At 38.2% G+C, this 72,089-nt stretch overlaps 1 protein-coding gene and 1 pseudogene across 1 annotated transcript; one reads left to right on the forward strand and one right to left on the reverse strand.

The window, feature by feature from the left end:
* Positions 1 to 7,757: 7,757 nt before the first annotated feature.
* On the reverse strand, positions 7,758 to 45,386 carry LOC104222342 (polyubiquitin-like; annotated as a pseudogene).
* On the forward strand, positions 10,046 to 11,208 carry LOC104222325 (uncharacterized). Its single transcript, XM_009773563.2, has 2 exons — positions 10,046 to 11,016; positions 11,104 to 11,208. The coding sequence occupies exons 1-2, from the start codon at positions 10,282 to 10,284 to the stop codon at positions 11,206 to 11,208; spliced, it is 840 nt and encodes a 279-aa protein (XP_009771865.1). The 5' UTR covers positions 10,046 to 10,281.
* Positions 45,387 to 72,089: the final 26,703 nt, after the last annotated feature.

Here is a 72,089-nt window from a genome sequence, read left to right on the forward strand (position 1 = left end):
AAATCTTGTAATCCATTTTTTTTAGTCTTTGGCCAAATTCCCTAGCCAATAATTCCTAGGCCCATACCCCTAACCTAATCCCTACCCCTATATATAGTATCTAACACCTAAAATAAACGGACACACATAAACGGACCCAAAAACCTTTCTTCTTCCTCTTGAAGGAAAACAACAGATCTTCATCATGAGAGCAGCTCCAAATAACAACCAAAAGTCCTCTTTTTTTCTCCATGAATAAGCCTTGAAAACTCCATAAAAACCAGCAAAAAGAGCTCCATTTTTTCCACTAAAAACAGCCGCTCAAACAGCTATGAGAATCCCTCTATCTCCATCAAAATCGCAGCAGCCATCCTCCTTAGTAAAGGGCTGCACAAACCTGCTGCAATCGGCATAAAAACAGCCTTGAAACTAGCTTCTTTCGAGCTAAAATCAACTCCAAAACGTAGCTGAATTCTCTGTCCGAAACAGCTCCAAAACTGAGTCGTGAGGCCATTCCGAAACCACCAAAAATCTGTTGTGAATCTGCTGAAAAATCAGTCCAAAAACCCCCAGTAAATCACTTCATTTTCAGCTCCAAATCGCTGCAAAAAACGTAGCAGTTCACCTCCAAAAATCAGCCCCAAAACCCATGAGAGTTAGCCCCAAAATTCAGCTAGAACCTGATGCAAAAAGCAGCCAAAATCAGCGCACAAACATAGTAGCTCCAAGGTTGAGCTCGAGTCCGCCGGTGAATTTAGGTTCGAGCGAGCTTCGGTCTTGGTTCGTGAGTCCCGAACAAGTTTTATTGATATGATTACTGTAGAGACTTTATATTGATTTTAACATTGGAAAATAGATTGGGTGAAGTTCTCTTAAAAAGGTTAGTTTATTTGTCTATTGTTTCCATATTACCTTTTGCTTAGTCATTTTCTCTTCTCAAGTAAATGTTATGTTGCTCCTGATGTGCTTGGTCTTTTGGTTGCGTAAGTTTGATTTAATTAAGCTTTCTATCTCTCTTTAATTAATTATGGAGATCTAATGATTGGTATTGTTTAATTAAAATTCCAATTAGTCATGCTTTGCAAGAATAATGGTTAGTTGGGCAGTATGCGAAAGCCAATTAAGAACAACAAATTTGGGCTTTAACATTTATTTACGCAATGGTTATAACTGATAGTTTTAGCAAAAGGATTTAAGCCAAAATCTTGTACAAATGGATTTCAAGGTAGTAGACCTTCCAAGTTTGAGTGGGCCGCTTGTTAGGAACAAAATGGGCTGCCAATTGACCTTCGGATATAACAATTAATTGGGCTCATTAATTAGTTGAGGTGTGCCATATTAGCCAAACGTATATTTATGGCCCTCAAAAGAGTAATTCGATTACCTATTGAGATTAGAATTCGAGGTGCGCCATTAGCGAATTTTCCATGCCCCTCGCAAACTTGAAAGCGCGTAGTTGCTTTAGGCGCACAATTTAAAGTTACCTTCTTAAACTCGGGTGTGCATTTATGTGACCCAAATCCAAATCTCAACAATGTTAGATAAAATATGTCGGGGACCGCAGGTGCATTTATGTGACGTGGTTCAAGACGTGTTTTAAATAACGTTGAAATCTTCCTAAAAAATTAAATAAAAGCGGTTATAAAGATAAAATGCACACAGGTTTAAAAGTGTACTAAAATTAGATAATCAGGCCAATTATAACAGTTGAGCGACCGTGCTAGAACCACGGAACTCGGAAATGCCTAACACCTTCTCCCGGGTTAACAGAATTCCTTACCCGGATTTTTGTATTCGCGGACTATAAAACAGAGTCAATCTTTTCCTTGATTCGGGATTTGAACCGGTGACTTGGGACACCATAAATTATCCCAAGTGGCGACTCTGAATCTTTAAATAAAATAATCTCGTTTCGATTGTCCTTTAATTGGAAAAACTCTCTTTACACCCCTTTCTCGGGGTATAGATAAAAAAAAGGAGGTGTGACAGCACGTAAAATGCATCATGATGATCTTTTGATTTTTGGGGTACACCTGTCCTAGATGGACCCAACCCCTGTGTGAGTCCCCAAAGTCAAATGCACGTGATGCAAACAAACGTTCCTACTAAGGATCCAGTATGAGGCTATTTTATTCTAGGGATACAACCTGGGTGTATTGTTCTAGGCATGGCTTACCCGAGCGCACAACTCGAGCCGAGGGGAAAACGTACCCGTAACCAAAAGGCCATCCGGCTTTGTAACTGATCCGATCCTCGTTCTAAATTAGGGTGTGACTCTAACAGAAAAGAAGTCACGCCAACGTGCACTTCCCAGAAGATTTAGAAGACTCATAGAGAAGAAGGGTTTCGTAACAGTTTATATACAGTTCAAACAACATCAAAGCGGTAAAAAGCAGCATTTAGCACATTAGGCTCAGACATGTAATAAAAATCAGATAATAAATAAAAGCCAAGTATAACAGTTATTCTAAGCTCGAATTTTTGAACCCTGAACCAAACGTTCTGGGTTCTTTATCCCCAGCAGAGTCGCTAGAGCTGTCACACCTCCTTTTTACACCCGAGGGGGCATATAAGGGAGTTTTTCCAATTAAAATGACATTAATTGAAATGGAATTATTTATTTATTTATTTAGAGTCGCCACTTGGAATAATTTATTATGGTGTCCCAAGTCACCAGTTTATTTTTAAAATTCCAAATCGAGGAAAATCAACTTTATTTAAAAGTCTGCGAAACCAAAAAATCTAGATAAGGAATTCTGTTAACCCGGGAGTAGGTGTTAGGCATTCCCGGGTTCCGTGGTTCTAGCATGGTCGCTTAACTATCAATAATTGGTCTAATTATCTGATTAACTACAAGTTTTAAACCTACTGTGCATTTTTAGCTTTTTAACTGCTTTTAATTATTTTAAACCCTTTTAGGTTTTATGGAATTATTTCTTGAACAAATTACGATTTTCTTACACTTGCCGTTTTGGAACACACTGCAAACCACGCAATATGAAATGCACTCGCGATTCGCGACATGTTTATTTTATTATTATTTGAAGTTGTTATGATCCGGTCACATGAAATGTGCACCCAAATTTGGGAATTAGCTATCACGACTATGTCACGGGAATCGTACCTATAGTCACGATGGTTTATTAATCGCGCCTAAAGCAAACTACGAATGTTCATATTTAAAACTAATTCGAAGTTTAATATAAGACTACTAATTGTATACATGTTTGGGGTAGATGTGTTACACCTTTAATCATTTTGGATAAAGGAGTTGGGCTAGCAGTAGCTCAGTGGGTTATTCGATCAAAGAAATAAAGGTGATGAGGTCGTTTGGGCTCGAAATTAAGCCCAGAAGTAAACGAACCTCAAAGGATTTTGCCAAGTCCTAAATTGACCATGGTTGTCTCAACTTGGGGTAACATCATGCTGGCTCAGTCACGATTATTTACTAGCTGGGCATGTCCTACCTTTGCATTTTAAGCTAATAAGACTTACACAACATACACTTTTTTCCAAAATTATAAATCAAGCCACTTTTATGTAGAAAAATCAGAAAAACTGAGTTTTTAACATTTATTACACTACATGTGATTTGTAAGACATAAAAAGAAATGAGTTTATACTATAGTTCACAAGGTAAGCTTATAACTAGGTCAAACTATTGGGTTTAACGCCCAGGCCCAATGGCCTAGGCCCAGACTCGTTTGAGATTGTTTTTCCCCATTGGGCTCATTTACGAGTCTGGCCCAACTTGAATCGCAGAAACAAGCCTTCAACTTTAAAGATCTGGCTCATAGCCTTGGCTATTGCACCATTGTGCTTACATTACAAAAATATAATAGCAAAATAATTACTTAATACATTCCTGACAGTATTAGCTTTAATCGCAATACATGAAATCAGAACCTAATTAACTACAGTGCATCAGGTAAGGACAAAGCTTTCCAAAAATCAGAACATTATATTATGGCCTATTAAGACATAAACTACTGCATTAATAACTAATCTATTACATTAGAATTCTATGAGAAAAATACAACAGCTAATCCTATCCCAATTTGTGGGAAAAACCGACAGTCCAATGAACATTCACTCCCTTTGGATATAGTTGATCCATCAAGCTTCGTTCACAGATATGAGGCTCTCAACTTCAATAGCAAAAAACAAATCCAGTTTTTGGGCTTTAACACATGCTGATTTGGCCAATTAGTGGCCAAATCCACAAGTTATAGCCTATAGGCACATGACCTCAAACAAAACATTACGCTAGTATCATTTGTGAGCAGAAGAAGAATGATAAAACAACTTCAGTAATCAAAGTTCAGAATCAGTATAAGGTTTTGACTAAAAAAAATTTCAGACTTAGCCATTTTTTCAAAGAGGGAGTTACAAGCATCAGTAAACCAAACAAAAGGGCTCATGCTAGTTCATTTCCATATTTAAGCTCACACAGTAAAATTTACTATATCTATAACGAATTAATCAACTATTATATGAAATAATCTCATTCATTACACATAATTTGCAACTTGACAATATTATATCATTCCAAATAGGCAGTACATCAAGAGAGGTGAAATCAGTACCTTAACAACAACAAAAACTAGCAGTAAACAGATGAAATGTTGACTGAAACTTTAAAGAAGGAGAAGCAAACAAAACCCAAACAGCAGCAATAAGGAATCAACCCAGAAAACCAAGAACCATCACTCAAACTTCTCAGAAATCAAAGTATTTGAGAAATCAGCCTAAAAACTAACTAGGAAAACTGATGCTTTTTCCAAAAAAATTTAAGGATTTTTCTTTGTATTCTGAAAAACTTTAGGTGCAGTTATGCTAATGAATCTCTGTGCAGAATGAAGGAATAGCTTTCCTTTTATAGGGTATGTCCAAAAAAGCATCAAAATGGCATATTCTACCCTAAATTCCACAAAAGTCAGATAGTACAACATATTTGGACAATTGTCTGTCCTTTTTCAGCGCAATTCTAGCATTTTTATGCTGGAAATGGGGACAACTGTACAGATGCTAGAACCTTCTGATATTTACCTTATGTAAAACTAGCTTTACCCTTTCATTTACTGATTATTTCAATTCTAACCAGTATTCTGATCCTATTTTGATTCCGGAAATCCATTTAGGACCTTCTAGAACCAGCTAAGTGATTTGTTTCAATTGTATCAACTTATAGCCTTGGGGTATTACCCTTTACTTCTGAAATTAACCTAAAGTCTAAGGTATCTAGATTTCAATTCTAACCATTTAAACCTAATTGACGAGTTTTACCTAACTATCCCTGCACAAATACTGAATTAAAAACTTATAGCTAAACAGTAACTAAACAAAAGCAGAATGCTCATGTAAAGAAACCTAGAAATCAACTTAATTATTTTTCCATTAAACAGATTAATCAACTAAAGCTAACGTTAACTAATCAGAGACCGTCCAAGTAGGTTGTTTAATTAAACTCCTAAAACTATTCTAATCAACTTCAAACCAAACATTGAATATCAAACAAACAACTATAAGAGAGAAACAAACTCAACAGAATAGTCAATTTTATCAAAACCCTAAAATGATTAGACCTAAGTAACCTAAACTTACGCAAATTGAAATTAAACTTCAAATGATGAAATTTTAGCATGCTTTAATTAACCTAATAAACATATGCAAACAAACAAGCTAAACAGTCATGAAAAAAAAGAAGAAGAGAAAACCTAAAGTTGCAACATGTGGCTAAAAAGAAGAAAGAACATGAAAGAGATAAACAAAAGAAGAAAGAAAAAAGAACGAAAAAGGAATTACCAAAACTCGCTTCGAATTTGAACCGATCATGAACTCGGACAAGCTTCAGTGGGGTAAAATGAACTTGGACGACCATTAATCGACTGTTCTCCACAAGAACAATCGACTAATGGAAGTCTTGGGTTCAAACGACCCAGAAATTGAATGGAAATTAAAAGGAAAAAAACTAGGGTTTGACTTTTAGATCCAAGATCCGAGAATTTCCAGACTTGTTTGAAAGAAATAGTTGGGACATATGGGAAGAGGAGGGTGAAGTGATTCTATGGTGTTAATTTGAGGCGGTTTGGAGGTACTCCGCTGCCGTAATACGATTTCCGAGTGGCAGAGCCGTCGAGGAATTTTAGGGCAGCTAGGGTTAGTCTCTGAGAGAGAGAAAAGAGAATGGGGGGGGGGGTGTTTTGGGGGTTAGGGGGTCCTATTCAGACAGTTATAAGGGAATTAAGTGACCAGTTCTGAGCCGTTGGATCAAAAGAATCCAACGGCTGTGATTGAAAGACAGGTAAACGGCATCGTTTTTGGGTAGTGGGGATTGGACCGGGTGGACTGGTCTTTGGGCTTGGGTTTGAATGGGATTTTAAAATTAATTGGGCCAATTTTAAAGACAAAATACATTCTTCCTATTTTTCTTTTCTTTGTTTTTCCTTTTTCTTTTCTCTAATTTGTAAAATTAAACTAATTATCTATTTATAATATCTACAAAAATTAGTTAATCCTAAATTAATGAAGAGGAAAATACTAATCTAATATTATAAGCTAAAATGTAAACCTGAACAGTACTATTTTTTTGTGATTTTTATTTTAATAAAGCAATTAATTAACAAATTATTCCTAAAACATGAACACAAAATCTAATATGCAATGTATGATATTTTTGGGAGATTTTTCATGATTTTAACAAAAATTAAACGTGCACACAAAAAATACAAACAATTAATAAAAATACTACAAAAATCCTAAAAATTGAAAAACAAGTTGAAAAAAATTTATTTCTTCAATTTTGTAGGAGTAATTTAGTAGGCAAAAATCACATGCTCACACTAATTCCATGTCTCCACCCGTTAAGGCATAAGCACAATATGAACCTGAAATCTCATGGTTTTCTCTTACATCATTAACCATTCGGCCGTAACCTTTTGTGTATTTTGATATCTGGTTTTATCTTCCTCAACTTGTTTACCTCTACGTTCAATATAATCTAGTGTGCGGATCAAATAAGGATACATTATTATTCTCTGGATCATGCTCATTCTTGTTGGGATGAACAGTCTTCCAAGAATTGAATTAAACCGATTTTCTTGAAAAAGGCATTGGATTCAGTTACTAGGAATATAATCTATATGTTTTGTTATTTTCAGTATCTCTCGAGAAGATGCATGTATACATTCAATCTCCTCTACCCCAATTTTTCCCCTTTGATTCAATAACCTTTACTATTGCTTTACAACCCCCAAACATTCTTTTCTAAAAAAAAAAAAAAAAAAAATCCATCAATTTTTTCTTCCAATGATGCAACATTATCAAAGACAATAACATCAACACAATCGTTCAAACTAAATCACAATAATTGCACAAGAAAGCTATTATAAAATCCTGCCACATCGAACCAAGAAATGCACCTAAACTATAAAGCTTTATTTTTTCCATTGAAACCAAGAACCAGCAAAAATCGTTCAATCACCAGAAACTTAAGCATGACACCAAAGCACTTAAGCCTTTTGAATATTTGCTTCTTAATATAGTAACAACAACTCAATAAAATCCCACAAGTGTGGTATGGGGAGAGGGTAGTGTGTACGTAGACCTTACCCCTATTCTGAGGTAGAGAGGCTGATTCCAAAAGATCCTCGACTCAAAAAGACGAAAAGAGACAATAGATTAGTAACAATAACAAGAGAAGCCAAAAAAAATAATATCATCGTCCTAAGAGCTAGAAATTAGAGGGATTTCTTGATATAAAGATAATATGATTAGACTCAAATGATAAAGAGCGTACACAACACTATATTCTCAATCTTTGCTTTATACATCATCAATATCTTTGAGAATTCTCTATCACCAAAACAAATAGTACTCTTACCAGTCAAATTCTTGACAAGGATATCAATCAGTAGTTTCATCTTTCTATCGTCGTATAAGATGAAGTACCCAATTTTTTCTAATGTTATAATCAGAAAGATGTTTATCATTTTCAAGATGGCGACCATCTAACAACAAATGTAACCTATCCCTATAATCTCCTTTTTCTTGGACCGTTTTTATAATATTTCCAATTTCAAACGAAGTTCTGACTTCTAGGGTTATTATTTCTGCCTTATATGTCCTAATAATGATCGGATAAACTTCATCTTCTCTATAATCTCCGCGAAGACGCAACACAAGATGGAGTGTGGATTCCTTCTGAATGTTATAATCAGCAAGTGTTCGACCATCTTCGAGTTGTTTTCCAGCATAAATTAACCTTTGTTGGTCTGGAGGAATTCCTTCCTTGTCTTGAATCTTTGTTTTAACATTGTCAATGGTGTCTGAGCTCTCAACTTCGAGTGTTATGGTCTTTCCAGTAAGGGTCTTGACGAAGATTAATTTGCATATCTGTAATTGCATGCAAAGAAAAAATATTCAGCATTGTGGAAAATGATTAATAGAAAAAATGTATTTCATTCGCTCGTGTTCATGCAGGGTTGGGGAAGGGTCACACCCCAGAGGCGTATCCAAGTTGAGGGATATGGGTTCACGTGAACCCATACTGTTATCCCTAAACTATGTATAGCAATGTTATATTTCTTCAAAATTATCTAAATATATGTGTGTGAGCCCATGGTCAAAGACTGTTATGGTGCAATTATTATTGGGTGCACATCTACAAGTTAAATTGGCTGTTCAAATCCCACTCTGAACAGTCTTGTTTTTTGGCATACATACATACATACATACATACATACATACATATACATACATACATACATACATACATACATACATACGTACATATACATATATATACATACATACATATACATACATACACATACATATATATATATATATATATATACATACATACATATACATACATATAATATATGTGTGTGTATGTATGTATTCATATATTAAAGACTAATGACGATATATTAAAAATTATTGATAGATGTGCACCCGAGAGCTTCACTTCTAGTTTTTTTTGTCTATATCTTCTCAATTGGGATTCTTGGGGTCCTCGTCATTTGCACCAAATCGAAGCAAATTTATTCAAACACTTTCATTTGAAGATTTCCAGTGTCTTGCTAGCCTAACATGGCATTTTACTATAAGGTGAAGTGTAATACATTCATCCAAAATAATACTTGGGTTTCCTTGCTTGAATTTTTAGTTTTATTTTGAGGTCATTCCTAAAATTCATGTAAATAGAGAAAATCATATATCAAAGTTCAAGAAAAGATAGTCACCTTAAATAATTTTTTTTTTTTTTTTTGAGATTCTTCTGACTATTAGATGAAAAAACTGTTGTTATGTAAAATTTTATTTTATTTATGTGCATTCTTTGTATATTAAAATTATTATGAGAGTTCAATTATTCAAACTTTACTTATCCTACAGAAATCGTGGTGGACAAGGTAACATTGGAAATTCATTATGGAGGATTTTTTGGATCGCATCCTGTCTTAAACTATGAAGGAGGAAGGGGAAAGGTACACTCCGTACATAATATAGATCCTGATTGTTTGTCATATATAGAACTTTTGGCTATAATGAAAGAACTTGGTTATTCTGAAAATTGTCTTATATATTATAATACACCTAACCAAGATATTGCTGATGGATTGGTGTTGTTAACTTCCGATAAAATGGTATTAGAGATGGTGAAAAACCATAAAAATATTGATATTTTTGAGTTGTATGTTGAGGAGAACTTGATGGATTTTGGAGGAAATGTTGAAGCTGCGGGTGAAATTGGCTCTTATGATGCAGGGGGGTATGGAAAAGCTTTGGCGGATAATACACAAGGAGAGGGAGGTGTATTTGGCTGAAAATAACATTGAAGAGGATAAATCAGTTGAGGATAGTGACTCAGATAGAACATATTCACCCGAGAGCGATGAAGAAAATAATTCTGAAGATGACTTCGAATACTTCGCGGACGGTGATACTCTTAGAGACTCATTTAAAGTTATGACTTCGACTCATATAAATAAACTTTTACAGAATAATCTCAACCCAGGAATTACAAGAGATATTGATGTGCCATATATTGACCACACGATAATTAAAAATATCCATAATGACTCATATTATGGAAGATCTGATGGTCTATCTGAAGAAGGTGTTCCAAGTGATTCAGAGGACTTAAGTGGTGATGATGAGACAAAGTGTGATGCTCCTAATAAAGATATTGAATGGTTTAATGAAGAGACTGATATGGAAAATCCAATATTGTTCACAGGTTGGGTTTTTCTTCAGTTCAACAATTTAGGAAGGCTCTTAGACAACATGCAATAAAGAATGGGTTTGAAGTTGGATTCGAAAAAAATGAAAGTGATAAGAGTCACTGCACATTGCAAAAGATTGTGTGGATGGAGAATTCATGCTAGCCATTGGAAAAAGACCACTGCGTTTCAGATTAAAACTCTTTATGGAATTCCCCATAGGTGCCCTAGGACATTCAAGAATAAAATTGCCAATTCTGCTTGGGTTGCCAAAAGGTTCATGAAGGATCTTCTTGATGCACCAAACTGGAGCATACAAGGTTTTAGAAGAACTGTAAAGAGAAAATGTGGTGTAATAATCTCTAAAAAGCAAGGGTATAGAGCGAGAAAAACGGCAACTGAGTGGATTAAGGGCAATTTTTATAAGCAATTTCATAGAGTCAGGGATTATTGTGAAATGGTTTTGAAGCAAAATCCAGGTTCTGCAGCATTCTTATGCCTTGACAGATATTCATTGCAACAACTGCCTTCTTTCAAGAGAGTGTTCATCATGTTTTCTGCTTTGAAAGAAGGGTTTATGTCAGGCTGTAGACCTATGATTGGCTTAGATGCATGTTTCTTAAAAGGCCCTTTAGGAGGGCAACTTATGGCAGCTATTGCAAGAGATGGGAACAACCAAATGTTTCCATTAGCTATTGCAGTTGTGGAGTCCGAGTGTAAAGAGAGCTGGACATGGTTCCTAGAATCCTTAATAGATCAAATTGGAGTGCCTGAAGAAAAAGGATGGGCTTTTATGTCTGACAGACAAAAGGTACGCATCTATCGTTTTATACATAAACTTATCTTCTTTTTTTTCTTCCTTTTTTCCATAGCTAATATTGTATAATTTACTTTGTAGGGTCTCCTTGAATCCTTTAAGAAAGTTATGCCAAATGTTGATCACAGGTTCTGTGTTAGGCATATGTATGCCAATTTCAAACTTAGGTTCAAAGATAAAAACTGAAAGACTTGATGTGGGCAGCAGCTAGATCATATACTATTGTAGATTTTGAAAAGTATATGGAATTGATCAAGAAAGAAAATACAGAAGCTCATCGATGGTTATCAAAAATTGGAGCCAACCAGTGGAGTAAGTCAGCTTTTTCAACATTGCCAAAATGTGATATGTTGAGCAATAATATCTGTGAAATCTTTAACCACTGGATTCAAGAAGCTAGAGACCAACCAATACTAACCATGTTGGAGATCATTCGAAGAAAGATGATGTGTAGGTTGCAAGAAAGATGTGAATGGATTAAAGATTACGATGGACTAGTTTGTCCAAGGATCATGGACAAGATTGAAGAGACCAAAGAACAAACTTTAGATTGTGAACAGATAGAAGCTGGAAATGGAATTTGGGAGGTTCATGAAGGGTTGGAAATATACGTGACTAAACTCAAGGAAAAGGTATGTACTTGTAGAAAATGGGATGTAACAGGTATACCATGTAGACACGGAGTTAGCGCCATAATGACTGCTCGTCGTGAACCAGAAGACTTTGTACATCCATTTTACCATGTTTCGACATTCAAGAAAGCTTATTCTGGGACAATTATTCCAATACCAGATCAATCACAATGGGAAATTGCACCGGGTGATCCTATTCTACCACCTGAAGCTTCAGATAATAAACCCGGAAGACCAAGAAAGAGCAGGAAAAAAGGTATAGATGAACCAATAAATCCCAACAAGGTGAGGAAGTTTGACTATCCTCATGAATGCAGCAACTGTCATGAGATCGGACACAATAAAAAGACATGCAAAAATCCCAGCAAGCCAAGGCAAAAAAGAATTGTTCAGGTATTTTTCTTGATTAGCTTAAGCTTTTTATTTTTCTTCTTTTTTCTTTTTATACTTGATTTGGCTTCTTTTTTTTTTGTGTGTTCAATAGAACAATGGAAGAGGTGCTAATGGTGTGAGTGAGCTTAATAAGTTGCCCACTAATCCTAGAGGTTGGGAAAGAGGAATAGAAATAGAGATAAATAATAATAGCTATGGTAGAGCAATAACTAGAGGCAGGGGAGCAACTAATTTGCAGTCCATGAATGGTAGAGGCAGGGGCAGAGGAAGAGCGAGAGGAATGGGAAAGCAAAATAAACATGGTCCATGTTGTGGAATAGGGAACTGGAATGGTATCGGAATGTCAAACATGAACCAATTTGTACTGGCCTCACAGGTAATAATAGGGTATTTTTCATACCATATGTTAATAATAGATGTTTTATCAATAATTTTCTACCCTAATTGTAACTTTTGGTTTTTAAGGTTCAACCACCTAGACCAAGTCAAATTGCTTCTTCAGCTACACAACTTGGAACATCTCAACTGCACACCTTTTGGAGATGCTATTTTCTCAACTCAAGCGTCAGCAACTGGACGAGTTGTCCAAAATAGTGTAGGAAACTCATCTAGTGAGTGGGATAGCCTCCTTGACTTTGCATCAAGGATGTTCCTTGATTAATAGTCCAAATTGTGATGATCATCTAATTTTCTCAATTTCGATTACAATTGAAGTTCTTTGGATCACCCAATCAAGGCATATATGCGTTGGAACAATTGAATTTGCATGGTCATGATATTTTTGTAATATATTCAATGAGTGATTGGGTTTATTCCAACATGTTCATTGTTGTCCTTTAACAATTGCAGTTCTTTGGTACTTATATTTATTTAATGGTAGGGAATGAAAAATATTCCAATATGTTCGTTTTTTTAAGTTACTGGGAATGTACTAGCGCCAAAACTATTCCCTCCAAAAAGAGGGTTTATTCTGAATTTTTATTTTTAGTGATAATAGTTTTTCTTTTCCAACTGATTTTTGATTATAAGGGGGTTGCCGTTCTCATTCAAAATGTGAAGAGGGTATAGTTTCCCGAGCCTTAAAGGTTAAGGGGGTAAACTGGATTTTACTCTAAAAGTATAGTAAAAGTGTTTCGGTGGAAGATGACTTAGTTGAGGTGTTCAAGTAAACTTTCTTTGATGGTTTAAGTATTTGTCTATGTATTCTGCCAAATTTAAAATATATTATTAATCCTATTAGTCCCGTAAATTCCTTAATTTACATGTTGTTGGTAATGCTATTATTTTGTGTGAATGATTAAACGCATTAGCGCTATTTCAACTGCAGTGCGACAAATTTATCGGATGAGCCAAGCTTTGCATGTTGTGGCTACTTTCGAAAACAGCTTATTTAATTTATTCTTTTACATTTAGGGTGCGTTTGGTATGAAAGAAATGTTTTCCTAGAAAATAAAAATGATTAGTTTTATCACTTATTTTCTCTTGTTTGGTTTAGGGGTGTGCATTCGAATCGATTTATCGATAAATCGAATCGATTATTTGTTATCTGTTTATCGATTTATCGATTTTGATTTCGAAATTTTCCTTATCGATTAATCGATTTCGATTTTGTCCTCTTCGATAATCTGTTTATCGATAAACTGATAAAATATACTAAAAAGACAAATATACCCTTATTCTATCATACCCTTTCCTTTACTCTAAGTCCCTAACCCTATTATTTCCTCTACCCATTCTTTAGGAATCAAGGAGAGAACACAATTTCTTAGGGGATCAAAATGATGAAAGTGTTGAGGCTGTTGACTAGATCAATTGCAATTAAGGTTGTTTTATTGTTGTTGCTCGGCACTGTCATTGCCTCGACCCTAGTTTGGTTGGTGAGTGAAATTTTTTTTACGGAAACTATTTTTTATTGTTTCGTTAGAGAGTAAAAAATATTTTTTTATGCTTCTCTCCTCGACCCTTCACCCAATTCCCAGGTTTCCTTGCTCCCCCCCCCCCCCCACACACACACACAAATACCTAATATTTTCAGGACTTCATTTTTTTCGATAATTTAATTATTCTTCTAAAAAATTCACACAAATCCAAAGAAACTAATGTGTTGCTTTATTTTTTTACGCAAAAAAATGTTGAAATTTATGCTCATTAACTATAAAGAAAATATTCTTTTTTTGGTTGAAAAAGAAAGTATTCTTTCTATAACATGAAAATAAAGTAATCATTTTATTGAAATAAAAAAAATACTTTCTCCACATCATGAAAAAAATACTCATTATGTTGAAATGAAAGAAAATATTCATTTGTTGAAATGAAAAAAAATCTATCTATAACATGAAAAGAAAGTACTATTAATGATATTTTTATTTAGGGTGGGGTGGGACGAGGGTTGGGGTGGGTAGATTGGTGGGGATGGGAAATAGAATGGAGAAGGTTGAAAATGAGTTTTGGAAAATATTTTCCCTTCTCTTGATAAGAAAAATATTTTCCTCCAATTGGAGGAAAATAAGTTGATGAGGAAAATGTCTTCCAAAACATTTAAGCTAATCAAATATGAAAAAATTAGAAAATACTTTCCGTCGTAACAAACACACCCTTAATGTTTGTTTTGACGTGTATTCAGTTCTTTTTTAATTTGTGTTTTTAATAGCAAGCAACTCTGTAAAAGAACAGCTTCTTTCTAGGGACAATAAAGACAATTTCACAACCCGGATGCTTCTTAATTTCCAACTAGTAGCCGAATTTGAGTTGTCACATTAACACAAGAATACTTAATTAGAAATTGCTTCTACAGAAATTTCTCAATGCTAGAACAAGAATAGCAGAAAATAATCACGTAATTTGAAATGAAAGTTTAAGATCAAGTGATCCAGAAGCTCCAGGGTATGTCAAAATTCAATACTGCCTCCGGTCTACTTTAATTAATTTTTTAGCCTTCCTTTATGGTCCATAGTATTTAATTTTTTCAGATATCAAGAAAAAATTAACTTCTTTTTTCCAAAGTTCCCCTTTGAGTAAAGAGTCTGAGAGATTTGTTATATTCCTAATGAACAAATTAAGGTTCATATGGTCAATTTCATTGTTAATTAATGCTAAAAGGTAGATTTCTTAATATGTGTGTAAACAACTAAAAATCAATTAAAATGGATGGAGATTAAAAGTGTGCCAAAGTCAACCAAGTTCAGCTAGGGTTTGCTAATGGTCTAATTCTTTTCAGTAGAGGAGATATGCAATCAGGAAAGATACTCCATCAATATTTTCAAGTGTTTTCTGCAGCATCAGGTCTAATTGCAAATCCAAAAAATGTTGTCTTTACTTTGGTGGAATGAGCATCATGACTCAGCAACAAATTATGGACATGTTAGGTTACACTAAAGGTGAACTACCCTTTAGATACCCGGGTGTTCCCAATAAGCACTAAGAGGTTATCTGCTATTCAATGTGAACCTCTAATTGAGAGAATGTTAAGTAGGATTCAAAGACGAACAACAAAATTTTATCATATGTTGGAAGAACAATGTTAGTTGAGAGTATTCTATTTGCTTAATATTCTGGGCTCAGATATTCATTTTGCTAAGAAAAATCATCCAGTTCATAGAAACAATTTGTAGGAGATTCTTGTGGACATGAACTGCTGAACCTACCGGAAAGACTTTGATTGCCTGGGACAAACTGTGTGCCCCAAAAGTAGTATGGGGCCTTAATTTCACCAATGTGGAGATGTGGAACAAAGCAGTCATTTGCAAGCCCTTATGGAACAGTTGCACAAAGAAGGAGAAATTGTGGGTACAATAGATACATTCATACTACATAAAAGGAAACACAGCTTGAAATACAGATCCCAATAGTGCATGTGAGCACGTGATTTTTGCTTCACACGACAATCGCTCCAAAAAGAAATAAAAAATATATAATTGGCCCCGCTGTACAATTTCGGATTTCTGTGCGGCACCTTGTGGATTTATTTGTGATTTTGGCCCATTCTTATTTATTTACTTTATTAAAATAAAATTCAAAAAATATATATGTGTCCTGCGTAATTCAAACCGTAATTCGGTCATTAAATAGAAAATCGTGAATAGGCATTTTTCGTCCATGATTTTGTTTGGTTTGACTTTACCGGTTTTGAAATACTTTAGTATGTGCGCAAATAATTATATTTGAGTGTGTATTTAATTTTAATTTGATTTTTTTTAGTTTTGTTTTAAAATAAATAAGAAAAGAAATAAAAATAAAAAATAAAAAAAAAGAGAGAAAGAAAAGGCCCTTCCGGACTTGGGCCAATTTGTTAAAATTGGCCCAACGAACTCAGCCCAAGCGGACAGCCCAAGCCACCAGTCCAAACAGCCCACCCCCAGGCCATGAAACGACGTAGTTTAACACCAAAGCTACGTCGTTTCGATGCCAACCCATCACAACCGTTTAAACCAAGCCGATCCAACGGTCCAAGATCAATCCCCATAACCCACCAATAAACCCGACCCGTCTCACCCGGACCGACCCTAACCCTTCACCCTTGGAACGACGTCGTTCCCTGTTAGCCGAAGGATCCTGGCCCTTCATCTCGTCTCATCCAACGGCCAGGATCCATTTGCCCACTAACTATATAAGTACATAACACTACCCTACCCCCCCTATCCAATACCCCGGCTGCTTCGTCTCCCCAAACGAACAGCCCTAAAACCCTAGCCGCCTCTGCATACTTCCGCCATGAAAGCCGGCGGCATGGATGCCGGTGACCTTCCCTTGAACACCATAGGACCCCCAGGCCATCCTGAACCCAAATCTACCAACCCCATGTTTCGAATCACCCCCCAGGTCCTCGAATCTTCATTCGAAGATTCGAGTCAAAACTCGATCTGACCCAACCAACCCCAGTTTTGTACCAGATACTCCCCAGACCCCCCTCGTGACCGAACCATACTTGGTTTGGTCCGAATCTAACCAGGGAAACATGAATCCCGGATCTGAGTTTTGGAACTTTGTAGTTCCTCGTCACTAGTTCATACCCGTTCGAGCCAAAGAAATTAAGGTCCAAGGGACCTTAATCGAAGTGTTTCTCATCTGAGAAACACTTCGATTAAAGTCCGTTCAGCCTTAAGAAAGTCTGTCCAAGTCCGGTTCAAGGTTTCCGATTTTTCAAGATTTGAGGTGAGTCTGCCTTCTTCCCTTATTTGTTTGGTCCATGTGAGGGATTAGATGTCTGTTCATGTTTTGTGTCAATTTGTGTTTTGAATTTTTATCAACTTTTGTTCGTCCACTCTGTTTGAACATCTGTGTTTGTCTGAATCCTTCTCCTCCTATTCTGATACGGCATGCGTATTGGTTGTATTCCAATTTGTACTAACTAACTGATTCCTCGGATGCACCATTCTATTTTAATCAGTATAAGTCGAGTCATGTGTCCCATACTTCTGAATGTTTGATTTTCGGCTACGATTGTGTACGATAATGCTAATATAGTCGAGTCGACATGAGTCGTCAATTAGTTTCAACTATCTGAGCATAGCAAAGCGATTTGTTTCTGTCGAACATTTTTTTTTTTGAATCAATTGAGAAACAATTTTGTTTACTTATAGCTGTTGATTTAGATCAGTAATGTAAAAGGGATGTTTGGTTAAAATGCTGAATTGGATGGCATGTGCACTCCTGCACAACATTTGCATTGGTGCACCTCATGTGCATTGGTGCTCCTCATGTGCTTTGTGCACAACCTGTGGCCTGCATAAAGGTCCTTGTTTGATTTTAAAATGTTTTGACAGCATATGCTATCCTACTGCCCATACTTGGCTTTAGTTTAAAGAAGTGTTTAAACCTTTTAAAAGTAAAATCTGCCAGGGAATGTTGATGGGGTTTAATATTTAATTAGCTAAAGTTTGGAATTGAAAATAGAAGGCACATGGGAAGGGTACTGGATTTCTGAAAACAGGCTGTTTAAAAAAGAGTAGGATAGGGACTTATAAAAGGGGAGATAAAAACATTGGGAAAGGAGGATCTGAGATTAGGACACAGGGATTAGAGAAGAAACACACACACACTGTGAAGATAGAAAGAAAAGAGAGAGTTGACAGAAATAGAAAGGGAGCAAGAAAGAGGAAAAACAGATTAGGAAATCAGAAATTTGGTCTTGTTTGTCTGAACTTCATCTATTGTCAATACATTAAGCAGTGTTGCTTCTTCTAAAATCCCATCGAGATTATTGTTAGTGTTTTGTGGCATTTGGTATATTCCGGAATTGGATTGTCTGAAGCATTGTTGCTATCACACTGTGTGCTATTTCGTTTGGCTGTCATTTTCCTTCAACTCTAGTTCCACCTCGCATCAGAATCCTTTTCTTTTATGCTGTTCTGTTTGTTGTTGCTATTCTGCTCACTGTTGTTGCTGCCCTGTCCTGCTGCTACTACTAGTCCTGCTTCTTTCTGCTGCTGATTTCCACATCTTCTTCTTCTTCTCCTTTGCATTTTCAGCATTTCCAGGTACACATTTCAAGTCCCATATTGATGTAATTAAAATAGTTGGAAAGCATGAAATGAAAAGAGGTTGAAGAAGTTCAAGTATTTGTCGTAGTATTCATAATACATTAACAGGCCTGTGAAAGTTGATTTAGCTTATGATTCAACAGTTCGAAAGTATGTATTGATATTTGACTGAGTTTACCCTGTTGTATTTTAATTCTGTAGTTGTTTGTCAGTAGGGGCATGTATATTTCGACTCTGTACAATACTGTTCTTGTTTCATTTAGTTTTTGTTTAGTTAAGACTAGTCCACATAAGTTTAGTTAAGTTAAACTCGAGAAGTGCTCGGATTAAGTGTTGTATTTCGTTTAGCTCGTACATGATTCCTTGCCAAACTAAAGTACTTTACTTTGCTAGTTATCCTTTAATCTAGTCCAAATAAGTTCAGTTTAGTTCAACTCAAGAAATGTTCGGATTAGGTATTGCATTTCATCAATCTCGTATGTAGTCTTTTGTTCGACTGAAACGTCCTCGCAAGGCATGGCGTTTTTACTTTATAAGTAGTTAATCAGAAACTGACAAAATCCGGATTAGGCAAAAGCCTATAATTGAATTAGCATGTACTTTTTCTTCTAGTTTTAAAGACAAATGCATTAGAAATGTAGCCATTTTAGGATATCCTTTTCTAAAATAGAGATGAGCCTCGCCAAATAAAGATGCAAAATTGCGGGGCCCTCAATAAATAACCATGATAATTATTCAGAATTCAAGATAGGCCATTTAATAAATTTCGTGGCCTTATACAAAGATAATAACGCGTTAGACTCTGTTGGCGCGGTTTAATTAAATCGCATTCTTAAATTCGGGTGCACATTGATGTGACCCAAATCCGAATCTCAACAAAGTCAAAATGTGTTAACAACTACGGGCGCATTGATTGTGACGTGGTTCGAGACGCATTTTCACGATGTTGCAATTCTATAAAATAAATGATAATAATAAAAGCGGTTTAAACTTAATAAAAGCACGTAAGTCATAACATGTATTTAAATCAGATATTTAGCCATTATAACAATTTAAGCGACCGTGCTAGAACCACGGGATTCGAGGGTGCCTAACACCTTCCCTCGGGTCAACAGAATTCCTTACTTAGAATTTCTGGTTCGCAGACTTCACTTGGAAAAGTCGAAAATTTCCTCGATTTGGGATTCAAGATAAACCGGTGACTTGGGACACCAAAAACCAAACCTTTCCCAAGTGGCGACTCTGAATTAAATAAATAATCCCATTTCGAATATTGTCACTTAAATTGGAAAAACTCCACCCGCGCATCTAACCCTTCGGGGCAGGGCGCGCAAAAAGGAGGTGTGACAGCTCTGGCGACTCTGCTGGGGAAGACGGACCCAGAACCACTGGTTCAGGGTTCAAGAATTCGAGCTTAGAATAATTGTTATATTTGGCTTTATTATCTGATCTTTATTACATGTTTTTGCATAATGTGCTAAATGCTGTCTTTTACCGCTTTGATATTATCTGAACTGTATATAAACTGTGCCGAAACCCTTCTCTTCTTACCTCCGGGGAGAAGCTCGCTGGTCGAGACTCCCTATTCTGTTAATGTCAATACCTAAAATAAGAAAGAGGACGGACAAGTTACAAAGCCGGACGATCTCGCGGGTCCCCGGTACGTAGCCCCCTCCTCGACTCGAGTTGTCCGCTCGGGTACACAGTCTAGAACAAATACCAAGGTTTAAACCTAGTATAACGAAACTTCATGCCGGATCCCTAATAGGAACGCTTATTTGCATCACATTGCATTTGACTTAGGGGACTCAACACAGGGGTTGGGTCCGTCTAGGACAGGCAACCTGAAATGGAAAGACCATCATGCTGCATTCCTATCTGTGTTATGCATTTATTTGCTTCGATTCTGCATGTCGACCGGTTCATAAAAAAAAAGGGAAAGTAACAGCGTAGGGGAGATAATTACTTAATTTTGGAAAAATAAAACCAATGTCCAAGTAGTGTCAAAACCTTGCCGAAATTTTCTTAAAAAAAAAAGAAAAAAAAACTGTCTTGTTTATTGAGAGTCATTAAAAAAAAATTTATAAAAATCTTCTTTTATCACTTTCAAAATCAAAAAAAAGGGGTATTTATTTTTAAAGTAAAAAAAAAAAAAAAAAAAAAAAAAAAAAAATTCATAATTCAAAAAAAAATGTGTTGTTTCTTTCGTAGTGCCCCTTTTATGAATTCAGACTAAAGGTCCAAATTTTTCCTAAAAAGAAATACAATATAATCTTTATCTCTTTTCAAAAATGTAAAAAATACGCATTCTTGATTTCTAGGTTTATTCGATTTTTTCCCTATTTTACGATATCCCCGAACTACGCCGGTTTGATTCTCACCGGATGTGAGATACGTAGGCAACCCTCGTCGGGTTCAACCCCCATTTTGCTAAAATAGCCAAAATCAAAAAAAATATATGTTTCAAATTTTTAAAGAGTCATAAATAAGTCAGGTGATGCTGTTTTGACATGAATAGCCGAATGTTCCCGAAAGGGACGCCGGAAGGCTGACTTTGCATAAATAGCCACTTTTGGGTTTTGCTTAGCATTTTTAGACCCACACAGCCTTAAAATCTTCGTCCCCGAAGTGCTTAAAGGCCGTGTTCAAAGCTTGGTCCCCTCTGTAAAATATTTTGAGTCAGTCATTTTTGTTAAAATCACCTTAATAAATGTGCAGGATGAGCACGATGCAAAATGAACATTTTTCAATAATGACCAAAATCCCTATCAAGTTACGGCTATGGTGGAATGATCTAGGTGTTGAAGGGCAAAATGAGGTTAAGAAAAATCTGAAAGGTCTTGTGGGTCTGTTGGAAATCCAGCCTCGGGGAGATATCATAAGAGCTTTGGTTACCTATTGGGACCCGGCGCACAATGTTTTCCATTTCTCTGATTTTGAGCTCACCCCAACTTTGGAAGAAATGGCCGGATACATCGGGAATACTGAACTTCCGTTGAGGGAAAAATACTTGGTCGCCCCAAGAGTCGTCACGGTACATCGGTTCCTGGATTCATTGAAAATACCTAGAACAGTCCACAACCCGGATCTAGCAGCCGGATTCTGTACTCCATGCTTCATATATGATAGATACGGTCACGAGGGGGGATTCAATAATCCAATCAACAAACTGTGCAGCAAAGGAGTTCGTCAGAAGTGGGACGAGCACAGACGGGTGGCGTTCATGATAACGTTTCTGGGACTTCTGGTATTTCCCAGGAAAGATGGAAACATTGATTTGAAGATATCGGGGGTCGTCAGCACTTTACTCACGCAAAGTGACAGTACTCTCGCGCCTATGGTGGTATCCGACATCTTTCGAGCTCTCACAACTTGTAAAGCTGGGGGAAATTTCTTCGAAGGTTGTAACTTGCTCCTGCAGATATGGATGACCGAGCACCTTTGCCATCATTCCGAGATTTTGAGCCGTGGTTCCCCGGGTAAGACCCGCATAGAAGAATCTTACGCAAGAGCCAAAGAGATCAGTTTGCCCGAAGGAGTCCTGGCTTGGACCTCGTTCTTTCAAGCTCTTACTGCCAGCCAAATACAATGGAAGTTGGGATGGTTGCCCGTTGATGAGGTCTTATATATGTCAGCGACTAAAACTCATTTCTTGCTGATGGGGCTTAAGAGCATTCAACCTTACGCACCCGGCCGAGTTTTAAGACAGTTCGGAAAATGCCAGACAGTACCTCATGAGGAAGATCTAAGCACTCAAGCAATCGAGATAAGTCCTAACGGACAGTTCCCAGAAGCAAAGATTCGCCAAATCTGGAATGAGGGTCAATATTTGAAATCAGATACTTGCGTGCGGGATCAAGCCAAAGGAGAAACGGCGCCAGGTTACCTTGCATGGTACAGAAGGGAACTCGAGCACGAAAGGCCAGCTAAGAGACCCCACATCCGGAATTTTACCGAATCATCACAAAAGCAGTGGGATTGGTTAGCAAAAGAAAGAGGCTATTGCACCGAAATCAGCAGGTTAAAGCAACAAGTGGAAAAATTGAAATATGAACACAACGTGCAAGTTGCTACCGATCTGGGAGAACGGAACAGGTTGATTCAAGAAAATGAAATGCTCAGAGCCCAGATCAAACAGATAAGGTTGGATGCAGATGGACAACCAAGGCGTCGATCGGACGAGCAGTTGATAAAAGGGCTAAAAGGTGAAATCAGGGAATGGCGAGATGGTTTGGAGAAATCTGAAAACATCATAGCAGAGCTCAAAGCACAGTGGGGTACAAGAACAGACAAGCATCGCAGGTACTTGAATCGATTGGAAAGCGACCATGAGAAGACTGTTGCTAAGATAAAGAGAGAGATGGCTGCACTTGAGATCAAAACAGCTAATCAGGCCAAGGATTTCCAAATTGAGAGCAGATACTGGTATGACTCAATAGCCCAGATGAAGTTGGAAGTACGACGACTGAAGCATCAGCATGTACAAGATGCTCAAGTTTTCAAGATATGCAGCGATCAGACAAAACGCCTGCTCGTAGAGAAGAAGCAAACCAGAGATAGGATCAAGGCCATTGCCCATGCCATCACCAGACGATGCCTACGATGTGAGAACATGTCCAGCGCTACCGTCCTCTCGGCAGTAATGGGTTATGTCAAGCAGACTATGCACGAGCTAGAGCAACTTGAGTGGGATCTCACGCCTAGGACCGCGGCGAGGCCGAACGACGCCCCGCGGAAACCAATTTTTAAAACCATAATGCATTCATAGGTCAAATCTGTATCTATAGCATCTTCTGCCTTTTTTTTTCATCAGGGTGATTTTTAGTCTATTTTTGAGTCTAGGTTTATTTCCAAAGTTTGCTTTTTCTTTTGCAAATGTAGTTTGTAATAGACTGCTTCAATAATAAAGAGTTTGCTTCTTTCACGCTCATTCGTGTTTTCGAACTACGTAATGATCTGATTCACGTGAGTATCGTGATACGTAGGCAATCCTCATCGGATCCGATCGCATTTTATTTCGCTAAAAAAAAAAAAAAAAAAAAATAAAAGAAAAAAAAAGGGGGGGGGGGAAATAAAAGGAAAAATACCGGAATGACGCATGCTCTCGTAGCAGACATATAGTAATCCACTTAATTGTATAGGTGCATCATGCCCTACGTGAGACTAACTATCTGTTATTTGCTGCAAATTAACCGTGCGTTTGTCATTGAGCATATCCAGGGTTTTTGAAAAGACGGTTGGTTTGGTGAAAGTCTGGCCTCGCATTCATACTTCACGAGATCAAGGAGAGGTGCTCAACTACCTGTTGTTAGGACTAGAAGCAATACTCACACTTACTTCACCAGGTCAAAAGGAAGTGTGGAAATGTCTTCGGAAATTCCATTGCAAACAGTCCCCGTCTCTGAGGAGAGCTCAATCTCAGCCGTCCTTACGCCTGAATCCGCAACTGCGGAAGAAAATAGAATCCTACGGCTCCGCATGTTGGAAATGCTGGACGACTGGAGCAATGGGAAAGAGCCGCCAAGTGTCTTCCCCGGATTCCCTGAATTATTCTCCAGGTCAGGTGGGACTTCTAATGTCCCCATAAATTACCCTGCTACCCCATTCGGGTACCCAGCCAACTCCGCTCTCTCCACAGGATCACCTTCTGAGCCTCATCCCCGAATGTCGGCCACTGATGCAAGCATGAACATCTTTACTGCATCACCTTGCCCAGCTACGGCACAGCCTGCCACATACAAGTCAAGCTTTGACGCATCCTCTTTTACATTCCAAGCACCATCGTTCTCAATGGAACCAACCAGGTTCGCTACCAACAATAATCCTCTACCGCCTCAGTGCGAACTCGCACCGGGACAGGATCAGAACCCCAGGATTGCAGAACAAAATGAGATTGCTAAGAGAATGAGAAGCCTTGAACAAAGTTTGAAGAATATGCAAGGGTTGAGTGGACAAAAGAGCGTCTCTTACGCCGATCTGTGCATGTTCCCTCACGTGCACCTGCCAACGGGTTTCAAGACCCCCAAATTCGAGAAATATGATGGGCACGGTGACCCCATTGCACATCTTAAGAAATACTGCAACCAATTGCGGGGAGCCGGCGGAAAAGAAGAACTGCTCATGGCATATTTTGGGGAAAGCTTAGTAGGGATAGCTTCGGAATGGTATATGGATCAGGAAATGTCCCGATGGCATATATGGGATGATCTCGCCAGAGATTTTGTAAAGCAATTCCAGTATAACATCGACATTGCGCCAGACCGAAACTCTCTGTCGAATTTGAAGAAGAAGCCGTCGGAAAGTTTTAGAGAGTATGCTATCAAGTGGCGTGAACAGGCGTCGAGAGTAAAGCCTCCCATGGATGAAGTGGAAATGGTCACTACCTTTCTCCAGGCTCAAGAGTCTGACTATTTCCAAAACATGATGTCGGCCATGGGTAAGCCATTCGCGGAAGCAATCAAGATAGGAGAAATGGTAGAGAATGGGCTGAAAACGGGTCGGATTCTGAGTCAAGCAGCCCTAAGGGCAACCTCTCAGGCCATCCAAAGCGGGTCTGGAGGGACGACAAGGGGGAAGAAGAAGGAAGAAACGGCTATGGCAGCCTCTGAAGCAAGGGAGTATCGTCATCACAGGCCCCATTTTCCGGAAAGGGCCTCACAACACTACTACCCCCACTCAAATGCGGCATATGCTCATCAACCTTATATGGTCATGAATGCCCAACCTTATAACCATTCACCACAACAAGCCAGCCGAGGCCCAGCTCCACCTCCCAGAAATCAGCCTCCTTACCGCAACCACTATAACCCACAACCCCCGCAAAATAACTACCGCCCCCAAGAGCCACCTCGACGGCGGACTTTCACGCCCATCGGTGAGCCATACTCGACTTTGTTCCCAAAGTTGGTTCAGTTGGGTTTCCTACAACCCATCCCTCAAACAAGGCAAAACCCGACATCTCCTTCTTACAAAGCCGGAGTCAGATGCGCCTATCATTCAGGGGCCGAGGGTCATGATACAAACGACTGCTGGTCATTGAAAAGAGTGGTCGAAAATTTGATAGAGCAGGGGAAGATAGTGCTAAGGGACGAAGAGATCCCAAATGTAACTAACAATCCATTGCCCGCTCACAATAATGGGCCGCTGATCGGCATGATTTGTGAAGACAAAGAGTTCGACCCTGCCTTGAAAGCCATAATTGCCATTGTCGACACAGCGAGGAGGCCTGAAACAGACCAGAAATCAGAAAGGGGGGAGGAGGCCAAGGCTGCAGAAAGCAAGCCCGAAAAGAAGGTGGAGAAGAAAGTAGTACCAGCAAAGGGTGGAGTTCTTTACATACCACGAGGTCAAGCCAAGAAGACGCAGAACTTCGGGATCAAAAAGCAAAACCTATGTACGTGCCAAAAGGGGCCTATGTGGTCCGGGGGACGATTCAACCACCTCGGCTGAATGAGCCAGTGGTTATCGGACGCGTGCCACAAAAGCCAATGACCAACCCGTCCACAGTGCCGTGGAATTATCAAAAGACTTTGGTAACGTATAAAGGTAAGGAGGTCAGGGAAGAACTTCCAGAAAATACTTTCGTTGGAGGGTACTCAAATACCCAAGAACTGAACAACGCCACACAAAGGCGCTTCCCTCCAAAGGAGCCTGTGAGTGTTGAAGAAGCGGAAGTATTCTTCAAACAGATGAAGATGCCGGATTACGAAGTGATAGACCAGCTGCGCAAGCACCCTGAGCAAGTGTCCATGCTGTCACTATTAATGAGGTCAACCGAGCATCAAAAGATCCTGTTGAAAACCCTGAATGAAGCATACGTACCGGTCGAAACCTCGGTGGAGCAACTAGAGCGGATGACAGAAAGATTCTTCGCCATCAACCAAATCTCCTTCAGCAAGAACGATCTACCCCCGGAAGGAGCCGCACACAACAAGGCATTGCATTTAACAGTCAAATGTGAGGACTACTATGTCAAGCGGGTGATGCTGGATGGGGGATCAGGTGTTGACATCTGCCCGCTCTCCACGCTGCAAAGAATGGAAATTGAGACCGGAAGAATCCGACCCAACAACGTCTGCGTGAGAGCTTTCGATGGTATCAAGAGAGACACCATGGGAGAAATAGACCTGTTGCTGGTCATAGGACCAGTCGAATCTCGAGTCACTTTCCAAGTGATCGACATGGACACATCTTACAATTTCCTCCTTGGCAGGCCTTGGATCCATGCGGCAGGAGCCGTGCCTTCTACTCTTCACCAGATGGTGAAGTTCGAGTATGAAGACCAAGAGATCGTGGTCCATGGAGAAGATGAACATGCCATTTATCGGGACCCATCTATCCCGTATCTTGAACCAAGAGAAGGGAGTGAGCATACGGTCTATCAAGCTTTCGAGGTGGTATTGGCAGAGCAGCACGAAGAGGGAGTACCTTGCCCCCAGCCTTTCTTGTCTAACGCTTCGGTTATGGTGGCCAAAGAAATGATCCGACACGGATTTAGGCCAGGGAAGGGGCTTGGACGAAATCTTCAGGGAACGACGGAACCCATTACTTTACCAGTCGTCAAGAAACCTTTTGGACTAGGTTTCAAACCTACTCCAGCAGACGAAAAATGGGCAAAGAAAAGGAGAAATGAGGGCTGGAAGTTGCCTCAACCACTGCCGGATTTACATGCGACTTTTGTCAGGCCAGGGTACACTGAAGAAGAAGAAGATGAGGTCTTCACAGTTGAGGAAATCGAGGAAATATGTGGGGCAATGAGGGAAATGCTCTACGAGGTCCACATGGTTCAACCAGGCGAAGGCACGAGCACTGCTGAGATGATATACATGGGGCCAAACGCCAAGCTCCAAAACTGGGAGATCACGCCAGTCCCAACTAGACGGAAGTCCGGGTAGACCTGTCCTGCCACCTTTCCTGTATCACAAGTTATCTCCGGGACATAACTTGAACGTTTTCTTCTTTTCGTTTGTTATTCCGAATTCCTAGTTGTAAACGTTGTTGTCTTCCAATTTTCAAAAGAAAATAATAAAAAAAAATCATCATTGCTTTCCTATTCTTTCTTTCGTCCTGATTTCATTACTTTTCCTCTTATCTTCCTTTTCAGTCCTAATAATGCGGCCTTAAATATGACATGCTTGCGGACTTCACGCCCAGGTCACAATGAGCTATTTAATTGCGAATTAATGAATCCAGAACCAGAATATGATGCGGAAGAGGCTTTTAGGGAGATAAACCGAGAGTTGGAATATTTCGAGAATAAACCTAAGCCGAATCTGAATGACACTGAACCGGTAAATTTAGGAACCCCGGAAGAAATCCGGGAGACCAAGATAAGCATTCACACGGACAAGAAAACGCGAGAGGCGATAATTCAACTTCTTCTTGAATTTAAAGACGTGTTTGCTTGGTCATATGATGACATGCCGGGACTAGGTGTCGATCTAGTGGTTCACAAATTGCCGATTCATCCTGATTGTCCTCCGGTTCAACAAAAGCAACGAAAGTTCAAAACCGAGGTCAGTGACAAAATTAAAGAGGAGATCACCAAGCAACTGAAAACAGGAGTGATCCGGGTAGTCCAATACACAACATGGTTGGCGAATGTGGTTCCAGTACCGAAAAAGGACGGGAAAACTCGGGTATGTGTAGATTACCGAGATTTGAACAGAGCAAGTCCTAAAGATAATTTCCCGCTGCCCAACATCCACATCCTCGTTGACAATTGCGCCAAGCACGAGATACAGTCTTTCGTAGATTGTTACGCTGGGTATCATCAGGTATTGATGGATGAAGAGGATGCCGAGAAAACTGCCTTCACCACGCCTTGGGGCACCTACTGTTATCGGGTCATGCCATTTGGTTTAAAGAATGCTGGGGCTACTTACATGAGGGCCATGACCGCCATTTTCCATGACATGATGCATCAGGAAATAGAGGTGTACGTGGACGATGTTATAGTCAAGTCCAGGACGCAGGATAACCACATCCAAGACTTGAGGAAATTCTTCGAGAGGCTAAGGAAGTATGACTTGAAGCTAAATCCAGCCAAATGCGCTTTCGGAGTTCCGTCAGGTAAACTTTTGGGTTTCATCGTAAGCAGGAGAGGTATCGAGCTAGATCCGACTAAGATAAAATCTATCAAAGATCTACCTCCCCCAAGAACGAAGAAAGACGTGATGAGTCTTTTGGGCAGGCTGAACTACATCAGTCGGTTTATTGCCCAGCTGACAAGCACGTGTGAGCCCATATTCAAGTTGTTAAGAAAGGATGCGGCGATTAAGTGGACAACGGAGTGTCAAGAAGCCTTTGATAAAGTCAAAGAGTACCTTTCGAATCCCCCAGTCTTGGTCCCTCCCGAACCAGGAAGGCCACTTTTCTTGTATCTGACAGTCTTGGAGAACTCCTTCGGCTGCGTCCTGGGGCAACACGACGTGACCGGGAAAAGGGAACAGGCGATCTACTACCTGAGCAAGAAATTCACCAGCTACGAGGCCAAATACACTCTGTTGGAGAAGACATGCTGCGCTCTCACATGGGTTGCTCAAAAGCTGAGGCATTATCTCCAAGCACACACTACATTCCTCATAAGCAGGTTGGATCCCTTGAAATATATATTTCAGAAACCAATGCCTACTGGGAGACTGGCTAAATGGCAAATCTTGCTTACGGAGTTCGACATAGTTTATATCACTCGCACGGCAATGAAAGCCCAGGCGTTAGCAGATCATTTGGCCGAAAACCCGGTCGATGAGGAATACCAGCCATTGGATACCTATTTTCCAGATGAAGAGGTAAACACCGTAGAAGCGATCTCGGAGGAAGCTCATGTTTGGAAGATGTTCTTTGACGGAGCCGTGAATGCCAAGGGTATAGGGATCGGGGCAATTTTGATCTCACCTGCCGGTCAGCATTATCCCGCCACAGCTAGACTTCGTTTCTTCTGCACAAATAATACAGCTGAATATGAAGCCTGCATTATGGGCATACATATGGCAATCGATCAGGATGTCAAAGACTTACTGATTATGGGAGACTCTGACCTGATCATCCGGCAAGTTCAAGGCGAATGGGAAACTCGGGATGTCAAACTTATCCCATACCGACAACATGTGGAGGACCTCAGCAAGCGCTTTAACTCAATAGAATTCAGGTATATTCCGAGGTTTCACAATGAACTGGCAGATGCACTTGCTACTCTGGCTTCTATGCTACCCTACCCGGGCAACGCCCACGTCGATCCTTTGGAAATCCAAATCAAGGAAAGACACGGTTACTGCAGTGTAATCGAGGCGGGATCAAATACGCAGCCTTGGTACCATGACATCAAGAAATTCTTGAAGACACAAGAATACCCCGAGCATGCAACTGGAGATCAAAAGAGGACCATTAGGCGACATGCAAGTGGTTTCTTTTTGAGCAGTGAATTGTTATATAAGAGGACTCCGGACCTCAATCTCTTAAGATGTGTCGATATCGAGGAAGCAAGAAAGATCATGCACGAAGTACACGCAGGTGTATGTGGACCTCACATGAACGGGTATGTCTTAGCGAAGAAGATCCTTAGAGCAGGTTATTACTGGATGACCATGGAAAAGGATTGCTTTAGCTTTGTCCGGAAGTGTCATCAGTGTCAGGTGCACGGTAATTTGATTCATGCACCTCCCACAGAACTGCATCCCATGTCCGCACCTTGGCCATTTGTCGCTTGGGGCATGGACGTCATTGGACCAATTGAACCAAAGGCTTCGAATGGACACAGGTTTATACTGGTTGCCATCGATTACTTCACAAAGTGGGTAGAGGCTGTCACTCTCAAGTCGGTCACCAAGAAAGCTGTAGTGGATTTTGTACACTCAAATCTTATCTGTCGCTTCGGCATTCCTGCGACTATCATTACAGATAATGCAGCAAACTTGAACAGTCACTTGATGGGAGATGTGTGCGAGCAATTCAAGATAACACACAGGAATTCCACTCCTTATCGGCCAAAAGCCAATGGTGCTGTAGAAGCTGCAAATAAAAACATCAAGAAGATTTTGAGGAAAACAATACAAAGTTCCCGACAGTGGCATGAGCAGTTACCTTTTGCGTTATTGGGGTATCGCACTACGGTGCGCACATCGGTGGGAGCGACTCCTTATCTTTTGGTTTATGGAACCGAGGCCGTAATACCGGCAGAGATAGAGATTCCTTCACTTCGAATCATTGTCGAAGCAGAAATCGAGGACAGCGAGTGGGTTAAGACTCGACTGGAGCAATTGACGTTGATTGATGAAAAGCGGATGGCTGCAGTTTGTCACGGACAGTTATACCAACGAAGGATGGCCCGTGCTTACAACAAGAAAGTCCGACCTCGGAATTTCGAAGTAGGACAATTGGTACTGAGGCGTATTCTGCCGCATCATGAAGAAGCAAAAGGAAAGTTTGCCCCAAATTGGAAAGGCCCATACATTGTGAGGAAGATACTGCCGCGGGGAGCATTGTATTTAGGTGATATCGAAGGAAATGACCCCGACACAGCAGTAAATGCAGATGCAGTCAAGAGGTACTACGTCTAAATCATACTCCGGTGGTCCTGACACATTCGAAAATGGCAAAGGTTTTATTCCCCACTGCTCCCTAAACACTACCCAATCCTCTCAAAAAAAAAAAAAAAAAAAAAAAACATTGATTGAGGCCTGAACTACGTTTGACTTGATTCCGAAAGGATACGTAGGCAGCCTCTCCCTGAGGTTCAGTCACACCAACAACAAAATCCCATTCACCCTGAAATGGAAAACCGGGGCATGTCAGACACTTAAGAAGTTTAGTATCAGCTACCTCTCTTTACCAGGTACAAGCCTTCAAATCAATTACCAAAGATGGTGGGAAACCAATAAGCATCACAAAAGGAAACCAGCACACCCTGAGTTGAGAGAAATAAAATGAGAGAGTCTCGGCGGTGAAAACCTTCGGGCACCACGAGGCGACGGGAGAAGAGAAACCAAAATGAGAGAGCTTGTTTAGTAAAAACTCGCAAAGAGTGCTATCAAGCGACGACAGGAAGAGAAATGAGAGAGGTCAGCCAGCGAAAACCCGCAAAGGGCGCTGTTGGCCGAAAAGAATGACGCCACCCCAAGAAAGTCTCGGCAGAGTGCCACCAGTTTGGAATCACAGGTCCGTTCTGGTTCTAGGAAAACGCAAGTTCATGGAAGGTCAGACGTCCAGTCCAAAAGGCATGTCATGTCATTTAAAGCCAGCATTATCTTCCTCAGATAAGTCTTTCTCTCCCCGAAAAGGGTATTTCTTTTCTGATTTGTTTTCCCCTTTTGTTTCTTTTCGAATCCCTTTCGCATTTTAACCCCGAGTTCAGGACACACCGGAAAGGGTAGGTGGCATGGTTTGTTTACACGGAATCCCGTCTCATGGAAGGAAAGCACCTCATCTCGTTGATATGATTACCCAAGCATGATGAATCATGACGTTTGATGGTGTTCCGGAGAAAAGGAAAAGAGAGAAATCTTGAAATCTTCCCCAGCAAGTCCACCTTCGGACAAATCCCCACAGAGTCTCCCCCTGTACAAATCCCAACAGAGTCTTGTACAATCTCCCACAGAATCTCCCCAAATTATAAAATTATAAGAAAAAAAAGAAAGAAAAAAATGGAATCTCCCCAGCACATCCCAGCGGGTCCTTTGGTAGACATCCCCAACAAGCTTACCCCAACAAATTCTAGAAATCCCACTTTGAAATAAATCCCCCAGCATGCCCATTGTACAAAATCCACACAAAGAATCCACTTTGTAAATATTCCCCACAAAGCTTCCCTTTTGTACAAATCCCCACAAAATACCTCCAATAAAACCCCCGTTGAGAACCTCCAAGCAAAACGGGACACAAAAAAAAAGAGCCTTACGAGGCAAATCATCACAGAATCTGGAAATACAAGCCTGAGCGGTCCAAAGGGTTTCGGCATATGAATCAAATCAATGGCGGGACTTCACAACAGAAATGAAGACGCAACAAAGCAACTGGGAACGATCGAGGTCACCGAACCGACCGTCATTTCCGAACTAACAATTGTTCTTTATCTGAAAAGTTGAAACAGGTATAATCCAAGACAACCGTGCAAGAAGCAGGTGTCGCCCAAAGAGGAAGGTACAAGAAACATTTTGGCAATAAGGAATTCACTCGAAAGGTAAGCTTCCACGAAACTCCCTTTTATCTAAAACAAGAAAACTCAAAAATAGATCGTGTAGTATTCTCGAGCTTTATCCCCAGCCAGTCAGCATTAGGGTTTTAAACCCTAAACTGAACTTTTCCCTTTCAGCCAGCATTAGAGTTTTAAACTCTAAACTGAGCTTTTCCATGCAATCAGCATTAGGGTTTTAAACCCTAAACTGAATTTTCCTTTAGTCAGCATTAGGGTTTTAAACTCTAAACTGAACTTTTTCCTTTTAGCCAGCATTAGAGTTTTAAACTCTAAACTGAGCTTTTCCATGCAATCAGCATTAGGGTTTTAAACCCTAAACTGAATTTTCCTTTAGTCAGCATTAGGGTTTTAAACCCTAAACTGAATTTTCCTTTAGTCAGCATTAGGGTTTTAAACCCTAAACTGAATTTTCCTTTAGTCAGCATTAGGGTTTTAAACCCTAAACTGAACTTTTTCCTTTTAGCCAGCATTAGAGTTTTAAACTCTAAACTGAGCTTTTCCATGCAATCAGCATTAGGGTTTTAAACCCTAAACTGAATTTTCCTTTAGTCAGCATTAGGGTTTTAAACCCTAAACTGAATTTTCCTTTAGTCAGCATTAGGGTTTTAAACCCTAAACTGAATTTTCCTTTAGTCAGCATTAGGGTTTTAAACCCTAAACTGAACTTTTTCCTTTTAGCCAGCATTAGAGTTTTAAACTCTAAACTGAGCTTTTCCATGCAATCAGCATTAGGGTTTTAAACCCTAAACTGAATTTTCCTTTAGTCAGCATTAGGGTTTTAAACCCTAAACTGAACTTTTTCCTTTTAGCCAGCATTAGAGTTTTAAACTCTAAACTGAGCTTTTCCATGCAATCAGCATTAGGGTTTTAAACCCTAAACTGAATTTTCCTTTAGTCAGCATTAGGGTTTTAAACTCTAAACTGAATTCTCTTTAGTCAGCATTAGGGTTTTAAACCCTAAACTGAACTTTTTCCTTTTAGCCAGCATTAGAGTTTTAAACTCTAAACTGAGCTTTTTCCAATGCAATCAGCATTAGGGTTTTAAACCCTAAACTGAATTTTCCTTTTAGTCAGCATTAGGGTTTTAAACCCTAAACTGAACTTTTTCCTTTTAGCCAGCATTAGAGTTTTAAACTCTAAACTGAGCTTTTCCATGCAATCAGCATTAGGGTTTTAAACCCTAAACTGAATTTTCCTTTAGTCAGCATTAGGGTTTTAAACCCTAAACTGAACTTTTTCCTTTTAGCCAGCATTAGAGTTTTAAACTCTAAACTGAGCTTTTCCATGCAATCAGCATTAGGGTTTTAAACCCTAAACTGAATTTTCCTTTAGTCAGCATTAGGGTTTTAAACCCTAAACTGAATTTTCCTTTAGTCAGCATTAGGGTTTTAAACCCTAAACTGAATTTTCCTTTAGTCAGCATTAGGGTTTTAAACCCTAAACTGAACTTTTTCCTTTTAGCCAGCATTAGAGTTTTAAACTCTAAACTGAGCTTTTCCATGCAATCAGCATTAGGGTTTTAAACCCTAAACTGAATTTTCCTTTAGTCAGCATTAGGGTTTTAAACCCTAAACTGAACTTTTTTCCTTTTAGCCAGCATTAGAGTTTTAAACTCTAAACTGAGCTTTTCCATGCAATCAGCATTAGGGTTTTAAACCCTAAACTGAATTTTCCTTTAGTCAGCATTAGGGTTTTAAACTCTAAACTGAACTTTTCCTTCTAGCCAGCATTAGAGTTTTAAACTCTAAACTGAGCTTTTCCATGCAATCAGCATTAGGGTTTTTAAACCCTAAACTGAATTTTCCTTTTAGTCAGCATTAGGGTTTTAAACCCTAAACTGAACTTTTCCCTTTCAGCCAGCATTAGAGTTTTAAACTCTAAACTGAGCTTTTTCATGCAATCAGCATTAGGGTTTTAAACCCTAAACTGAATTTTCCTTTTAGTCAGCATTAGGGTTTTAAACCCTAAACTGAACTTTTCCCTTTCAGCCAGCATTAGAGTTTTAAACTCTAAACTGAGCTTTTCCATGCAATCAGCATTAGGGTTTTAAACCCTAAACTGAATTTTCCTTTAGTCAGCATTAGGGTTTTAAACCCTAAACTGAACTTTTTCCTTTTAGCCAGCATTAGAGTTTTAAACTCTAAACTGAGCTTTTCCATGCAATCAGCATTAGGGTTTTAAACCCTAAACTGAATTTTCCTTTAGTCAGCATTAGGGTTTTAAACCCTAAACTGAATTTTCCTTTAGTCAGCATTAGGGTTTTAAACCCTAAACTGAATTTTCCTTTAGTCAGCATTAGGGTTTTAAACCCTAAACTGAACTTTTTCCTTTTAGCCAGCATTAGAGTTTTAAACTCTAAACTGAGCTTTTCCATGCAATCAGCATTAGGGTTTTAAACCCTAAACTGAATTTTCCTTTAGTCAGCATTAGGGTTTTAAACCCTAAACTGAACTTTTTCCTTTTAGCCAGCATTAGAGTTTTAAACTCTAAACTGAGCTTTTCCATGCAATCAGCATTAGGGTTTTAAACCCTAAACTGAATTTTCCTTTAGTCAGCATTAGGGTTTTAAACTCTAAACTGAATTCTCTTTAGTCAGCATTAGGGTTTTAAACCCTAAACTGAACTTTTTCCTTTTAGCCAGCATTAGAGTTTTAAACTCTAAACTGAGCTTTTTCCAATGCAATCAGCATTAGGGTTTTAAACCCTAAACTGAATTTTCCTTTTAGTCAGCATTAGGGTTTTAAACCCTAAACTGAACTTTTTCCTTTTAGCCAGCATTAGAGTTTTAAACTCTAAACTGAGCTTTTCCATGCAATCAGCATTAGGGTTTTAAACCCTAAACTGAATTTTCCTTTAGTCAGCATTAGGGTTTTAAACCCTAAACTGAACTTTTTCCTTTTAGCCAGCATTAGAGTTTTAAACTCTAAACTGAGCTTTTCCATGCAATCAGCATTAGGGTTTTAAACCCTAAACTGAGTTTTCCTTTAGTCAGCATTAGGGTTTTAAACCCTAAACTGAACTTTTTCCTTTTAGCCAGCATTAGAGTTTTAAACTCTAAACTGAGCTTTTCCATGCAATCAGCATTAGGGTTTTAAACCCTAAACTGAATTCTCTTTTAGTCAGCATCAGGGTTTTAAACCCTAAACTGAACTTTTTTCCTTTTAGGCAGCATTAGGGTTTTAAACCCTAAACTGAATTCTTCCTTTGTTTGGCGTAAGGGTTTTAAAACCCTACACTGAACCTTTCCCCAGCTAGTCGATATTAGGGCTCCAACCCTGAACTGAGCACGCATATCCTCTTTCATCAATTTTATGAACTTCCTGGTGAATAAGTAACGAAATTTTCCTAGTGGAACTGGGGCAGAAAATTTCGTTTGTTTGTTTCTTTTCTCCCACAGGTCTGACCTCGAGCCACATGGATCGAAATGACCCACGAGATAAATCCCAGTTCGGAATCAAAGAAGAAAAAGACAAAAAGAGATATCCCGAGATATCAGAGTAAAGGGAAAGCAGATCGACTCCAACATTCGACTAAGGTCTTGACCTCTGCCGGTCACATTTTATTCGGTATCCTGGGGATTAAAAAACAAGTCGCCGCAACTCGCAAGCATCAAGATTCAGATCAGAGTCTACAAGCAGAATCAGCTAAGACCCAAGATCAAGTCGTAAAAGAATCATAGATAGGAATCTTGTAACTAGCAGTTGACATACATAAAAGTAGTTAGTTCAGTTTCCAATTTTCGCTTGGTTGTAATAAGGCGGTCAGTGACGTAGCAGTGACAACAGCAGCAGCAGTAGCGGCAAGCATTGCAGTCCCATGGTAGCCCCAGCTACCAAAACTTCTCGAACTACATTGACCTGATTCCTGTTTAGCCCAGGATATGTAGGAAATCTTTGAAGCAAGATTCGGTCAGATCTTTCAAAAAATGCTTCATACGGAGTGGTCTATAGGCAAAAATCGCTCATACACGCTCACTTGATCTTTGCACGAAAACCCTTCGTGTTTCCGAACAAAGAGGGGCAGCTGTGAGCACGTGATTTTTGCTTCACACGACAATCGCTCCAAAAAGAAATAAAAAAAAATATATAATTGGCCCCGCTGTACAATTTCGGATTTCTGTGCGGCACCTTGTGGATTTATTTGTGATTTTGGCCCATTCTTATTTATTTACTTTATTAAAATAAAATTCAAAAAATATATATGTGTCCTGCGTAATTCAAACCGTAATTCGGTCATTAAATAGAAAATCGTGAATAGGCATTTTTCGTCCATGATTTTGTTTGGTTTGACTTTACCGGTTTTGAAATACTTTAGTATGTGCGCAAATAATTATATTTGAGTGTGTATTTAATTTTAATTTGATTTTTTTTAGTTTTGTTTTAAAATAAATAAGAAAAGAAATAAAAATAAAAAATAAAAAAAAGAGAGAAAGAAAAGGCCCTTCCGGACTTGGGCCAATTTGTTAAAATTGGCCCAACGAACTCAGCCCAAGCGGACAGCCCAAGCCACCAGTCCAAACAGCCCACCCCCAGGCCATGAAACGACGTAGTTTAACACCAAAGCTACGTCGTTTCGATGCCAACCCATCACAACCGTTTAAACCAAGCCGATCCAACGGTCCAAGATCAATCCCCATAACCCACCAATAAACCCGACCCGTCTCACCCGGACCGACCCTAACCCTTCACCCTTGGAACGACGTCGTTCCCTGTTAGCCGAAGGATCCTGGCCCTTCATCTCGTCTCATCCAACGGCCAGGATCCATTTGCCCACTAACTATATAAGTACATAACACTACCCTACCCCCCCTATCCAATACCCCGGCTGCTTCGTCTCCCCAAACGAACAGCCCTAAAACCCTAGCCGCCTCTGCATACTTCCGCCATGAAAGCCGGCGGCATGGATGCCGGTGACCTTCCCTTGAACACCATAGGACCCCCAGGCCATCCTGAACCCAAATCTACCAACCCCATGTTTCGAATCACCCCCCAGGTCCTCGAATCTTCATTCGAAGATTCGAGTCAAAACTCGATCTGACCCAACCAACCCCAGTTTTGTACCAGATACTCCCCAGACCCCCCTCGTGACCGAACCATACTTGGTTTGGTCCGAATCTAACCAGGGAAACATGAATCCCGGATCTGAGTTTTGGAACTTTGTAGTTCCTCGTCACTAGTTCATACCCGTTCGAGCCAAAGAAATTAAGGTCCAAGGGACCTTAATCGAAGTGTTTCTCATCTGAGAAACACTTCGATTAAAGTCCGTTCAGCCTTAAGAAAGTCTGTCCAAGTCCGGTTCAAGGTTTCCGATTTTTCAAGATTTGAGGTGAGTCTGCCTTCTTCCCTTATTTGTTTGGTCCATGTGAGGGATTAGATGTCTGTTCATGTTTTGTGTCAATTTGTGTTTTGAATTTTTATCAACTTTTGTTCGTCCACTCTGTTTGAACATCTGTGTTTGTCTGAATCCTTCTCCTCCTATTCTGATACGGCATGCGTATTGGTTGTATTCCAATTTGTACTAACTAACTGATTCCTCGGATGCACCATTCTATTTTAATCAGTATAAGTCGAGTCATGTGTCCCATACTTCTGAATGTTTGATTTTCGGCTACGATTGTGTACGATAATGCTAATATAGTCGAGTCGACATGAGTCGTCAATTAGTTTCAACTATCTGAGCATAGCAAAGCGATTTGTTTCTGTCGAACATTTTTTTTTTTTTGAATCAATTGAGAAACAATTTTGTTTACTTATAGCTGTTGATTTAGATCAGTAATGTAAAAGGGATGTTTGGTTAAAATGCTGAATTGGATGGCATGTGCACTCCTGCACAACATTTGCATTGGTGCACCTCATGTGCATTGGTGCTCCTCATGTGCTTTGTGCACAACCTGTGGCCTGCATAAAGGTCCTTGTTTGATTTTAAAATGTTTTGACAGCATATGCTATCCTACTGCCCATACTTGGCTTTAGTTTAAAGAAGTGTTTAAACCTTTTAAAAGTAAAATCTGCCAGGGAATGTTGATGGGGTTTAATATTTAATTAGCTAAAGTTTGGAATTGAAAATAGAAGGCACATGGGAAGGGTACTGGATTTCTGAAAACAGGCTGTTTAAAAAAGAGTAGGATAGGGACTTATAAAAGGGGAGATAAAAACATTGGGAAAGGAGGATCTGAGATTAGGACACAGGGATTAGAGAAGAAACACACACACACTGTGAAGATAGAAAGAAAAGAGAGAGTTGACAGAAATAGAAAGGGAGCAAGAAAGAGGAAAAACAGATTAGGAAATCAGAAATTTGGTCTTGTTTGTCTGAACTTCATCTATTGTCAATACATTAAGCAGTGTTGCTTCTTCTAAAATCCCATCGAGATTATTGTTAGTGTTTTGTGGCATTTGGTATATTCCGGAATTGGATTGTCTGAAGCATTGTTTCTATCACACTGTGTGCTATTTCGTTTGGCTGTCATTTTCCTTCAACTCTAGTTCCACCTCGCATCAGAATCCTTTTCTTTTATGCTGTTCTGTTTGTTGTTGCTATTCTGCTCACTGTTGTTGCTGCCCTGTCCTGCTGCTACTACTAGTCCTGCTTCTTTCTGCTGCTGATTTCCACATCTTCTTCTTCTTCTCCTTTGCATTTTCAGCATTTCCAGGTACACATTTCAAGTCCCATATTGATGTAATTAAAATAGTTGGAAAGCATGAAATGAAAAGAGGTTGAAGAAGTTCAAGTATTTGTCGTAGTATTCATAATACATTAACAGGCCTGTGAAAGTTGATTTAGCTTATGATTCAACAGTTCGAAAGTATGTATTGATATTTGACTGAGTTTACCCTGTTGTATTTTAATTCTGTAGTTGTTTGTCAGTAGGGGCATGTATATTTCGACTCTGTACAATACTGTTCTTGTTTCATTTAGTTTTTGTTTAGTTAAGACTAGTCCACATAAGTTTAGTTAAGTTAAACTCGAGAAGTGCTCGGATTAAGTGTTGTATTTCGTTTAGCTCGTACATGATTCCTTGCCAAACTAAAGTACTTTACTTTGCTAGTTATCCTTTAATCTAGTCCAAATAAGTTCAGTTTAGTTCAACTCAAGAAATGTTCGGATTAGGTATTGCATTTCATCAATCTCGTATGTAGTCTTTTGTTCGACTGAAACGTCCTCGCAAGGCATGGCGTTTTTACTTTATAAGTAGTTAATCAGAAACTGACAAAATCCGGATTAGGCAAAAGCCTATAATTGAATTAGCATGTACTTTTTCTTCTAGTTTTAAAGACAAATGCATTAGAAATGTAGCCATTTTAGGATATCCTTTTCTAAAATAGAGATGAGCCTCGCCAAATAAAGATGCAAAATTGCGGGGCCCTCAATAAATAACCATGATAATTATTCAGAATTCAAGATAGGCCATTTAATAAATTTCGTGGCCTTATACAAAGATAATAACGCGTTAGACTCTGTTGGCGCGGTTTAATTAAATCGCATTCTTAAATTCGGGTGCACATTGATGTGACCCAAATCCGAATCTCAACAAAGTCAAAATGTGTTAACAACTACGGGCGCATTGATTGTGACGTGGTTCGAGACGCATTTTCACGATGTTGCAATTCTATAAAATAAATGATAATAATAAAAGCGGTTTAAACTTAATAAAAGCACGTAAGTCATAACATGTATTTAAATCAGATATTTAGCCATTATAACAATTTAAGCGACCGTGCTAGAACCACGGGATTCGAGGGTGCCTAACACCTTCCCTCGGGTCAACAGAATTCCTTACTTAGAATTTCTGGTTCGCAGACTTCACTTGGAAAAGTCGAAAATTTCCTCGATTTGGGATTCAAGATAAACCGGTGACTTGGGACACCAAAAACCAAACCTTTCCCAAGTGGCGACTCTGAATTAAATAAATAATCCCATTTCGAATATTGTCACTTAAATTGGAAAAACTCCACCCGCGCATCTAACCCTTCGGGGCAGGGCGCGCAAAAAGGAGGTGTGACAGTGCATCATGGTTCATCCAAAAGATATTCAAAGCAAAAAACTACTTTGATGCTGCTGGTTTTACAGAAGAAGATGTACAACAGATGGAGAGATTCTCTCTGAGACAAATATACAAAGCCATGCGAGGAGAGTTTCAGCAGATGACATGGAGGAAACTAGTGTGCAACAATCAAGGATTGCCCAAGTGGGTATTCATACTACGACTTGCAATGCAAGACATGTTAGCGACAACAGAAAGACTAGCAAGATGAAGGATTATTTCAGATCAAACATGCTCACTGTGTCAAAGAGAAAATGAAACATTGCAACACCTATTCTTCGACTGTTAAATCTCAGGAACTATATGGCAGCAACTATTGAATTGGCAAGGTATACAGAGAACAAAGAAAGCTTGGCAGGAGGAATTGAAATGGTTAGAACATGTTGGCAAAGGGAAGAGTGGATGGGCAACAGTATGCAAAATGACATTAGCAGCTGCAATTTAACTACCACATTTGGCAAGACAGGAATAATGTGATATTCCAGAAGAAGAGATCAGCCAATGTCATTCTACGATCGATCATTCAGAAAATACATGCCAGGGCCACCTTATTCTCTAGGCTAGGACGAACCATATCGTCACTAAACTGGTACCCTGATGTAGGATAGAAGATAATAGAAGCAGGACTCAGGAGATGGAAAGTAGCACAGTTTTAGGTAACTCCCAACTGGGGCTTCATGTCTAGTAGGAGTACTTATGTTAAAAAGTTAGTTGCAGTTTTGTAAGAATTGTAAATGTTGGTAAATAAAATCCTTTTAATTACCCAAAAAAAGTGCTCCTGTTTGGTAATCTAAAAGGATTAAAATACTTAGGGTTATATTTTAAGAGTAATAAGAAGAAAGAATACTCATACTTAATTAAAGAACCATTTGTCTTAAAATCTAATGAGACTTGAACTATATAAAGAAGAAAAATATGACATTTTACCCAAATCATTACTTTCCATCATTTTTTCTCTCATTAATACAACATTAGGAAATAATATCAACAATCATTACAATCCCAGATACTACTTAATTAAGAGCAAAAATTAGCTAGATTCTGCTAATCTTGAATTTTTGTTTTGACATGAACTACAGTATTAATTAGAGTTCTCTACCTCCAAAATAACAGTCCATCTTTCTAACGGCGTATAAGATGGTGTGATGACCCAAAAGGTCATCTCTTGTTTTAAAATGAAACTTTCGTATTCTAAGGCCTTGAAAACCTCATTTAGAGTCATCTCGATTTGCGTGCACAGTCCAGACGCGTAACCGGAAAGCTTAAATATGATAATCTGTGAAAAATGATAAGTTTTGATTATAAAATGAGCTAATTTGACTTCGGTCAACGTTTTGGGTAAACGAACTCGGACTCGTGATTTGACGGTCCAGGAGGGTCCGTAGGAAAATATGGGACTTGGGCCTATGACCGAAATCGAATTCCGAGGTCCCAAGCCCGAGAAATAAATTTTTAAAGGAAATTATTTTCTGGAATTGTTTAAAGAAATTTGAAATGGAATTTGATTAGAACGTGATGGTATCGGGCCCGTATTTTGGTTCCGACGCCCGGTACAGGTCTTATATATGATTTAAGATATTTCTGTGAAATTTGGTAAAAAACGGATGTCATATGACGTGATTCGGACCTAAATTGCAAAATTTAGGTTTAAAGAAGTTTTGGAGAAAATTTCATTGATCTCGAGACTTAATTTGATGTTCATGATGTTATTTTGATGATTTGATTACACGACTAGGTCCATATGATGTTTTTGAGTTTGTATGACATTTGGTTTGGAGCCCTGAGGGCTCAGGTGAGTTTCGAGATATTTTTACACTTAGGAAAAAGTTGCAGATTCAGAGAAGTTGCAGGTCTCTGAAGCCAGGTCTCGCGGTCCGCGGTGGAAGCTTCGCGGCTGCGGTGGGGACTCCGCGACCGCGGTGGGATTTGTGCGGTCCGCGGTGAGCAAGGCCAAGCCTTCGTGGCCGCGCCCGATTTCTTGCGGTCCGCGGTGGAGCTCCACGGTCGTTGTCCTTTTTATGCGGTCCGCGGAGAGGGTCTGAGAGGGGTATAAATAGACGAGATTTTCAGTTATTTTGCACTTTTCAAAAATCCCAAAAACATAAGAGGCGATTTTTCAAACAACTTTTCTTCTCCAAATCAATTGTAAGTCATTGTTAACTAGTTTTCTTCAATCATTAACATCTTTTAGCATGATTTCAACTTCAAATCAATTATTTTCATGGGGAAAATTGGGTGTTTTGGGTAGAACCTAGGTTTTTCAAAAATTGGGGATTTGGACATCGATTTGAGGTCCGATTTTAAAATAAATTACATATTTGAGCTCGTGGGGAAAAGGGTAATCGGGTTTTGGTTCGAACCTCGGGTTTTGACCACGTGGGCCTGGGGGCGATTTTGAATTTTTGGGTATTTTGGAAAACTCATTTTCATGCATTTGAAATTGATTCATTTAGCGTTTATTGATGTAATTAAGTAAATTATGACTAGATACGAGCGAATTGGCGGTGGAATCAAGGGGTAAAGCTATAATTGAACCTTGAGTTGTGTTCGTGGCATCGAGGTAAGTGTTTGGTCTAACCTTAGTTTGAGGGATTAGGAGTTGTGTCCTATTTTCTATTTGCTTCTTGTCGAGTACGACGTATAGGCATGGTGACAAGTATCTATACGTTGGTGTCAAGCATGACCGTGAGTCTTATATTGTGATTTTCATGATTTCGTTGTATTATTCATGCCTTGGTGAAGATTTCTAATTGTTGTATAAAGTTTGTGGAAATAATTGTGACCTATGAACACTAAGGAGTGTTGGCTCAAGTTGTATAGCGAAATTGTGAAAGTATAAGTGACAATTGAACTTTTAGAACATTGGCTCGAGTTGTGAAATGAATTGTGAAAGTATAAGTGATAATCGAACCTCTAGAGCATTGGCTCGAGTTGTGAAGTGAATTGTGAAGTAAAATTGAGAAAGAGAAGGAATCATTATGTTGTCACCCTTGCCGGGCTATTGTTGATTTATTTGTTGTTCCCTTGCTGGGATTTAATTGTTTAATTGTTGTCCCCTTGCCGGGATTTAATTGTTTAACTGTTGTTCCCTTGCCGGGGTCTCTATTACTATTTTGTTTATTCTCTTGCCCCTTTGCTTGTGATTGTTGTTTGGGTGAGGAAGAGTGTTAAAATACGAAGGGTGATGACATGCATTGTTTGTTATTGTGAGGAAAGAGTATAAAGCACGAAGGGTGATGCCGTGCCGCACGACGTACCATTCCGTACCGAATCTATTGATTATATGGTGAGAAAAGAGAGTAAAAGCACGAAGGGTGATGCCGTGCACATTTTGATTATATGATTGTTTTGGTGAGGACGAGAGTAAAAGCACGAAGGGTGATGTCGTGCACATTTTTATTATATAACTGCTTTGGTGAGGCTGAGAGTAAAAGCACGAAGGGTGATGTCGTGCAATTGTTGATTTCTGCTTCCTTGTTGATATTCTAGTTATGTTGTTTCTTTCCTTACATGATGCCTTTCTATTCGGAACTAATATCTTCCCCACAACATGTTTCCCCCTCCCACATTGACTGGTTATTTCTGTATTGTTTTCCTCTGTATATATATATATATATGAACTGCACAGGTTTATTTGGTAGTCTGGTCCTAGCCTCGTCACTACTTCGCCGAGGTTAGGCTAGACACTTACTAGCACATGGGGTCGGTTGTGCTGATACTACACTCTGCACTGTGTGCAGATCCAGGAGCAGCTTTCGGACAGTAGTTGGAGTGCTTCCTTCAGTCCACCCGGAGACCCAAGGTAGACTTGCAAGCGTCCGCAGGCCCTGGCGTCTCCCTCTATCTCTATTTCCTGTTTCATTTCCTTTTGTTCAGAAACAATGTATTGTATTTCTTCAGACCTTGTATGTAGTAACTCTTAGATAGTCTGTTACACCGTGACACCAGGTTTTGGGGTATTTGAGGTTTTAAAAGTTGTAATAGACGTAGCCTTAAGATATATACTTGTTGACTTCCGCTTATTTATTTAAAATTCCGCTTTTATCATATTATCGACTGGTGTTTGTTAAAAGAAGCAAAAATGAAAGTGTAGCAAGTAGTCAAGGTTTGGCTTACCTAACTCCCATTAGTAGGCGCCATCACGACTCCCGAGGGTGGAAAATCCGGATCGTGACAGATGGAGTGTCCAATTTTTTCTAATATGATAATCAAAAAGAGTTTTCTCATTTTCTAAAAGTTTACCATCTAAGAACATATGTAACTTATCCTTATAATCTCCTTTTTCTTGGACCATCTTTTTCACATTTTCAATTGTATAATTACTTGTAACATCTAGTGTAATTTTCCCCCCTTTATAAGTCCTAACAAAAATTGGATAAACTTCTTCTTCTCTATAACCTCCGCGAAGACGCAACACAAGATGGAGAGTGGATTCCTTCTGGATATTGTAATCAGCAAGTGTTCGACCATCCTCGAGTTGTTTTCCAGCAAAAATTAACCTTTGTTGATCTGGAGGAATTCCTTCCTTGTCTTGAATTTTTGTTTTAACATTTATCAATGGTGTCCGAGCTCTCAACCTCGAGTGTAATGGTCTTTCCTGTGAGTGTCTTAACAAAGATTTGCATCTGTATAATTGCATGCAATGAGAAATTAAAGTATTGGACATCACGGAGAATCATTAGTAAATTAAGAGAAGGAAAACTAAAAATCATAAACACTAACTTATGACATGATAACATATGATTAGGAACTAGATCTAAGAAATATAATACTATATATTAAGATCCATATTGAATGGAGCCTTGCAGCAACCGTAAAGTTGTCTCCATATGACCTATAGGTCACGAGTTCGAGCCGTGGAATCAACCACTAACGCTTGCATCAGGGTAGGTTGCTTATATCATACCTCTTGGGGGGGAGGAGGGCCAGGGGCATAGGCACCTGAAGCGGTGTCACCTGACATCGCTTAGTGGAAATCTTTGTCACACCTCGTTTTTCCGCCCCCGCGAGGGGTGAAGGAGTTTTTTCCAATTAAAGGACAATCGAAACGGAATTTGTTTATTTATTTCAGAGTCGCCACTTGGGAGATTTAGGGTGTCCCAAGTCACCAATTTAATCTCGAATCGAGGAAAAGAATGACTCTGTATTACAGTCTGCGAACCAGAAATCCGGATAAGGAATTCTGTTAACCCGGGAGAAGGTGTTAGGCATTCCCGAATTCCGTGGTTCTAGCACGGTCGCTCAACTGTCATATTCGGCTTGTTTATCTGATTTTATACAATTATGCGCTCTTGTGCAAGTTTTAACTCTTTACCACTTTTATTATTATATTTTAAAAAATGTGAACATTGTTTAAAAAGAACATGTCTTTGGATTGCGTCACATGAAATGCACCCGTAATCTGGAACACATTTTTATTCAATGTTTTGGGATTTGGATTTGGGTCGCATGAAATGCGCACCCGAGTTTAAGAAGGTAAGATTAATTAAATCGCGCGCCTAAAGCAATTAGCGTATTATTATTTCTGGGTAAGGCCATGGAATTTTGCTAAACGGCTCATCCCGAAGTCTAAGTAATTTTAATTAAACATTTATCGAGGGCCCCGCAATTTGTGCGTTTTATTGGGCGAGGCTCGTCTCATTTATTTTAAAAGGATAATCCTAAAGTGCCTACATTTTTTCTATTAAAATTGTCTCTACAAAATGAAAGAGAAAAGGTCTTAATTTATACATGCTTGAGTTGTTATAGTTGGATTTCGAATATGATTCATAAATTCTGAAAATGATACAAGCAGGGCAGTACGTTGCCAATGCGGGCCCAGGCCCAATGTGTATGGTATAAAACTAGACATGGGCCGTCTTATTCACATGTTACTACCTAGTTACGTTATACTAGGCATGTTCTCAGTTTGTCAAATTAAAAAAACTTAGCAATCTAATTTTAATCCTAAACCATTTACATGCTGAAATTAACCAATATTATTTAACTAAACAATATTCCTACAAGTTCCGAAATGGTCTATTCGTTTGATTTTTAACTAGACGGAGTTACTACACCATTTATTTATTTTTAAGCAATATATATAGATAGTTCATCCGTTAAGCTATCGTCAGATGTTCCACTATATATATTAAATAGCTACATGATTCTGATTTTTGTAAGCTAAATAATTTATATATACAAATAAAATTCAGAATATAATTAAAATAAATTTAGAACTTCAACTCTTCATTTTCGTATTCGTGCTTCCTGTTTCAGTTTACAATAATCAGCATGTCAGTTGTGTACCTGATATTGGAAGCAAAAGAAAAGGGAGATCAGCAGAAATTCAGTAGCATACAACAATAGCAACCGCAACAACCAGTAACAACCAGCAACGAGAAACTTAGTGACAGATTTTAAAATCAAGACAAAAATCTAGAAGCACCAACAACAATCAACGGACAGAAGCAAAGGGAATCTTTTCAGATTTTTGAAAGACTAGTTAGTGTTTAACCCTTAATTTCTGAATCCGTATATCAGAATATTTGGATTGTATATCAGGTGTATACTATTCTTCTTTTGAATTTCCAGAATGTTTTTCTTTTTATTTTCTGAAGTCTTAGTATTTTTCGGAATTTCCTCTCTCTTAAAATTTTCTTCTGTATTCTGTCCGTCCTCTTTTTTCTGTCCTAAAAATCTGATCAAGTTCTCTTATTCATATCTCATCTCAAACCCTTTAATAAATTAATAAAACCACACTTTCTCCTACCAAACACATTATCTTCCCACTCATCCCCCGCTACATTAAACAAATATATCAACCCCACCCCATTACATCTTGTCCCCCATGCCTAACATAAACAAATACAATATTCCCCTCCACTACATTATGTCTTGTCCCCCATTATATTAAACAATTATATCACCCACACCCCATTACATTTTGTCCCCCATGCTTAACATAAAGAATTACAAAATGTACAATTCCTAAACTACCCCTCCGACCTTATTGCAATTAACATTTTACCCCTGAACGTACTGCAATTTACCAAACTACCCCCATCAGCTATAACCAATCAATTAATCAAACTCAACCAAAATATAGCCAATATGACCAATTTCTACACAAATTCAAACAACAAATCACATGAACACGATTTCTGAACCAATTCAACAACAAATCACATGAACACAAATTGAACAACATCAAATTAATGTGCATAAATTAACCATATTGGGAACCAATCCTGGTTAACTTAGACCAAAAATTGATGAGCAAGGAAACAACAATATTAACAACACAATACATGATTCAAACTAAATCAACAAATCAAAAACCAAAACATAAACTCACATTAAATTACTGGATGAACTTCAAACAAAGAATAAACATGTATTATATCCATATTAAATAACAAACATGACGGATTCAAATGATTTAAACTAAATCTAACAATATTAAAATTAAACTAACAGTTTCTTCTACAAAAATACAAAATAAAAGCACATGAAATAAACTGAAAAACTAATTAATCAAAGTTCCATTTGAATCTGAAAATTAAATCAACAAAACATATGAAAAAACTAGAAAATTATTTCAACGATGAACAAACAAAACAAGAATTGAATCATTTATCGATTTTGGATCCGAAAAATATCAAACAAAAATATGGACAAAATGAAACTTAAAAAATCCACTAACCGGATCGAAACGACGAAAACATCGAACGGAAAGTAGTTTGGTTGTTTGGAAGAGGACGAAGAAGGAGACGTAATAGTAGCAGCTCGATGGCATGAAGGACGCAGCATCCGGGAACGAGCCGGAGAAGAGAAAGCAACCAACATGACGGGCAACGGACAACGGAGAAGACCAGCGACGGGCAGCAACTACAGTGACGCAGCCATGGCAGAATCAACACGACGGAGAAGAAGCAGCGAACTGGAGCTTGTGGACGCAGCCATGGTAGCGAGGAGAAATAGTGAACGGAAGAAGCCATGGTAGCGAACTGGAGCTTGTGGACGCAGCCATCGTTCCTAGCTGGATGTAACGGAAGCAGCAAAGGCGAGCTGGAGCGCAGTGACGGGCAGCAGCCATGGACGACGTCGGACGAAGAAGAAGCAACGATCAACGTGAACTTGAAGAAGAAGAAGAAACACGGGCAGCGGGGGTGTGTGTGTTGCGTTGCCGTGGTTGTGTGTGTGTGTGTATGTGAAGGAGAAGAGGCGGGGGAAGGGCAGCCATTGATGGGTTTGTTTGGAGCTTTTTGGAGAAGAAGATAGAGAGGGGGGCGGGTAGGTAGTGTTTTTTTAGGGTTTTGTTTTGTTTTGTTTTTGGTAAAAAAATTGAAAAAATGAAAAATGAAGAGGGGGAGTTGGGTCTTTGGGTTATGGACCGGGTCGACCCGGTTTCAAATGGACCGGGTCATGGGGAAGGTTGGGTATTTTTTGGGTTTGTGGCTTGAATTTGAAGAAGAGCCCAATTCCGATTTTCTTTACATTTTTGTTTTCTTTTCTTCTTTTATTTTTCTAAAACTAAATTCTAAAAATCCTTAAATTATCATATGGAACTAAATTAATTTATAAAAGCGCAAATTAACTCCCAATAACAATTAACACACAATTAAGTAATAATTAAGCATGAAATTATACAATTGGACATTAAATGCTAAAAATGCAAAAGATGCCTATTTTTGTGATTTTCATTTTTTGTAAAACAAACTTAATCACTAACAATTGTAGGATTAAATCCTAAATGCAAATGCGACATATTTTTGTATTTTTTTATTAATTTAACAAATAAACATGCGCAGACAAATGCGAATAATTATCCAAAAAATACCACAAAATTCAAAAAATTGCACACCAAGGAAAATTGTTTTATTTTGAATTTTTTGGGAGTAATTCCTTCATAGGGCAAAAATCACGTGATTACAGCTGCCCCTCTTTGCCCGAAGACACGAAGGGTTTTCGTGCAAAGATAAAGTGAGCGATTTTTGCCCATCCGAGTACTCCGTGTGAAGCATTTTTTGAAAGATTTGACCGAACCTTTGCTTCAGAGGTTTCCTACATATCCTGGGCTGAACAGGAATCAGGTCAATGTAGTTCGGGAAGTTTTGGTAGCTGGGACTACCGTGGGACTGCAATGTTGCCGTTGTTGCATGCTACTTTCACTTGTTTGCTGACCTCCTTATTACACCGTGCTTAAAAGAAAACAAGAAGCTAGGCTAGACTGCAACTTGTTCTTGTTGCCTTGCTTTCTTGTCTGCTTGCGTTTCTTTCGGTGCTTTTCTTCCGAGACTTCTGGGGATGACACTGGCCTTTTGCTTTTTTGAATGCCAATTTTTCATCATTTTGTTCGGTCCGCTGGGGACATGGCTTTCTTCATTAAGCTTTTCGGCGGTTCCTCTGGGGATACGGCTTTCTTCATCAGATTTGTTATGCCGGGCATAATTTAATGTTCACGGGCCGCTTCTTTCAAGACGCGTCCTTTCTTCCTTTTGACTCAGGCGCTTGAATTTGTGCTGGGACCTCTTGTTGCAACCTTCTGCTTCCCGGTGCTGGGGATTTTTATTGTTTCCTGCTGGGGATTCCTGTTGTAACCTTCTGTTTTACTATCTTCTGACTTGATCTTGAAATGTATTCCTCTGTTGTATGGGCGGGCTCCCAACTTCAACACTTGAAAAGTAAAGACTGAAATGTATTCCTCTGTTCTTATGGGCGGGCTCCCAACTTCAACACTCGAAATGAAAAGACTGAATGTATTCCTCTTTTCTTATGGGCGGGCTCCCAACTTCAATACTTGAAAAGTAATACTGAAATGTATTCCTCTGTTCTATGGGCGGGCTCCCAACTTCAACACTTGAAATGAAAAGACTGAAATGTATTCCTCTGTTCTATGGGCGGGCTCCCAACTTCAACATTTGAAATGAAAAGACTGAAATGTATTCCTCTGTTCTATGGGCGGGCTCCCAACTTCAACGCTTGAAATGAAAAGACTGAAATGTATTCCTCTGTTCTATGGGCGGGCTCCCAACTTCAACAACAACTTTAAAAATAAAATGCCATTCCTTTCTTTAGGTTGGCGAGATTTCAACAACTTTTTTAAAAATAAAACGCCTTTCCTCTCTTCAGGCGGGCTCCGGACTTCAACAACTTTAAAAAAATAAAACGCCTTTCCTCTCTTCAGGCGGGCTCCTGACTTCAACAAACAACTCTGAAAATAAAACGTCTTTCCTCTCTTCAGGCGGGCTCCTGACTTCAACAACAATTTTGAAAAATAAAATGCCATTCCTCTCTTCAGGCGGGCTCCTGACTTCAACAAACAACTTTGAAAATAAACGTCATTCCTCTCTTCAGGCGGGCTCCTGACTTCAATAACAACTTTAAAATAAAAATGCCATTCCTTTCTTTAGGTTGGCGAAATTTCAAAAACTTTTTAAAAAAAAAACGTCATTCCTCTCTTCAGGCGGGCTCCTGACTTCAACAACAACTTTAAAAATAAACGTCATTCCTCTTTTCAGGCGGGCTCCTGACTTCAAATAAACAACTTTTAAAATAAACGTCATTCCTCTCTTCAGGCGGGCTCCTGACTTCAACAACAACTTTAAAAATAAAACGCCTTTCCTCTCTTCAAGCGGGCTCCTGACTTCAACAAACAACTTTGAAAATAAACGTCATTCCTCTCTTCAGGCGGGCTCCTGACTTCTACAACAATTTTAAAAATAAAACGTCATTCCTCTCTTCAGGCGGGCTCCTGACTTCAACAACTTTAAAAATAAAATTCCATTCCTTTCTTTAGGTTGGCGAGATTTAAACAACTTTTAAAAAAAAACGTCTTTCCTCTCTTCAGGCGGGCTCTTGACTTCAACAACTTTGAAAAATAAAACGTCATTCCTCTCTTCAGACGGGCTCCTGACTTCAACAAACAACTTTTAAAATAAACGTCATTCCTCTCTTTAGGCGGGCTCCTGACTTCAACAACTTTAAAAATAAAATGTCATTCCTTTCTTTAGGTTGGCGAGATTTAAACAACTTTTTTAAAAAAAAAAACGCCTTTCCTCTCTTCAGGCGGGCTCCTGACTTCATCAACTTTGAAAAATAAAACGCCATTCCTCTCTTCAGGCGGGCTCCTGACTTCAAACAAACAACTTTTTAAAATAAATGTCATTCCTCTCTTCAGGCGGGCTCCTGACTTCAACAAACAACTCTGAAAATAAAATGTCATTCTACAGGTGGGCTCCTGACTTCAACAACAACTTTGAAAAATAAAAACGCCATTCCTCTCTTCAGGCGGGCTCCTGATTTCAAACTTTAGGAGGAAATGCCTCTCCTATGGGTAAAACTAAACTTAGGAGGAAATGCGTCTCCTATGGGTACAAATAAACTTAGGAGGAAATGCGTCTCCTATGCGTGAACCATTTCCTTATTCCTGAATTATTTACTTACCTGTGTTGTCTTCCCTCGAAACTGCTGGGGATTATTTTGCTGGGGATGAATTTTCCTTTTCTTCCTTACCCACTCTGGGTTGTCCGACCCTCTTGAAACTTGGTCGAAACTCTGTCGAGGATGCTTCTACATCTCGATGATCCGCTGGGGATAACACTGCGAACTGCTGAGTAACCCTGCTGAGGCTAACACTGCTGAGGATAACTCTGCTAAGTAAATATGTTATCTTACTCCTTCCAAAACTACTTCCTTTTAAGTAGGATGTTTCATTCCTCTGCAAACTATTTCCCCCTTTTTTTTCTTTTTTTTTCTTTTTTTTTTTTGCATAGCTTCTTCCTTCGAAGACTACCTCCCTTAAGACTCGTTTTGCCTTTCCTCGAAAGGAACCGCTGAGGATACCGATTTTCACCAAACTTGTGTTGGACTCCTCGAGACTGCTGGGGATGATACCGTTGGGGAAATTTTTACTTACCTGTTGGGGAATAAAATGTTATCAGCTGGGGATAACGCTGTCGAGGATAACACTGCTGGGAGATTTTGATTCCTTCAGAACTAGTGCTTCACTCTTCGGAAGGCTGTTGGGAATGATACTGGCTTTTTGCTTTTATGAGCACAAGTTTCATCCCTTTGTTCTGTCTACTGGGGAACAACTTCCTCCATTGAAACTTATTATGTTGGGGGCAACACTGGTTCAAAGACCACTTCCCTTGAGACTGGTGTTATCTTTATTCTTCCTCGAATGGGTACCTGACTTCCAGAAAATTTTCTAAATGAAAGGAAAATTTTCTTCCCCAGTTTGACAGTCTCCCTTATGGCATGCATTTCTGTCATCAATGCCATTTCCTTTACCTGTTTCAAATCAAACAAAATTTGTTAGTTTAAAATGCGGTAGTTGGTTATGATACTCCTACTGGGATGGCTTTTCCTTTTCTCCTTCCCTGCTCTGCGTTCCACAACTTGTTGGGGATGATATTATTTGCTGGGGATAATCCCTTTCTGCTGGGGATATCCCTCTTCTTTTGTGGCATAGCTCGGAAACTGGCATTTCTCCGACCTTTTAGTCTCGCATGAATTTCCCAAATCATGCTCATTGCTCTCCTTGATTTGTCCACGGGCCTTGGCCTTGAGGTTTATAACCTTTGATTTCGGCAAGGGTATCCCTCTTGACACTCGTCAATCCTTTTGTCAATTCCCTTTTGCTGGGGATATCTTTCTTGACACTGGCCTCGCGCTTGTTCCTTGCTGACTATACTACTTGGATGTACTAGTTAGATCTCATCTTGCATAATTGGAAAGCTGATGGCATATTTTGAAGTCAATTCACACTTGTTCTGACCAAACAGACTCTACTGGGGTATTTTTCTATGAAAGGAAAAGATAAAAGGGAACAGAATAAAAGACACAAGAAAAAGATGACTCTTTAACAAGAGAAACTATAAATAAAAACATATCAAATGCCGATACCGACTCTTATGGTTATGACATGCGCATGTAGCCTATCCTCTGCCGTCAATCGTCTTTCAAGACCTTCAATTGGCAATTCCCCATCTGATTCTCAATCTTATTTGACTTGTAGTGCCCGAAGGGTTTTCACTATCAAGCCTCTCTCATTTTGGTTTTTCTCTCAGCTTTCATCGCCTTACGATGTCCGTAAAGATTTTCACCGATAAGACTCTCTCATTTGTATCACTTTCCAGCTGGAGATTTGGAGTGTTGTCGGTATGACTCTCTCTGCTGGAGATTAGAGTCCTTTCTATTGTGGAACAGAGTGTTATGTTCACCGATAAGACTCTCATTTGTCTGAACTGGCATCCTTTGAAGACTGATCAGAAGGTCTTCCTTTGGACCGTAATGTAGGTTTTTGGATAGGGCTAGAAAGAAAGGGTATTAAAGACTAAAAAAACATATCAATTTGGGGCTCAAAATTACAACCTTCGGAACCATATTTGTTTACAACAAGCGCAACCCTTGCCCCAATTTCTTGCTTGGGGATTATTTAATTAATTTTTTTTTAATTTTTATTACACCATGACCGAGCCGTGAGGCGCCTACGTATCCTCTTTGAGGAATCAGGTCAAACGTAGTTCCCAATTCCTCTTTTTTCATTTGACTTTTTATTTTGTTATTATTTTTCTTTTGTCGTTTTGTTGATTTTTTTTCTTTCTGTGTTTTTTTCTTTTCTTATCTTTTTATGTTTGTGTTTCTACTCTTTGCTACTGATTCCGAAAGAGGGGTATGAAAGAAAAGTAAACAAGGCTCAAAAGGGGTAACGAAGGATAAAGTGTTTAGGTAGCAGAACAAAATGCCTTCATCATTCCAGTCTTCAAAACATGCCAAGTGCATACAACACATTTAAACAAAGATTTGTAGCCTCTTCCGATGGTGCTGGACTTGACAATTATATTCACACATTTGCTTGTTCATTTGTCACTTCTAAAGCACCGTTGGGCGACACTCTCACTCTCATTATCATGAAAGGTGAATCTTGTTTTTAACGGTTTTCTTTATGTTTTACTTGCCCCAGTTCCATATGACTCGAGCTCTGAATATTCTCAAATCGTCCTTATTTCCTTTAAATGTTCTGATCACCTTTCCGGGATTTTATGATTTAACTTTTAAGATTAGGCCCAAACTGCGTGCGCATGTCATGTCACTAGAATCAGCGCTGAACAAAATGATAAAAGGACTAAACAAAAAGATGACTAGAAATAATAAAAGACCGAAATTTGCATTAGACTACCGGTGAAATGGTTTGAATAACAAAACAAAACAAAACAAACCAGAATAAAAACCTAAAACAACCTGGACAAACTTAAACAAACTGCTATGACAAAACGGAAAGATAAGACAGTTTGACACAGGACAATATCCGAATTACAACCCTAATAATCCGAACAACAGAAATGACAACAAAATAAGCCACCACAAGCTTCTCTCTTGCTAACCAAGGAACGGAGCGTCCTCCCACTTTATCAAAATTGGCATCTTAGCCACTGAGCTTCGCATTAGTATTGTCCAGACCATTGCCAACTTCGATATCATCAACCTTAGTCAACAATTCCCCAATAGGATTCGAGTGTTTATGTCATCAGGCTTGATCCCCGCAAAGTGTGTATCATGATGTGCAAGTAAAGGATTCCGCGCGATATTCTGGGTGTCATTGTCCGGCTTACCACAAACCAACCACCTTAACTTTTTTTGCGATTCAAAACAAAACAGGTTAGAATGGACTCAGTCGGTCCTCATTATTAACAACATCTTTTTTTTTCTTTTTCTTTTTCATTTTTTTCATTTTTTTTTTCCATTCTCTTTTTTTTTTCCATTCTCATTTTCCTTCTTTTCGATTTTTTTTTCCATTCTCTTTTTTTTGTTGTGGTCGAATCTTATGGAGATTGCCTACGTATCATGACCCCGCATGAATCAGACCTTGCGTAGTTCGAACCAATAAAAGATAAACAATAATAAACATTTTTTTTTCAATTTTCATATTAAAACAAACTGGGTTTCAAAGGTTTGAAGATGACCTACAAACTCGAAAATCAAACAACCCACATATTCTAATTAAAAGATTTACAAACTCCAAAAACAAATGGCCGGCTTCCTTTCTCCGTTTGACAAATGCAACCTAACGGTTATTTTTGCAAACGTGGCCCCTTCCAAATTTCACATGAATTTTGAGGCCGGGGAGGATTATTTTATGACACTTTACAAACTTGTCCATTCTTTTACAAAAATAGCCTTTCGACAACTGAAAGATACTCTAAGGCTATTTCGGCAAGAACGGTTTAAGACGCGGCCAAAGCTGGCTCGTTTTATTTTTGACTAAACATCCAAACGGTATTCATCTGACCGTTGAATCTTTGTTTTTTTTTCAAATTACAATAAAAACCTGGTGTTGCAAACACGGCCCTTCAGCGCCTCGGTGACGAAGATTTTTAAGGTTGTGTGGGTCAACTGGACCAAAATCCTAAACATGACCCAAAAAGTGGTTGTTTATGCAAAGTCAGCCTTCCGGCGTCCCTTTTGGGAACATTCGACTATTCTTGACAAAAACAGCATCACCCGACTTTTTTTTATGACTCTTTTTATTGTTTTTCAAAAATAGGAAACTCAATATTGCAAACACGGCCTGTCAACGTCTCGGGGACGAAGATTTTTAAAGCTGTGTGGGTCAACTGGTCCAAATCTTAAAAAATGACCCAAAGGTGGCTGTTTATGCAAAGTCAGCTTTCCAGCGTCCCTTTCGGGAACATTCGGCTATGTTTTGATAAAACATCGTCACCCGACTTCTTTATGATAGAATTAAAATTTTGACATGTTTTTTTTTCTTTTTATTATTATTTATTTGTTTTTGGCTATTTTAGCAAAATGGGAGGATGGACCGATGAGGGTTGCCTATGTATCTCACATCCGGTGAGAATCAAACCCGCGTAGTTCGTGCCATTAACATAAACTATTTTAAACTCTTTTTTTTTCATTCATTTTTGGCAACAAATATCAAACCCACTTTCAAAGCATGACTCTTTTCCTTTTCGAGTTTGGGCATTTTCATAAAAATAAAAAAAACTATTTTAAAAAATAAGACCCTTTTTTTTATTTTCATTTTCCATGGCAAGACAAACTATTTTCCTTTTCTATTTTTTTTTCATTTTTGAAAACAAAACAAAGTGAAGATTTTTTTTTTGTTTCAACAAAATGACCAACTTATTCTTCAACCTAAAAATAAGAGACTTTTTTCTATTTTTTCTTTTTCTTTTTTGAGTGAAACAAACTATATAAAAAAAATATTTTTCTTTTTTTTCTTCATTTTTCCCAAAATTTCGCCAGTATTTGGGGCATTGGTTTTTTTTCATTTTTTTAAAATAGGCAATTAACTCTCTACACAGTTACTTCCTTCTTTTTTGCAATTTTCCAATATTCCCGATTTTTTGAAGCCGGTCAGCATGCGAGTCCGAAACAAGTAAATGCATAAAGCATACAGTATGCAGCAGGATGGTCTTTTCACTTCAGGTTGCTAGTCCTAGACTGACCCAACCCCTGTGTTGTGTCCCCTAAGTCAAATGCGCATGATGCAAATAAGCGTTCCTATTAGGGATCCGGCATGTGGATTTGTTATACTAGGTTCAGAACCTGGGTGTTTGTTCTAGACCTGGCTTACCCGAGCGGACAACTCAAGCCAATGGGGGCAGCGTACCGGGAATACAGAAGCTTCACCGGCTTAGCTACTTGTCCGAACCTCGTTCTAAATTGGGATTTGACACTATACAGAAAAGAAGTCGTACGAAGTACACCCTTCTTCATGATTCAGAAGACTCAGAGAGGAGATGGGTTTCGGCACAGTTTATATACAGTTCACATAATATCAAAGCGGTAAAAGGCAACCAATTAGCACATTGAGCCCAAACATGTAACAAAATCACATAAAACCAAATATAACAATTTATATAAGCTCAAATTTCTAACCCTGAACCAGTGGTTTTGGGTAAAATCCCCAGCAGAGTCGCCAGAGCTGTCACACCTCCTTTTTCCGCCCCCGCAAGGGGTGAAGGAGTTTTTTCCAATTAAAGGACAATCGAAACGGGATTTGTTTATTTATTTCAAAGTCGCCACTTGGGAGATTTAGGGTGTCCCAAGTCACCAATTTAATCCCGAATCGAGGAAAAGAATGACTCTGTATTACAGTCTGCGAACCGGAAATCCGGATAAGGAATTCTGTTAATCCGGGAGAAGGTGTTAGGCATTCCCGAATTCCGTGGTTCTAGCACGATCGCTCAACTGTCATATTCGGCTTGTTTATCTGATTTTATACAATTATGCGCTCTTGTGCAAGTTTTAACTCTTTACCACTTTTATTATTATATTTTAAAAAATGTGAACATTGTTTAAAAAGAACATGTCTTTGGATTGCGTCACATGAAATGCACCCGTAATCCAGAACATATTTTTATTCAATGTTTTGGGATTTGGATTTGGGTCGCATGAAATGCGCACCCGAGATTAAGAAGGTAAGATTAATTAAATCGTGCGCCTAAAACAATTAGCGTATTATTATTTCTGGGTAAGGCCATGGAATTTTGCTAAACGGCTCATCCCGAAGTCTAAGTAATTTTAATTAAACATTTATCGAGGGCCCCGCAATTTGTGCGTTTTATTAGGCGAGACTCGTCTCATTTATTTTAAAAGGATAATCCTAAAGTGCCTACATTTTTCTATTAAAATTGTCTCTACAAAATGAAAGAGAAAAGGTCTTAATTTATTTACATGCTTGAGTTGTTATAGTTGGGTTTCGAATATGATTCATAAATTCTGAAAATGATACAAGCAGGGCAGTCCGTTGCAAATGCGGGCCCAAGCCCAATGTGTATGGTATAAAACTAGACATGGGCCGTCTTATTCACATGTTACTACCTAGTTACGTTATACTAGGCATGTTCTCAGTTTGTCAAATTAAAAAAAAAACTTAGCAATCTAATTTTAATCCTAAACCATTTACATGCTGAAATTAACCAATATTATTTAACTAAACAATATTCCTACAAGTTCCGAAATGGTCTATTCGTTTGATTTTTAACTAGACGGAGTTACTACACCATTTATTTATTTTTAAGCAATATATATAGATAGTTCATCCGTTAAGCTATCGTCAGATGTTCCACTATATATATTAAATAGCTACATGATTCTGATTTTTGTAAGCTAAATAATTTATATATACAAATAAAATTCAGAATATAATTAAAATAAATTTAGAACTTCAACTCTTCATTTTCGTATTCGTGCTTCCTGTTTCAGTTTACAATAATCAGCATGTCAGTTGTGTACCTGATATTGGAAGCAAAAGAAAAGGGAGATCAGCAGAAATTCAGTAGCATACAACAATAGCAACCGCAACAACCAGTAACAACCAGCAACGAGAAACTTAGTGACAGATTTTAAAATAAAGACAAAAATCCAGAAGCACCAACAACAATCAACGGACAGAAGCAAAGGGAATCTTTTCAGATTTTTGAAAGACTAGTTAGTGTTTAACCCTTAATTTCTGAATCCGTATATCAGAATATTTGGATTGTATATCAGGTGTATACTATTCTTCTTTTGAATTTCCAGAATGTTTTTCTTTTTATTTTCTGAAGTGTTAGTATTTTTCGGAATTTCCTTTCTCTTAAAATTTTCTTCTATATTCTGTCCGTCCTCTTTTTTCTGTCCTAAAAATCTGATCAAGTTCTCTTATTTATATCCCATCCCAAACCCTTTAATCAATTAATAAAATCACACTTTCTCCTACCAAACCCATTATCTTCCCACTCATCCCCCACTACATTAAACAATTATATCAACCCCACCCCATTACATCTTGTCCCCCATGCCTAACATAAACAAATACAATATTCCCCTCCACTACATTATGTCTTGTCCCCCATTATATTAAACAATTATATCACCCACACCCCATTACATTTTGTCCCACATGCTTAACATAAAGAATTACAAAATGTACAATTCCTAAACTACCCCTCCAACCTTATTGCAATTAACATTTTACCCCTGAACGTACTGCAATTTACCAAACTACCCCCATCAGCTATAAACAATCAATTAATCAAACTCAACCAAAATATAGCCAATATGACCAATTTCTACACAAATTCAAACAACAAATCACATGAACACGATTTCTGAACCAATTCAACAACAAATCACATGAACACAAATTGAACAACATCAAATTAATGTGCATAAATTAACCATATTGGGAACCAATCCTGGTTAACTTAGACCAAAAATTGATGAGCAAGGAAACAACAATATTAACAACACAATACATGATTCAAACTAAATCAACAAATCAAAAACCAAAGCATAAACTCACATTAAATTACTGGATGAACTTCAAACAAAGAATAAACATGCATTAGATCCATATTAAATAACAAACATGACGGATTCAAATGATTTAAACTAAATCTAACAATATTAAAATTAAACTAACAATTTCTTCTACAAAAATACAAAATAAAAGCACATGAAATAAACTGAAAAACTAATTAATCAAAGTTCCATTTGAATCTGAAAATTAAATCAACAAAACATATGAACAAACTAGAAAATTATTTCAACTATGAACAAACAAAACAAGAATTGAATCATTTATCGATTTTGGATCCGAAAAATATCAAACAAAAATATGGACAAAATGAAACTTAAAAAATTCACTAACCGGATCGAAACGACGAAAACATCGAACGGAAAGTAGTTTGGTTGTTTGGAAGAGGACGAAGAAGGAGACGTAATAGTAGCAACTCGATGGCATGAAGGACGCAGCATCCGGGAACGAGCCGGAGAAGAGAAAGCAACCAACGTGACGGGCAACGGACAACGAAGAAGACCAGCGACGGGCAGCAACTACAGTGACGCAGCCATGGCAGCATCAACACGACGGAGAAGAAGCAGCGAACTGGAGCTTGTGGACGCAGCCATGGTAGCGAGGAGAAACAGTGAACGGAAGAAGCCATGGTAGCGAACTGGAGCTTGTGGACGCAGCCATCGTTCCTAGCGGGATGTAACGGAAGCAGCAAAGGCGAGCTGGAGCGCAGTGACGGGCAGCAGCCATGGACGACGTCGGACGAAGAACGCAGCAGCAGCAGCGTCGGAGAAGAAGAAGCAACGATCAACGTGAACTTGAAGAAGAAAAAGAAACACGGGCAGCGGGTGTGTGTGTGTTGCGTTGCCGTGGTTGTGTGTGTGTGTGTATGTGAAGGAGAAGAGGCGGGGGAAGGGCAGCCATTGATGGGTTTGTTTGGAGCTTTTTGGAGAAGAAGATAGAGAGGGGGCGGGTAGGTAGTATTTTTTTAGGGTTTTGTTTTGTTTTGTTTTTGGTAAAAAAATTGAAAAAATGAAAAATGAAGAGGGGGAGTTGGGTCTTTGGGTTATGGACCGGGTCATGGGGAAGGTTGGGTATTTTTTGGGCTTGTGGCTTGAATTTGAAGAAGAGCCCAATTCCGATTTTCTTTACATTTTTGTTTTCTTTTCTTCTTTTATTTTTCTAAAACTAAATTCTAAAAATCCTTAAATTATCATATGGAACTAAATTAATTTATAAAAGCGCAAATTAACTCCCAATAACAATTAACACACAATTAAGTAATAAATAAGCATGAAATTGTACAATTGGACATTAAATGCTAAAAATGCAAAAGATGCCTATTTTTGTGATTTTCATATTTTGTAAAACAAACTTAATTACTAAAAATTGTAGGATTAAATCCTAAATGCAAATGCGATATATTTTTGTATTTTTTATTAATTTAACAAATAAACATGCGCAGACAAATGCGAATAATTATCCAAAAAATACCACAAAAATTCAATAAATTGCACACCAAGGAAAATTGTTTTATTTTGAATTTTTTGGGAGTAATTCCTTCATAGGGCAAAAATCACGTTCTTACAGCTGCCTCATATTTTGTATGTATAAATAATAAATAAAATTAAAATATTGCGTATAAATATAAAAAGATGACACCACTTGGCGTTATAATAATTTATTCATTTGTTCACTTCTTAAAAATATTGACATCATTTACGAAAACTTATGCATACACCACTACTTGCATGAATGTTGGATGCTTCATGCACTAGACTGCCCTTTCATTAAGATCCATATTAGTTTGACTAATGACACGAACAAGATTCGACTCCCCTCCATTTCCCAATCTCTCCATTTCTCCAAGTTCCTATTTGGATTGGAGACACTAAACATGATTAAAAATCAATGGATAAGATCTAATTGAATAAAATAAAGTTCTAACCATAGTTAAATTATTTAATTCCTTCTCTTATTCATTTTCAAATAATATCTTTTGCAATCCCACAATTATAGCTAACATTATCTAAGATTTCTTTTCTCTTTCTTGTAGTGATTTTCTTTCTCTGACTTAATTTTTTTTTTCAATTCTACAAAATCTTCCATTCTTATTAAAAATAAGAAGCATTAGAAGTAAGTTCCAACTTTGATAATAATTAAAGAACGATACAAATATAAGAAGTAAGCTCCAATCTTGCACCAATTTTTGTTCAAACTTTCTTCAACTTTAGCTGTGTAAAAGCATTAGCATTGCCAAAGAATTAAACCGAAAAGCATCATAATTTTTTTTTCTTTTGATCAAGATTTTCATTCAGGAGCCAAACATGTTCTTCACGCAATCAAAATGTACCAAGATTTTAGGAAATCCACATAGCTCGTTAACATTGGAACTTACTTTTAATATTTTTTTTTAATTTTAATGAGAATGGAAGATTTTGTAGAATTGAAAAAAAATAATTCACAGGAGAAAAAAATTATTACAAGAAAGAGAGAAGGAATCCTAGATAATGTGTAGCTATAATTATAAGATTGCAAAAGATATTATTTGAGAATGAATAAAAGAATGAATTAAATATTTTAACTATGATTAGAGCTTTATTTTATTCAATTAAATCTCATCCATTGATTTTTAACCATTCCAAGTGTCTCTAATCCAAGTTGGAACTTGGAGAAATGGAGAAATTAGGAAATGGAGGGGAGTTGGATCCACACGGACATGAAATAATGCTTTCCTCATACCAAATAACACATAATCAGAAAACGAGACAATATTGATTGTTGAGTTTTTTTGTTTAAGATGAAATAGTCTTAAAATTAGAGTGAATGGGAAATGAGATTTGGATTTGGATTTGGATTTGGTCAAATGATCGATGGATTGATTAATTTTTTGGATCAAATTTATTTGTTAATAGTGAATATTAACGTGATATAATCCGTGTTTGTAACGAATGTTTTCCAATCCGTGTATTGTATTGCAACACTAAGCAATAAGCAGCCTAGTGCACATCCCACAATGGTGCAAGTGCTCCTCCCACCAAGCAAGTGTAAGTGCTTCCTCCATGATAGCCTAGTGCTTGTTGCACCATGGAGGGGGCTTATTTCTCTCAAATAACTGCTATAAATAGAGCATAAGTTGGAGAGAAAGAAGAACACATCGGAATATACACTCGAAACACTCTGTATACACTGAATATACACTCTGTATACACTGTGTATACACTGGAAAAACGAATTGCAATCTGATATTCTCTTCAGTAAGAATTCAACATTGGCTATACTTTGCATTCCTTCCTCTCAGAATTTCCATTCGGCTTCTGAGTTGTCCTCCTTATTCTGCATTATTTTTAACTACAAACAAAGCATACATAAGTGTGATTTGCTGCCGAACTTTGTGTTCGCTGAAACACTGGGGTTTGAAGTACCGCTACACCAGTGTGTAATTCGTTCTATCCTGGGAGGAAATAATCTATAACCTTGGGTACTAGGAGGGGATTAAATTCCTTAAGGAAACACTGTGAATTCAGTGGGCTCGAATTAATTTCTGTTTTTTATTTATATTTACGTTTATAAGCTAACGTTCTAATTTCCAGAATCATTATTTACAAGTACAGAGGAACAACAATCTTAAGGAATTTAATAATTTAATAATTTAATTTCTGTATTTGTGTTACTTCTTAATATTCTGGAAACTAAAACCTTTGTGGTTTTTGTGTACTCCCGTTTGGAGAGTAAAGCCTTCGTGGCGGTTTGTTGGAAATTAAAATCTACGTGATTTTTACTCCAGTTTTAAAGCCTTCGTGGCATTTTGTTGGAGATTAAAATCTACGAGATTTTTCACTCCAGTTTTAAACGTTTATTAAACGTTTGATTGTGTCATTTTTACAGTAAAAATGGCGAATGACGGAAATCAAGCTGTTCCGATGATGACTGCCAACGCATCGACAAGTCGAACTCCGGCGTTGGCACCGGCAGAGAAACCCGAAAAATTTTCCGGGATGGATTTCAAGCGCTGGCAGCAAAAGATGTTCTTCTACTTAACTATGTTATGTCTACAGAAGTTCATCAAGGAAGATGTTCCTGATCTTCCAGATGAAACTCCAGAGAATGATAGCTTTCTCGTGATTGAGGCGTGGAAGCATTCTGACTTCTTGTGCAGGAATTATATTCTTAGCGGACTGGAGGATAATCTGTATAATGTATACAGTGGCGTGGAGACGTCAAAAGAATTGTGGAATGCAATTGAAAAGAAGTACAAAACTGAAGATGTCGGGATGAAGAAATTCGTCGCCGCAAAATTTTTTGGACTACAAAATGGTAGATAGCAAGTCTGTTATTACCCAAGTCCAGAAATTGCAAGTGATTATTCATGATCTACTTGCTGAAGGTATGTTTCAAATAAATACTGATATTGAAAGTAAAACTTTTAGTAATTTTACTAACAGAATTTTCATTGAAGGTCTTGTCATCAATGAAGCATTCCAAGTAGCAGCAATAATTGAGAAGTTGCCTCCATTGTGGAAGGACTTCAAAAATTATTTGAAACACAAACGAAAGGAGATGTCCCTTGAAGATCTCATTGTTCGATTGAGAATCGAAGAGGACAATAAAGTTGCTGAGAGAAGAGGCCGTGGAAATTCAACAATAATGGGAGCAAATATTGTTGAAGATAACAAAAAGAGAAAGAAGGATTCTGGTCCGAAATACAACCCAAGCAAGAAGCGGTTCAGTGGAAACTGCTACAACTGTGGGAAAATCGGACACAAATCTACGGAGTGTCGTGCTCGGAAGAAAGACAAGCAAAGGGGTCAAGCAAACATGGTAGAAAAGCATGATGATGTTGATGACTTGTGTGCCATGCTTTCTGTATGCAACCTGGTAGAAAACCCAAAGGAGTGGTAGATTGATTCTGGAGCCACTCGCCATGTTTGTGCTGTGAGGGAAGCATTTTCTACATATGCTTCTGCTGGACCCGAAGAGACTCTCTCTATGGAAAATGCTGCTACAGCAAAAATTGAAGGATACGGAAAGATATTTCTCAAGATGACTTCTGGCAAGGTCATGACTTTGAACAACGTCCTTCATGTTCCCGAGATTAGGAAGAACTTAGTCTCTACTGGAGTTCTTGTAAAGCATGGTTTCAAGTGCGTTTTTGTATCTGACAAGGTAGTGATTAGTAAGAATGAAATGTTTGTAGGAAAAGGTTACCTTACTGAGGGCCTTTTCAAGCTGAATGTAATAGTTGTTGAAACTAATAATAAAACTTCAGCTTCTTCTTACTTACTTGAGTCAAATGATTTATGGCATGTACGTTTAGGTCATGTCAATTATAAAACCTTGCGAAAAATGATAAACTTGGAAGTATTGCCTAAGTTTGAATGCGAAAAATCAAAATGTCAAATATGTGTGGAATCTAAGTATGTTAAACATCCTTATAAGTCGGTTGAAAGGAATTCAAATCCTTTAGACTTAATTCACACAGATATTTGTGACATGAAGTCAATACCATCTCGCGGTGGAAAGAAGTATTTCATAACTTTTATTGACGATAGTACTCGATATTGCTATGTTTACTTACTTAATAGTAAAGATGAAGCAATAGACGCATTCAAGCAATACAAAAATGAAGTTGAAACGCAACTTAACAAGAAAATCAAAATGATAAGAAGTGATAGGGGTGGTGAATATGAATCTCCTTTTGAACAAATATGTTTAGAATATGGAATTATTCATCAAACAACAGCCCCTTACACTCCCCAATCCAATGGGATTGCGGAAAGAAAGAATCGTTCATTAAAGGAGATGATGAACGCATTGTTGATAAGTTCTGGTTTGCCACAGAACTTGTGGGGGGAAGCCATTCTTACGGCCAGCCGAATACTAAATCGAGTACCCCATAGTAAAACACAATCCATTCCATATGAAAAATGGAAAAGAAGGAAGCCCAACTTGAATTATTTTAAAGTGTGGGGGTGTTTGGCAAAGGTGCAAGTTCCTAAACCCAAAAGGGTAAAAATAGGACCGAAAACAGTTGATTGTGTTTTCATAGGATATGCGACTAATAGCAAAGCATATCGATTTCTGGTTCATAAATCAGAAAATCCCGACATTCATAATAATACGGTTATAGAATCAGATAATGCTGAGTTCTTTGAAAATATATATCCATATAAAAAGGAATGTGAGTCGATTGGTGAAGGATCTAAACGACCTCGGGCAGAAACAAAAGAAAGTACATTTAATCAGGGGATCCAAGACGTAGTAAACGTAAAAGAACGTCTACTTCGTTTGGACCAGATTTTATGACTTTCTTATTGGAAAATGAGCCTCGAACAATTAAAGAAGCTATGTCTTCTTCGGAATTATTGTTCTGGAAAGAGGCAGTCAATAGTGAAATAGAATCCATATTGAACAACCATACATGGGAATTGGTTGATCTTCCTCCTGGAAATAAACTTTTGGGTTCTAAATGGATTTTTAAGAGAAAAATGAAAGATGATGGCACTATTGATAAATTTAAGGCAAGACTTGTTGTCAAAGGGTATAGACAACGAGAAGGTCTTGACTACTTTGATACATACTCCCCAGTTACAAGGATTACGTCCATACGGATGTTAGTAGCATTAGCTGCAGTGTATGGTCTTGAAATTCATCAAATGGATGTTAAAACGGCCTTCTTAAATGGAGAGTTGGAGGAAGAAATTTACATGGAACAACCTGAAGGGTTTGTGGTTCCAGGTAAAGAAAATAAGGTATGTAGACTTGTTAAGTCCCTTTACGGACTAAAACAAGCACCCAAACAATGGCATGCGAAATTTGACCAAACAATGTTGTCAAATGGTTTTAAGATAAATGAATGTGATAAATGTGTGTACATTAAAAATGTTCCAAATCACATAGTCATTGTTTGCCTATATGTGGATGATATGCTGATAATGAGTAATAACATTGCCAACATAAATGCTACTAAGCGTATGCTAACTAGCAAGTTTGATATGAAGGACTTGGGAATTGCGGATTTAATTCTGGGGATTAAGATCCAAAAGACTCCTCAAGGTCTGGCATTGTCACAATCTCATTATATTAAGACAGTACTTGAAAAATTCAAGCACTTGGGCTTTAAAGTTGCAAAGACTCCAATTGACGTAAATCTTGCACTAGCAAAGAATAAAGGCCAAAGCATATCACAATTGGATTATGCTCGTGTGTTGGGATGCTTAATGTACATCATGAATTGTACATGACCAGATATAGCTTGTGCTATAAGTAAACTAAGTCGATACACGAGCAATCCAGGCCAATCTCACTGGATGGCAATGAAACGAGTTTTGGGATACTTAGAACATACCCAAAACTTTGATTTGCACTACAGTAAATATCCTGCGGTGATTGAAGGATATTGTGATGCAAATTGGATCACCGGTTCAACTGATTCGAAGTCCACAAGTGGATATGTATTCACTATTGGTGGAGGAGCGATATCTTGGAAGTCGTCCAAACAAACATGTATTGCCCGCTCTACAATGGAGGCTGAGTTCATAGCCTTAGATAAAGCCGGTGAAGAAGCTGAATGGCTCCGGAATTTCTTGGAAGACATTCCATTTTGGCCCAAACCGTTGGCACCAATATGCATACAATGTGATAGCCAAGCGGCAATTGGAAGGGCTGAGAGTGTTATGTATAACGGTAAATCTCGTCATATACGACGAAGACATAAAGCCGTTAGGCAACTTCTCTCTAGAGGAATTATCACGATTGACTATGTAAAGTCAAGTGATAATGTGCCGGATCCACTTACAAAAGGCCTAACTAGAGAGGTAGTTGAGAAATCATCGAGGGGAATGGGACTATAGCCGAGAACAAGTCATTGTGGCGGTAACTCTACCTAGAAGACTGGAGATCCCAAGATCTAGGTTCAAGGAGATCAAACAAAGTCATTAATAACGGTTCAACATTGTCAACAAAATATTTTTTAGTCCATTCTCGTGATGAGACAATGTTCAGTACCAAGGATAAAGCATTAAGGCTTTTTAATGATTTCTAAATTTGATACAGGGTATATCAAATAGTGTATCTATGAGATGACACGTTTAGGAATCACCTATGTATGTGTGAAGTGTTAGCCGCTTCAAGGAGAATTTTGCAAGGCCAATTCTCTACGCACTTATGAAACCAGGCAGTGTTCATGGCTGAAACGAACACAACAATGAGAACCAAAGACGGTTAAGGGATTGATTGTGTGACTTATGGTTGTCTAGGTATACACTAAAGTTCGACGGTTCAAAGATATCAAATCTACCGATTGACCGAGTATATCCGACATAAGTTCACTACGGAAAGTTCAAAGGGAAACCTACTTATCCAGATGCAATTAATTCTTGCTTGCAAATCACACAAGTTTTTCATGCATACTTCCGTGATATAGCCATTCCCCATTCATGTGGGGGATTGTTGAGTTTTGGATTGTTGAGTTAGTCTTAAAATTAGAGTGAATGGGAAATGGGATTTGGATTCGGATTTGGTCAAATGATCGATCGATTGATTAATTTTTTGGACCAAATTTATTTGTTAATAGTGAATATTAACGTGATATAATCCGTGTTTGTAACGGATGTTTTCCAATCCGTGTATTGTGTTGCAACACTAAGCAATAAGCAGCCTAGTGCACCTCCCACAATGGTGCAAGTGCTCCTCCCACCAAGCAAGTGTACATTCCACCATGTAAGTGCTTCCTCCATGATAGCCTAGTGCTTGTTGCACCATGGAGAGAGCGGATTTCTCTCAAATAACTGCTATAAATAGAGCATAAGTTGGAGAGAAAGAAGAACACATCGGAAAATACACTCGAAACACTCTGTATATACTTAATATACACTCTGTATACACTTAATATACACTATGTATACACCGGATATATACTCTGTATACATTGCGTATACACTGGAAAAACGAATTGCAATATGATATTCTCTTCAGTAAGAATTCAACATTGGCTATACTTTGCATTCCTTTCTCTCAGAATTTCCATTCGACTTCTGAGTTGTCCTCCTTATTCTGCATTGTTTTTAACTACAAACAAAATATCCATAGGTGTGATTTGCTGCCGAACTTTGTGTTCGCTGAAACACTGGGGTTTGAAGTACCGCTACACTAGTGTGTAATTCGTTCTATCCTGGGAGGAAATAATCTATAACCTTGGGTACTAGGAGGGGATTAAATTCCTTAAGGAAACACTGTGAATTTAGTGGGCTCGAATTAATTTCTGTTTTATTTATATTTACGTTTATAAGCTAACGTTCTAATTTCCAGAATCATTATTTACAAGTACAGAAGGAACAACATTGATAACCAAGCAGGTTGAACCATTTACATGGAATCAATTAGGTTAACAGAATCGCATTGAGCTATATATGTAAAATCACGGAATATTGAAAGTGTTGATATGAGATCAAATTGATCAAAATGAAACTAACGGTATTAGATTAATAAAAGACAAGAAATAGAGCCTTCAACCTTGAAAGAACTATCATGTAATCGATCAATACATAAAACATGGTACTTCCTATAAAAGAAAAAAGAGCGCAATTAATATTTGAAGAGTAAAGGGGAAAAAATTATCTTTGACTTTTCAAAAATGTACTTTTAATAAATGAAATGTGGTAGTATTATCTAAATTTTATTTCACAAAAAATTAAAAAATAGAACGATAGTCAATTATGAACTTCATCATTCTTTTTAAAACGTACGAAGAAAATAACGAAAAATACAATGATAAAGAAGGAAATTAAGAACTTGCCTTGAAATCTTCGGAGAATCAAGAGAGAAAGAGCTTGTTCAGGAACAAAAGAGAAGAAAATTGAACTAAAGCGGAGGATTTAAGTGCCAATTAAATCAGAAATGATTGGCAACCAGTTCCTAAGAAATTGTCAAATAATTAGAGAGTAGGAGAAAATCTCGTAATTGAAATATATAGAACCTTTCAGTCATTCTCACCAAAGAAATAATAAAATTAGTTTTTGCTTGATATATTTTCTCTTAAAGTAAAACAAATAACACAACGACAGTATATATAAGTATTTCTCTATTTTCCTTCTTACAGAACAGTATTCGCTTAATAATAATAATAATTAATTGTAAGGATAATGATAAAGTCGGTCCAATCAAGGAAGTTAGGAACATAACAACAATGGATAATTGTTAGAACACCTTATGTCCCATTTATATTACTAGTCTTAGTTTACGCGCTTTACGCATGGACCTAACTCAATAAAAAAATTTAAAAATTATCTTTAAGTTATGAAATAAAAAAAAATAAGTTCTTGAAATTAGTGAATGTTGGTCATATATAACTAACTAAATAAAAAATGAAACTGCTCCACATAAATACTCAATCGCCAGTCGAATAATTCAACTTAAAATATATTTCAAAGAATAAGTGAAGTTAAAATGGGAAATGTGTATTCAGTTTGGAAGTATCATTATTCAAGTTAGATTATTAACACTAATTAGCTAGCTCATATCAAATTTTAAGTGTCACGACCCAAAATACACTAAGGATCGTGATGGCGTCGAACACCGTTGTCAGGCAAGCCAACCATAAATACTTAATTAAATTCTTATTTTAATAATTTTGAAAACTATGATTTTCCTTCAATTTTACTAGTAAAAGATAATCGCTTCAAATCAAATATAAATGTTAAGAAGTTAATACAAGATACCCCATAATCATCCCAGAACCCGGTGTCACAACTGCATGAGCATTTACTAGGAATGAAATAAAATACAGTAACTGTCCGGAATACAAGTGGACAGAAATGAAAATACAGTACAATACTCTGAAGGAGACTCTGCTGGCTACGGACGTCTCGATAAATGCAACTCATCGAAGTCTCTGTATCAACCATGCCGCTATGTCACTCATAAACCTGTGCAACAAAAATGCACAGCAAGTGGAGTATGAGTACGAAAATAACGTGTACCCAATGAGTATCCCGTCTAATCTCGAAGAAGTAGAGAGGAAAGGTCGACTTCGATACTTACTAGTGGTCCAATAATGTTATCTCAATAATATAATAAATCGGTGATTTTTATAAACATGATTGTAATTCAATGGAATGAAACAAGTAAGAAATTCTTTCTTTTATATTTGATTTGAAGCGATTATCTTTTACTGGTAAAATTGAAGGAAAATCATAGTTTTCAAAATTATTAACACGAGAATTTAATTAAGTATTTATGGTTGGCTTGCCTGACATCGGTGTCCTGTGCCATCACGACCCTTAGCGGATTTTGGGTCGTGACAACATGATATCAGAGCTCAAAACGACCGATCGGGTCGTTACATTCTCTCCTACTTAAACATACGTTCGTCCTCGAACGTGCTAAGAACTACGCCGGGGTTGCCCGAAATCACTGTTTAACACCTCGTGCACTTACCCGTGCTACTACAATCCAGTTGAGCACATTAGCTCGATCAATTCTGAAGATATTCCCTTTTATTCAAGCAAATAAGCCTTAGAGCCCAATTCCAACATCCGGAATTCGCTGTCAGGCCTGTTCCAACATACGTTCACCGAATCAATAACTACACGCAGCACCAAAACATGACTGCATACCTTAACTGAATTCACACCTTGTACCATTTTACTCACAGGACCACAATAACATTCTCTGATCAATTTAGTCGAAATTCCATGACTCAGATGCTCCCATTGCACCTCATGACATACATAGGTCTTGCTCTAACTCTTACAATACTGCCACGATGAAAGAGATGTGTAGAAATTCGTAACCAACTGCTGAATCAATATATCATTGGGTCTATACTCCTGACAAGAACCATCACCTCATTCTGAACCAAATAATGGTCTTAGCTCCTTAATATACTTCATATAATCAGATTGCATTGATCCTAAATCATAGTGTTCAAAATTATTAAAACGAGAATTTAATTAAGTATTTATGGTTAGCTTGCCTGACAGCGGTGTCCGGTGCCATCACGACCCTTAGTGGATTTTGGGTTGTGACAACATGATATCAA

The sequence above is a fragment of the Nicotiana sylvestris genome, chromosome 12, assembly GCF_000393655.2.
Source record: "Nicotiana sylvestris chromosome 12, ASM39365v2, whole genome shotgun sequence".
In the NCBI taxonomy this organism is placed as follows: domain Eukaryota; kingdom Viridiplantae; phylum Streptophyta; class Magnoliopsida; order Solanales; family Solanaceae; genus Nicotiana; species Nicotiana sylvestris.

Excerpts from the sequence above, each read along its gene's own strand:
- LOC104222325 (XM_009773563.2), top strand. The coding sequence starts at position 10,282 with ATGGGTTTGAAGTTGGATTCGAAAAAAATGAAAGTGATAAGAGTCACT. Across the intron at positions 11,017-11,103 it reads TTATGTCTGACAGACAAAAG|GGTCTCCTTGAATCCTTTAA; the intron begins GTACGCATCTAT and ends TTTACTTTGTAG.